General features: G+C 32.4%; 3 protein-coding genes and 2 non-coding genes across 6 annotated transcripts; all 5 read right to left on the bottom strand.

Moving 5' to 3' along the window:
* Nucleotides 1-12,792: 12,792 nt before the first annotated feature.
* Nucleotides 12,793-17,215, bottom strand: LOC11415784 (TORTIFOLIA1-like protein 4). Of its 2 annotated transcripts, none has more exons than XM_024784534.2 (5): nt 16,196-17,215; nt 15,629-15,737; nt 14,697-15,262; nt 13,579-14,093; nt 12,793-13,202 (listed from the first exon to the last, which is right to left on the bottom strand). In XM_024784534.2, the coding sequence occupies exons 1-5, from the start codon at nt 17,024-17,026 to the stop codon at nt 13,190-13,192; spliced, it is 2,034 nt and encodes a 677-aa protein (XP_024640302.1). In that variant the 5' UTR covers nt 17,027-17,215; the 3' UTR covers nt 12,793-13,189. The 2 variants fall into 2 exon arrangements, with proteins under 2 accessions (XP_024640302.1, XP_024640301.1); XM_024784533.2 differs by having other exon boundaries at nt 14,697-15,268; nt 16,196-17,214.
* Nucleotides 17,216-42,017: 24,802 nt separating this feature from the next.
* On the bottom strand, nt 42,018-42,124 carry LOC112422250 (small nucleolar RNA R71). Its single transcript, XR_003012617.1, has one exon. It is a non-coding gene; the product is annotated as a small nucleolar RNA R71 (small nucleolar RNA).
* Nucleotides 42,125-44,561: 2,437 nt separating this feature from the next.
* Nucleotides 44,562-45,199, bottom strand: LOC11408139 (gibberellin-regulated protein 12). The gene is made up of 3 exons (XM_003613408.3): nt 45,112-45,199; nt 44,952-44,982; nt 44,562-44,835 (listed from the first exon to the last, which is right to left on the bottom strand). The coding sequence occupies exons 1-3, from the start codon at nt 45,175-45,177 to the stop codon at nt 44,654-44,656; spliced, it is 279 nt and encodes a 92-aa protein (XP_003613456.1). The 5' UTR covers nt 45,178-45,199; the 3' UTR covers nt 44,562-44,653.
* Nucleotides 45,200-47,551: 2,352 nt separating this feature from the next.
* On the bottom strand, nt 47,552-47,658 carry LOC112422274 (small nucleolar RNA R71). Its single transcript, XR_003012642.1, has one exon. It is a non-coding gene; the product is annotated as a small nucleolar RNA R71 (small nucleolar RNA).
* A 1,929-nt stretch (nt 47,659-49,587) lies between these two features.
* On the bottom strand, nt 49,588-50,132 carry LOC11408138 (peamaclein). The gene is made up of 3 exons (XM_003613406.1): nt 50,067-50,132; nt 49,909-49,939; nt 49,588-49,769 (listed from the first exon to the last, which is right to left on the bottom strand). Exons 1-3 carry the CDS (start codon nt 50,130-50,132, stop codon nt 49,588-49,590), a joined length of 279 nt encoding a protein of 92 aa, XP_003613454.1.
* Between the last annotated feature and the right edge of the window lie 13,980 nt (nt 50,133-64,112).

Here is a 64,112-nt window from a genome sequence, read left to right as displayed (position 1 = left end):
CTCCCCAACGGTTATCCGCCGCGCGATGTATGATTTTGTTTTTTGTATTCATGATTAGAATGCTAACTACCTACATATAAAGTGAACCAAACTGTAATCATTTCATCTTATCACCATGGCTCGCTCTTATCATTGGTGACGATGAGTTAGAGATGGCTTGCTTAATGACATGTTATGATTCACCTTATATGGTAACAGAGTCCTAATTAAGTTTTCGACTAGTGCAATTTTGTGAACTGAATCTACGAGTAAACTACTACTAACATTAAGGTACCTATAAATCATGTTTCATCCATTACTTGAGATCCTCGCTTCAATTTCATAAACCTTGGCACTGCTTATTTGATTCCCTCAATGGACAACTTAGATCTTCTTGTGGTCTCTATGATTAGTTTCTACTCGTTTCACAATCTCTCCTTTCAATTTCATGTATCTTCTGTTTATACTACAATTCTTACACTACTTCACTTACGTTGACATGGTCTCTGTAGCCATTATTTCCTCTCTTGAAATTTGAGTTCAATGTTTATCCTCTAGAGTCCTGTCAAGCCGATCATCCATTATAAGAAGTTTTACAAACAATGATGTGTAATGACGACGACGATGTGGATATTGACTCTTTTTGAGAGGAAGACATCTTATCACCATGGCTCGCTCTTATCATTGGTGGCGATGAGTTAGAGATGACTTGCTTAATAACATGTTAATTAGGTATTAACTAAGTACATATTATATATTGTCTGATACACACATTTCTATGTTTATTAGGATATAGCGAATGATTTTGTCTCTATGGTTGATGATCTTGCTAGGATAAGGGTCCTATCTTTTTTGCCTTTCACATTTGAGGACGAGTATGGCAGTTCAGAGGTCGATCTAAAAACATTCCTAATCATTTATTTGTTGGTAGGTTCATCAAATTAATATAATTTAAACAATTTGATTTGTAGTGGGCTGAGGAAAAGCTTAAGACTGAAAGCAAAGAAATGCAACAATGTCAAGGTGGGAAACATTTGTTGTCAACTGAGCGTATCGTGATGGTAAGTACTTTAGATTACATATATGGCTATTGGTTGCTAAATATTTTTTTTTTTATAAAGACAACAATAATATATCATGCCATAATTTAAAAACAGTATACTATACTATGTATTATTTATTATTCCTTTTAAAAAAAGTATTATTACTATTAATTTAGTAAAACAAATTATTATTATGATTATTATACGAGTGTGACTTTTTTAAATCAGATTTGCAATTAATTATGAGCGCAATGATATATGTACATCTATTTAATGACAACTTTGATGACAATCATGTGTTTCTCTCATCTTATTGGTCAAAAACTTTGTAATTACTGTTGTAATACTGTGTTGACTTTGGTGTTTCTTCCTTAGCACACCTAGTGCTAGGAAGGCCAATGTTATGTTAATATATTTCATTTTAGTTTCTTCAAAAAAAAAAAAAAACATTGGAGAGAGAAAAGGGAAGAGAGATGATAAGAACAATATGTGAGTATAGAAAGTTGTCACAAAATGGTTGTACAAATATCATTTCTCATTAATTATTAAGGGACCAGTTCAAAAGATGGCACATCGGTAGAAATCTGAGTGTTTAACTATTGTTAAACATTTATTGTACCTGTCCAAAACAGTTCAAACGAAACAGCACGAACAATTCATATTTCTAAAATGATTTAACAGTTGAAGTACTTTGTAAAATAGCAAAAAAGCATGGGTGAAAAGTCAAGAAAGAAGAAAAATAGTTTAAAAAGACTTAACAGTTGAAGTATTTTTTCTTCTTTTTACGTAGAAAACAAAACAAAAGACTTTGAAGTAAAATAGTTTAAAAAGAAGCTAAAACACACAAATTCTTATTGAAATTAGGAACTAAACACCACATAAACTATGACAAATTATGGCTTATCACACCATTCTAAAATTTATTTTTGCAGTTATACTTGGGTGAATGCTGTCTTGAATCTTGATGTCTCCCTTAAGGATTTTAAGACTGAGCGCTTAGCTTATCTGTGTTTGTTAATAAAGTAAGACTTTGCATCTTTTTCTTTTGTATTTTTATGAAAATATATTTTTATTGTTCTCTCATTGTTCTTTCTATTTTCTACGGGCTAGGTGAGGTTTCTTTCCCTTCGTAGGAAAGTTGAACTAGGACCATTGATATATTCCATTTATATTCTGACGGCTGAGAATTGTTACCTGCTAAGGGCTATATATTTATTCATAATCTTCATAATCACATAGAATGGTACCGTCACATGGAACCTTTCTTTTTAGTGTTAAATATATTCTTAAAAATGACATTATGGTATCATGTGTGGTGCGTGATTTGATTGCAAGTTGATGATCCAACTAAATATGCAAGTCTTTTTTCGTTTCTAAAATAAGAAAACAATTAGGTCTCAACTCTAAGTCAATTTTTTAGACATGTAACCTTCCCTTTTTTAGATTTTTGTATGCCATACATCTTCCATAGTCATATGCCAGTAATGCTTGAATATGTTATTTAGATATTTGGAGATTAATCTTTTGGAATTTGGTTTAGAATATATTTTGATGCCCTCCTCATCTTTTTCTATGAACTAGCCCCGACATATTCAAATTTTTGAGTGCAAAAGATATCATGAAAATACTTCTTTGTAAAAGTCAAATGTATTTGATCTAACATTTAGATCATGAAACTGTTTGATCAACAACCCAAATTTCAAAATAGATTAAGAAGATTATATTTCAGGTAAAATACAAGTATCGAAAGTGCATTTAAACGTAGTGTTTTTTTTACTTCTTACTCTTCTTCCACGCCTGACTCAAAATCCTTTTATAATCATCATGCACAATCTAATTGCAGTTTCAAATTTAAAAGGCCTAGGACCACAACTGTGTGGAGTTCCACCATTCATCTAATAATTATAGGATTGTGACCTGAGTGCATTATGGACTTCCACAAATGCTTCTCTATTAAATGGAAATTTCTGCACTTTTAATTAAGAAGCCTTTGCGGACGAATGTTTCTACGGATAATGAACGATACTCTTGGAGTAAGCGTGTCTAAAACTGGTACGATACATGTTCAACATTTGTACAATTCGTGTTAGATTACTCAGATTAATGTCTCAAAAATATATTTGTTTATTTGTTTGAATAAGGTGGATACCAAGTCACAACACAATCTCATCTACAATAATAATGTACACTTCTTCTAATTTTTTCCTAAAATATAAGAACAAATTTTTTTTTAAAAGTAACACTAGTATTTCAATTAAGCATTTGAAAAAATCTCGCATTTGCAGGGGAGATCTCAAAATATTTTAGTTGTGGGTGCTGTATAAGTTATAACTTCATAGTATTAAACATATATATAACATTTCATTTTTAAAAACATACGTAAACATCATAATTGTTTGCATTTTTTCATATTCGAAAAACACTAACAATTTTCTTATTTTCAATGTCAATAAAATCATATCTTTATATAAGCTAAACTATTTAATAATTTGTCTCCGATGCAATGTCAAACTATCTATGTATACATCTAGTATTAAAAAATATCAAAACACACTTGTCTCTATCAACCTCTTAAGTATGCTCGTCCCTGTATATATGTGCACAAATCTTAATTGATGTCTTAAAAATCTTAAATTTTATTTTTTTTTTTTTTTTTTTTTTTTACTATTTAACTTTAGAGTAGGAGTTAGATGGATGGAGGTAGATGATTGACATTGTTTTAGATTTTTTTTTTTTTTTTTTTTTGTAATGAAACAAATTTCTCAATTATGAGACATATATAGCCATGTGCATATGCACTTATTTTTATCCACACACCTTTATTTTCCACAGTAGTCAATGATGATGATCACGGAGGGCTTACCAATCTTAAATTTGATTACATTATTTTAATTTATAGAAGGAGATAAATCATAGCCGATTCCACTTAGTGGAATAAGACTTTGTTGTTGTCGTAGAAGGAGATAAATCAATGATGGTAAAAGATTAATTAGCATATCTTGTTTTAGAATTTTTTATGTAATGAAACAGATTTCTCAATTATATGCATATATAAATGTTAAATCTTAGTCTAGTGAAATATGTCACAACAGCAATTCCCGTTTATACCGTGCAACTTCACTATCTCCCTACTTATGTTTGCAACAGGTTAGATAAGATGGCTAGGAGTTTCCTTTTGGAGGGGCGATGGGCTCTCTCGAACTTGGAATCATGTAAACTGGAATATGGTAACAACCCCTAAACGCTTTGGTGGCCAAGGTATTCGTGAAGCTAGACTTACTAATTTAGCTCTGCTTGGTAAGTTAGTGTGGAAAATGTTTCACAATAAAGATAGATTGTGGGTGAAAGTTATTTCCCATAAATACATGGGAAACACGTCTCTATGGATGAATAAGAAACACAATAAACCCTCGATCACTTGGTGCGGTATTCAACATGCCATTACAAATTTTGCTGTAGGGTATAGTTTTCGTGTAGGCTCCGATGACTCATCGATTTGAAATATTGACTGGACACAAATCGGATGTGTATCATTGTTTTTTCTTTACAAAATGTGTATCATTGTTTTTTGAAATTCAATAAAATAAATCATAGTTTGTGTAGATTTAGTCATGTCATTTCTTGTTATAAGAGTCAATTTAGTTTTCAAATCTATTCAATAATTGGTGTATCTAGTGTGTATATATAGTCCAATTATATTAGTTATTCAATGAACATAAAAAGTAAATTGTCTCTTATAATGAGAATTAGATGGAGTATTTCTCACATTTATTACAGAAACAAACAATGGAGAAAATCATAACAAAAGAAGATTTTAAACATAAGACTACTTTCGCAATTTTTATTTGATCATGTAAGGATTGGTTATCTATGAATTGACTTTTATTTTTTCACTGGTTACCTAATTAAGAAAAAAAAAAAGTTTAAAAGGAGTAAAGATGCCACCAAAAATGATAATCAATTGCAGATAAAGATTAATGTCACTTTTTGAATAGAATGAAGTTGATGTTAACGTCTCTGGTCCCTTACATATCATCATAATCAACTAAATTATGTAAGTACAAATGTCTTAAAATATGTCATATATGAATTTGTGATAGATAGATAGATATATAATGAAGGACCACATTTACAATATGAAACACAAAGTAATTACGGTAAATGTAATCATATTGTGAAATTGATTGTTTTATCACATATTTTAAAAAACAATTATTAGATATGGGTGTGCTTGATATATGAACGAGTCCACCCGGGTGAAAGGTAAGAACATGACGCATTTTGCAAGTTATTTCAAAGTGACGATGTTGCTGTAATTTATAAAGCGGCAGATTGTTATGTTCTAGTGTACGATGTTAATGTCATAGAATCATTTGATATGCTTGATAACTGGCACAAGGAGTTTCTCGCCAACCATCGTGACAAACTCAATGTGTCAGTTATCAAGCATATCAAATAACTCCATGACATTAACATCATAGACTAGAACACAACAATGTACCTCTTTATAAAATGCATTTTCTTCATCAATTTGAAATTTCTCTCGCCATTCAGTATCTCATATCTACAATCCAGACACTTAAAGCTTTGAAATATATACAATCTACAAAATAAATACCTAAACTTAATAAAAAAAATATTGAAATACTAATGACCTAGAAAGCCAACTTTTAGAGTAACAAGTTTGTCAATTTGCAGTTCACTAGGGACAGAACCAGCACCGATTGTAGCTTTATATCGGTGACTAAACTTCTTGTGCACATATCTATAAAAACTCCACTAACAATATATTCTTCAATAAACTTGCAAATTGCATCAAGGTCTTTCCTACAACCTGGGTGGACTTGTTCATATATCATGCATATCCATTAAAATGAATACAGAAAAATGAATTAATTTTTGTATTGTTAGTGTTATTAAAAAAAGATAAGAATTAATTTTTTATTGATATATTTTTGATGTAAAAAATAATAAACACTGTTTGTTACAATTTAAAAGTCATATAGTTTTTTTGTTACAAAAGTTACAAACATTTATACCTATAATATTAATCAAACCTAAAATTACAATAAAAATCACCGTATGCATTAGTATAATAAAAAAAGTGTGAAGACGGGCAACATAAAAAATAGATTTTTTTTAACAACGAACGTTATAAAATTAAACACTTAAATTCGACTTACTATTTCTTCAATAAATTAAAAATGTATATCCAATCTACAATCAATCAACCCAAATTCACAAATCAAAATCTAATATTAACATATTAGAGTCATAAATCATAGATCCAATAAATGTAATTTATTAGCACAATTTATTTTGATTTTTGAAATTGGATATGTTAAATTAGGGTTCCAAGAAAATACAATGGTAGAAAAACTCACAAAAGTGATGGTGGATCAGGTTGCATGCATGGATGCGTGTAACGACATGCATCACTGTTGTTCGACAATTTTTCGGCTACAATGAAAATATGATTACACATATTACATTTGTTTTGCATATTTGATATAAAGGATATACTCTCTATTCAAACTTCATATTCATATTTGATATAACAACACACCTGATTTTCAGTTGATGACAAGTCAAGCCTCATATACCAAGGCTTGACATTTATTCAAACATAGATGATGAAAGAAGATGACATGTCTAATGTTATGAGCAAATTTGATTTTTCACATTAGTTTATAGACTAATATATGGTACTGGGATCACTCTAACTTTTGAAGGGGCAATTTAACCAAAGAGGCTTTTTACATAGGGACAAAAAGAAAGAAAGAAAGAGGAAGAGGTGACTTGAAAATAAGTTGAGCAGAAAGAAAGAAAGAAAAGAGAAAAAATGATAGGTTGCATAGTTTTGGTGTGTGTAAGAATGTGACCCAAGCATCCTTTATATAATGCAAAAAATGTATAAATAATCTTTGAAAAAATAGTTAATAAGACAGTAATATATTCTCTCCGTTGTTAATTATAAATAAATTTAACTTTTTAGTTAATTCAATTAATGATGTGTGTGGTTTATAATATGACTCACATACATCATTTAAAGAATGAACTTAAAAATCAAATTTGCTTATACATGAATTGACTACATTAAATTGCATTAAATGTCTTTGAAAATTGGTCAAAATTTGATTTTTTTTTTTTCTTTCAATGGTGTACATTAAATGTCTTTAAAAATGGGTCAAAATTTGAACTCTTTTTTGATGGTCAAGGTCAAAATTTGAATTTCACATAAAAAAATTACTAATTTAAAAATGTCTAAATGAGATAGTAAATAAAAAAGACTTATAGAATTAATAACAAAACATTTTTAAGATTCAAAATTTCAAATTATGGCCACTCTATTATTAGTACCCCTTAGTGGGTTGACTTGCCACTATTTGAGACAAATTCTTTTAGAGTCGGCCCAACATATACTGAGGCCCAAGACGAGTTCTAAAATGGGTCTTTTTTGGTAAAAAAAAATTATATTTACAATTCAAAATTAATTTTGTAATCATATCGCCAAATCCTTTATTAAATTATTGTATTTCATGCCATTTAACATTATTTTTTAAGCAACGTACGAATTTGAAAAAGACAATAAAACAAAGTGATCCAACAAGATTATAGTATCAACCAAAACCAATACTTTGATGTGTGGGGTAAAATTAGCAGCAACCAAAACCAAAGTGATCCAACAAGAACAGACAACACACCAGGATAAAGGAGAAGAAGGAAAAACACGACAATATTTGTTCATCTAGTTTGGTCCAAAATTGACCTACGTCTATAGGAGATAAATCTCTCAAATTCACTATCAATGAGTTGTTTTCAAAGAGAAACCAAAAGGTTACAAGAAATTAGATTTCATTCGTAAACATTAATTTATACCTTTTCCCAAATCTCTTCATATGACTAAGAGACTCAATGATTTCACAACCAAGGTATTTGAATGATGTTTCCAAACCCTATGATCTAATCCAAAATCCATGAACATTTAGCCTTTTGATTCCCTAAAGGTTCCCATTTTTGGTCTCTACGTTTGCCTTTTTCATCACTTAAATTTGTTTCGAGATTGTCTTTTTATAGACATAGCTGCGCATTTGCACCTGGTGCAAACGGGTTGCACTTGATGGTAAAAAAACAGCCACAAAATCGCTTTCAACTGATTTCTTGCGTCTGGGCATAAAATTGCATAATGCCCAAAAAACATATCTTAAGGTATTATTCAACTATTCTCCACCTTGCCTTGAAATCGACGAAGATGCCACTTTGAACGTCAACCACCTTGCTATTTGAACTTGCATCCAACTGCATTTTGTAGCTCCACATGCTTTCACCTTCAACTCTTCAACCCTCGAAATTAATTTCGCCCTCTTGAAGATCCTTGCGCTTAACTAAATTATTTTATATTTTTGCTACTTCAACAAGTTTCAGTGTATATTCATTAGCTCTTGTAGTGATCATGTTTGTGCTCTTAAAGATCTTGTTGCCTCTAACTTCCCTTGCACTTTTAGGTAATCCCACAAGCCATACCATACCTTCTTTAACCCCATAAGTTGAACATCTTTGTCCTCTTTAAGAATTTCATTGCTTTCAACTAAAGCATAACACACAAGGACTACATAGTTGTACATTCTTATGCCACCATTTGTCTCCACCTAGTCCCGATAGTGGAAGACTCCATCTCAAGATGAGATTTCTCTACCTCAAATTTCAATTATGTACCTCCATTATGCCTTTCACCTTGTAACCTTCACCTCTAAGGTTGATCATGATTGCTCTTACCTTCGCCTCTTTAGTACGACCTTTAGTATTCTTAGCACCACCTCTTCGAGATGATGTTGAGTGTTAAACATATATCCAGACGATCACCCCTTATACATGAAGGATAACTTGCAAGTGTTTCTATTTACAAGGTGAGATACTCCACCTTATTCTTTTTTTCCATCAAGGCATCATTATAGCACCCTTAGTTATCTCCTTTGCAATGTCTCTCAAAATTTTATCTATGAGGCACAAGATAATGGCCCCCTGGCCCTCTCAACCATTTTGGTCTTGTCTACTTGTGACATGGTAGTCACCATCACATCCTTTCCCTTCTATGCGTTTGCACACTTTTGTATCGACGAATTTCTCGACATTAAACTTGGTATTAACGGTGCTCGCCTAATGATTTGTTCCGATTGGTCCATGGTTGGCACCAATTATTGTGAATTTGGACAAAACTCACCCCAATACTTTGATGTGTGGAGTAAAATTAAAAACAACCAAAACCAAAGTAATCCAGCAAAAACATACAATAAAACAAGATAAAGGAGAAGAAGGAAAAACATGATGATATTTGTTCACCTAGTTTGGCCTAAATTTGACCTACGTCTAGAGGAGAGTGATCTCTCCAATTCATTATGAATGAGTTATTTACAAAGAGAAACCAAAAGGTTACACAAAATTAGCCTTGACCTGTAAACCCTAAGTTCTACCCTTTTCTTGAATCTCTTCTTGTGGCTAAGGGACTCTATGATTTCACATCCAAAGTGTTTGAACGGTGTTTTCAAACCCTTTAATCTACTCCAAAATCCCTAAACCTTTAGCTTATTTAACCCTTAATGGTTCACTCTTTTGGTCTCTCTAGATTTGCCTTTTTCTAGACCTGGCCGCGCATTTGCTCCTGAGATCAAAACAATAGCCCATAAAAGCTTTTAGTTGATCAATTGCTGTATCATTTTTCAACAAAATCAATTGGTGTATCGGTTTCCATTTGTATTATTTATCTTTCAAATATTAGTCCATAAGATAAAATGTATCCACCAATATCCAATGTTTCATTATGTTTTAATGATTGTTCAAGATTTAAACAAAAATGATTCTTTTAAATTTTCAGTATCAATTGATTTTAATCTCTTAATCCATAAATGTGAAGCTTTTGCATTTGGGAGAAATAAGAGTGAATGAGGGATTGAAACATCAATATACTATTAGCAACCTTGGATATATTTGAATGATTAGACTAATTCATTGATAATTTATTAGAAAGGAACCAACCCCTAGTTGAATGTACTTATAGAACACATCCAAGAGTGAGCATCAAGATGTTTGCTTTTCACATATGATATAGTGCTGATTTGAGAGTCGAGGGAAGAATTAAATGGGAGGTTGAAGACTTGGTGACAAACCTTAGAAACATATGAGTTTCACTCGAGCAGAAGCAATAAAGAGTATATGGAATGTACCTAGCAAGAGGCGAAGCGTTTCTAGCGTAAAGGTGAAAGTGAAGATCATTTCATAACACAACTTGAAGGAAAATTTTTAGCAGACATCGGTAAGACCGACGATGTTGTATGAGACAGAGTATTACACAGTGAAGAACCAACACAAACATATAGTAAGTATAGCATAAATGAGGATGTTGTGTTGGATGTATGGTAAGACTAGATGAGATAAAATTAGAAATGACGACATGAGAGAGAGAGAGGGGGGGGAGAGAGAGAGAGAGAGAGAGAGAGAGAGAGAGAGAGAGAGAGAGAGAGAGAGAGAGAGTGAGTTGGTTTAGGCATCAAGAGAGAAGACTTGTTGATTTGTAGTTAGGAGAGTATACCATATGGAGGGGAGTCAGATCACTAGAGGTAGGGGTCGACATAGAAAAATTATAAAAAGAAGAGCCATGCTATTTCAAGGGAAATAATACATCCCGAGCGCTTCGCGAATTGTTTTAAAGCATTGGATTTGGGACTTGATGCAATACATGGGGGTGGGAAAGTAAAGAGGTAAGTAACCAACAACCATCGTGATGATGTCGGGACAAAGTTTTTCGTTGAAAGTAGCAATTCTCTAAAAAGAACTATTATGAAGGATCTAAAGATAAATGATTTGGAGAAAGACATGGTTTTATTAGAACAATATTACGTTGTTTGATTCATGTACCTGACCCCACTTAGTGTGATATGAATCAAACAAATAGAATTATTAATAATGTATTTTTTTACTTTATTAATATTATTCATGTACCTGATCTTTTAAAGCGTTTACAAGTTAATCTTTTTTCACATTTTTTATTCAAAAAATAATGAGTTGGCATGCCATGTAGAATTATTAATATTTTTTTATTCATAAATAATTTCTTTTATAAAAAAACCTAGAAAAAAAGGCAACATTCATAATTTTCATCATTATCTTCATCTTCAATCTTCGTTACTAACATAAATTTTTTGTTAGATTTTTGGAAAAAATATGAAGATTCTTGATTTTTATTGGTTTGAACTTACACCAAATCTTTAGACTTACATATGGTTTCAACGGATAACTAAATCTCTTAATGGTTGAGATTTGGTGTAAGTCTTTACACTTACACCTGGTATTAATGGATCACTAACTCAACAAAAACGGAAGCCTTCATTCGAAAATTTAAAAATTACACATGACTTGACTTAAAACACATACCAAAAGCATGGACAATTTTTTTGGGGGGATTAAATCCTAGAAAAATTTTAAGGAGCGAAAAGTTTAAATATCTATGTAGACCAAAAACATTTAACTCAAGCACATTTTAAGAACATGAAGGTTATAAAGGCTATCCAAATGGTTCCGCATTTTAGGTCATGATAAATTTGAAGATGATAAAATGTTAAAAGATATTTATTTGAGAACTTAGTACTGGAAAGCAAATCGTTGTGTTTGCAAAACTTTTCTAATTGAATATTCAATCATGCTCAGAGCTACAAAGCTTGGCTCAACGAAATGTTTGAAATGAAGTTCTCAAATAAGTTTTCACGTTGCCAATGCATGTTTAAAACATGAAAGTCGTTCTCGTGAGCTTAGCTCAGTTGGTAAGGACAATGCATAATATATGCAAGGTCAGAGGTTTAAACCCCGGCCATAAAAAAAGAAAAAGGCTTAATAGTGGTTTTCGCCTCCCAACTTTCACGAAGTTGCGATTTTAGCCCCCTAAGAAAAAAGAACTACAAAATTGCCCCCTAAATTTTGCCACTGTAGCAGTTTTGGCCCCCAAGTCAAAAATAACACATGGCACCTCACTTAGGATGCCACATCAGCGTAGACAAAGTCAAAATTGGCCTTGGGGACCAAAACTGCCATAGGTGCAAAACTTAGGGGGCGGTTTTGTAATTTTATTTCTTAGTGGCCAAAATCGCAACTTTGGAAAAATTAACGGCTAAAACTACTCTTAAGCCAAAAAAAAAAACATGAAAGTCATGTTTATGATTAAGTTTATACAACCCCGACACTACCAATCCCCACGACCCACTCTCATCGTCTCCAATGACATCCAAACACGCCAACCTCTACCCGAGACCCACAGCACGATTATCTGGGAACTCTGCCTCTACACCATTGTGCCTCCACAGGTGGAGAGAGCAGGGATGTTAAGGTTGGCGGAGGCATGTATTTGGGTGCTGCAAGTAGTGGCAAGGGAGAGTGGGAGAGAGAACAATTTTTTTTTTTTTTTTTGATGTTGGAGAGGGAACAAAATTACCTATGACTTGTACATCATAAAAATCAGTAGGCCTGCTTATTTCAATGGTTTTTAATAATGGTCCACCATGGATCATGTTTTCCATGAACCAGAATTTACCTGTTTTGATCCCTAATAATTTGACAGCAGTTACTCTTACTAGTTAGTTATGTGTAAGACGTTTTATGTTAGTATTCTGTATTTCGGTATTCATCCAAACAACACACACATCCTTCACCCGTGGATCACACATGTTATTGCTCCAGTTGTTATCATGTTTATTTAAAATGGTTGTTTTAGAGCACATATATCTTAGATGTGGAATTCCTCCGAACACAGCATAATCACTTTCTTTTCTATCTGCTGCCAATGGCAAATGGCCCAAGGACCTACGATAATAACATAATTACGATACATATTAGAGAACTCCTACGTCTGCATCACATTTCTACATTTATGCTACACTACACATCAAGAAAACTCCTGCTCCCATTTTACATCCAAATTCACACATTCCTGATTTTGTCTCACTATAACTAATTTAGGAGAGGAAAAAAAAAGACCTTTTTTCTAAGCAATAATTTACTAGTAGTCGTTTTAAACTCTCGTGCACTGCAGCTTGGACAAGAAGATTGATTTCAGCAAATTAGTGATCCGACGTAAGTCTGTGATGCTTGGTGCAATAAAATAGTCATTGACACCATGTCTTCTACGCGGATGATCTGGTGAAACACAAGAAACAAAATTGTCAGTTATCTCTTAAAACAATTAAGAGAGAACATTAAATCTTTTGGCAAGGTGAGGGGATGCAGGAAGGATGCACGTTACTGTATAAAAAACCAGGGTCTAACTTATTAGCAACTGTCTTATTAATGTCAACAATGTAGCTCAATTGTAGTGATTAGGATATCAAACCGCAATACAAACTGTAGCTTTACAAAACCAGTTGTTAAATTGCACTTAATGAGTTACACCAAAGTCAAAAGTCCACAGTTCTCAAATAATTCAATTACATAATTGAAATAAAAGGAGCACAAAATGTAATTTTCGACAGTATTAGTGTCTCAAGATAAATACTAAAGTCACTAATGTAGTTACCTGATATTCTGGTTCCTCAGTACTTCAATAGTTGATGAAATGCCATCAAATCTGCTGGAACTGTTACTTTGTGCACTCCCAGCATCTTGAGCAAAGTTTTTAGAGATTTTATACGAATGTTGCCCTGAACTCCCCTTCAAATTACTTTGAATTTCTGCCAGTGGGTTCATAAAACTTCCACCCTCATCCCTACGATGCTGAAATCTTTTGCTATTTGTAGTAAATATTTCTTTGCTTCCATTTCTATCAGTTGCATTATGCACAAGATTAGTTGATGCTGAACTTCCAAAAGAGAGCCTTGATGTTGTATACCGACTGTCTGTCTTCTTCCAGAATTTAGAACTCAAAAAGTCAGTACCAGGTAGCTTGCAACACATGTCGTCTATGGCATCAGTATTGGGAATCCGACCACTGGATACTGCCAAATCATAAGATATTTCATCCAAGGCCATCTCTAGACCATATACGCGTGTCTCAAGCAAATTCATCCCATTTTGGGATGTGCCAATAAATCTCTATAATCAAATGAAGACAAGGACACAAGTCAGAAATATATAATTACATGATTTGTTTAAAATAAAATTTAGTAAGGAACATATATCAGATAAGCTTTGAAGAAAAACCATTGATTATGTATCACATTTTACTACAGGTAAAAATTGCATATATACAATGAAAAAGGTAGTTCTAAATTCTGATATTGTAAAAATGCAGCATTCATTTCATTACCATTTCACACATAATCATATCTCCAAAAAATAGATAGGAATATTTCCAACGAGACAATTATAAGTTTAGCCAAATAAAGTAAGATATTAATAACTAAAAGGATGTAATGATTTGCTACATCAAGTTTTTGGTTAATACATGCAGCTTGTCATCATATTATGATAATCCAAGAAGGAAAATTCATCCCGAACCAGAAAGTAAAAAATACAAATAGGATAATAAATGACAATGATAAACACTATGGGAAGGGAGAACATGTCAAACATTGTTAGATATCATAATCAAAGAATTAAAAAGCAAAATATAAATAAGTCAAATTACACAGGAAAAGCACCAACCTAAACAAGTTTGATTTAACAGAGTAAAAGGTGTATCATCATGCAATATACCTGGAGCAGGTCTAATAGATTTGATTGTTGGTTTTCAATTTGAACAAGTTGGTCCCGAATCAGAGACAAATCCTCAACATCTTGCGGGCTCTCACAAATTTCATTATCATTGTTGACAGTAACATCTGTCTCGAGGTCGTCATCATCATAACATGGAACTACACGAGCTTTTGAACCACCAAACTTCCGGATTTTCTCGTCAGACATCTTGTTACCGAAAACACGCTTTACATCAGCCCTCAAATTTGTCGCATTCTGATTTGGGGCTGGCTTAGAAGCTTCAAAGTCACACCTTTTAATATCATCTTCCTTAGTCATATTTGAAAGAGAGGACTTTGATATGGGAGATTCAAGTTTTTCATCAGATAATTTCTTATGAGCCTGCTGATGCAACATCCCCATTCTTGAATTCTTGTCATTATTGTTTAGAGGACTCTCTCTTTTGCCAGAGGATAAAATTGAACCAGTAGATGGAGGGGACCTGTTTGAAGGGACCATTTTCTTTGGTTGAGAAAATTTAGAGCCAACAGGTGAACTTCTGGTCCCACATCGACCATTACCGTCATCTGTACCTATGAAAAAAAGGCAAACATAAAGAACAATGAGATTACTACACCAGCAGTTATTCAAGCCTCATTCATTTCTTCAATGTTAAAATACGGAAAAAACCAGTCAAAAGGTATCTTTTCAAATTCCAAAATGGAAATATCTTCATCATTTTGGTGTTTTAAAAAAGTGAAAAAAGCATGGTTAAATTTTATACAGAAAATTTTACAAAAGACACAGTCCAAAAAATTTCAACAACTTGAACGCGATTCCAAATTTTTGCACATAATCTTAATGCAACAATACTTATATTCATGAACTACAAAGATCACTATTAGGAATTTAAATAAAAATCAATGAAAACAATTGAACAAAAGAAATCTCACCAACTGAAGCACATGCAGACTTAACAGGAGAAGAAACATTTTCAGACACATCCTTTACTTCCTTCCACATATCCAATACACGATTCATAGTCTCTCTAACAACTTTCACCTGCAATAATCACATCAACATTCAACAACTCTATTAATTTTCATTTCCTTTTTCTCCTTTTCATTATCACCATTTTCAAAAAGGTATATTCTTCAAACAAAGAATAAAAAATTACTAATTTTAGTCTTTTTTGTTTTAATTCCTCAAAATTAATTTTTGTTTAGCTTATTTCCAGACAAATTAAACAGTTGATTTTAGTCTCTAACATCAGCTTATTGAACAAGGTGGAATGGTTAGTAAAATCAAAAAATCACACCACCTGAGTAAGTTGACATGAGAGACTAAAATAACAACTTTCGAATTTGTAAGAACCAAATCCAAACAAAATTTACCGGGACTAAAACCGAAAACAATATAATTGCAGTGGCTAAAATCATATTTAAACAAGAAATAATAACAACAAATTACCTAACATAGACTAAAATCATATTTAAGAAAAAGTAGTAATAACAAATTACCTTATCAAACCTTCGATTTTGCAACGACTCCAAACACAGAACCTTATGCTGCGTCGCAAAATCTCTCTCTACCGACGCTACCTTCCCCAACGCCTCCGCCGAGGCTTTCCTCACAGTCCAATCCTCACTTCCAAGCAACTCAACAAGATACGGAACCAACCAATTCATCGTTCCTCTACTCGCCGCGCCACCAACGGAAACCACACTTCCGATCAGCACCAATACCGGCGCCTTCGCCTTACACGACTCCGTCTTCAAAACCTTCCCCAACCTCGGAAGCGTATTCCGACGCAGCAACTCCACATCCACCTCCGGCGCCGCCTCAACCGCCGCCGCAAGACACAACGCACCTCCGATCTGCGCGTTTACATCTTGCTCTACCGTTAACGCCTCCATAAACGGCCTCAAAAACGCAACCGCAAACGCCGGTCGAGTAATCCTTAACGACATTTCCGCCACAGCTTCAACACAAGCAGATCTAACAACAGTATCCGGATCATGAATGCGACGAAGAACAGTAGCAATCATTTTCGACAAAAATGGCGAAAGAGCGTCACCGTGAAACTTCGAAAGAAGAGTTAAGAGGTTAACGCATTGTTTACGAACCGGTGATTTCGTGGAGGAATCGGTGTTGTGAATGCATGAGAGAAAAGAGGAGAAAGTGTCGTGGTTTAGGGTTTTAGCGATGGATTCGAGTTCGACGGTGGCGCCGGCGAGTGTGTCGCGGTCGGAGAGTTTGTTGAGGCAAGTGATGACGCGTTGCCGGAGGTTGGGAGGAGTGGTGGCGGTGAGTTGCGGTGGGCCGCTGAGGGAGTGGCGACGTGAGGACATTGTCGTCTTTTCGTGAGGTTAGTGTCTCGGCATTCGAGAAGAAGAAGTAGAAGAAGAAGAACGGTGGTGAAGGGGTGTTGAGAGTGTGTGAAACGGTGCGTTTTGTGATTTTTTTGGCGGCAGAGTTTTGGAAGAGTATAAGGAGTTGTTTGGCTCTTGTAAGAGACTTTCCTTATCACTCTGCGCTTTTATACCAATACCAATGTTATAATACAAGCTCCAACAAGTCGTAGATTAATAATATTTGGATAACAAATATTTTGGTCACTGAAATTTAAAAATATTTTATGATTATGCACTTGATCATTCAAAATAATATATGACAAGTAATTCGTTAATATTGTCATATTAGTCTTTTAATATACTCCATCCGTCCCTAATTATAAGACCCTTTTGCTAAAATTACGGGAATTAAGAAAGCGGATATTTGTATTAAAGTTGTTTGTAATCACTATTGTTTTTACAATTTTATCCTTAAGAGAGAGAGTTAGTTTATGTTTTCCATATGCTACTTATTGCTGATTGAAGAAAAAGATGTATAATAAATAGGGACATGTATGTAAAGAAATAATTAATGTAGTTGGAAATAACAAAGAGGTCTTATAAAAAGGGACAAAAAAAATTCTCAAAAGGGTCTTATAATTAGGGACGGAGGGAGTATTTACTATCATGTCAGTCCTTATAAGTATTTATTAATTATCATTTTCAGTCTCTATGAAAAGAGTTATTATGGGTATTGAAAAATTATTTTAACGTCAAATATTATTTTGACTAACAAACTACACAATCAAGGACTATTTTGAAATTTTGATACTTTGAGAGACTATTGTGACTACTCCTTACACATTTAGGGACCAAAATGACTATTACTCCATTAACTTTTGGAGAAATAATAATTTTAGTCCCTTAATGAGTAAGAGTAACCATATTAGTCTATGAATGTATTGAAATTTTAAATCAGTTTATGATTGTGTACCTATCCATAGGTGGTCGGCTTATGCTCATAAAATATGTCTTACCATCATTACCGAATTATTTTCTTTCCTTCTTCAAAGCTCTCGCATGTATAATTTTTATCATTAAATCTCTTTTTAAATCTTTTTTATGGGGGGAGTGAGGAAGCTTGCAAAATTCACTGGTTAAATTGGGACAAGGTGTGTTCTAGTAAGGAGTATAAAGTTTTAGGGGTTAGGAGGATTAAGGAATTTAATTTACCGTTGTTAGGGAAATTGTGTTGGTGTTTGTATGTGGATAAAGGGGGTTTGTGGTTTAAGGTATTGGCAGCTAATAAATATGGGACAAAGGGAGGGCAGGTTAGAAAAGGTGGGAGGTTGTCCTCTGTGTGGTGGAAGGACTTATGTGATATTCTTGAGGGTGTGGGGGGTAGTGACAATGGGTGGTTCCTAAATACGGTGAGTCGTAAAATTGGTAATGGTAAAAACACTTTTTTTTAGAATGACTCGTGGTTGGATGGTGGGGTGTTGCGATCTAGATTTCAGCGTTTGTTTGAGTTAAGTTTAGATCATAATGTTTTTGTAGCGGATATGAGGAGGGAGGGTTGGGGGTTTAATGGGGTGGGTTGGAGGTGGAGAAGGAGTTTGTTTGTGTGGGAGGATGAGCAAATGGTTGATTGTGCTAGGCTACTTGATGACATTTTTTTTGCAAGATAACATAAATGACAAGTGGACTTGGAAACATGATCTCGTTGAAGATTACACAGTAAAGGGTGTCTATCGTATCTTACAGCTACTATTTAGCTTCCTATTAATATGCTTTCAGAGTTAATTTGGAGTAAACTAATATCACTCAAGGTGTCTCTTTTTGCATAGAGGACAATTAATAACAGAATACAAACAAAAGACAATTTAAGATGTAAAGGATTTCTTCCAGACAATTCTATTATGTGCTCAGGTGGTTACAGTCAAGACGAATCAATTAACCATCTTTTTTTGGAATGTAACTTCTTTGATCGCATTTGGCATCTTGTTCTTCGTTGACGGTCGTTTCTTCATATATTGAGTGTCATGTGCAACTGTGTTTTGCCGCACATACTTTCAATAAGAACATTTGTGCTTGCTTTTAGGTTGTTTGGTTGGCCTGTCTTTGTGTCATTTCGAAAGAACGTAATTCGAGAGTTTTCAATAACACAATGGCGACTCTTTGATAGTATCAAACTTCATTCTTCGTGGTGGCTGAAGACACTGGTTATTCTTTTGATTTTCATATTTGGTGGTCTTCGTCGTCCCTGTACATGGGGTATTCCTCTTGGTGGATGTCGCTCATGTTTCTTTTTGTTTATATTTTCTTTGTTGATTTGACTCATTGCATTGGTCCTCGTTGGGCACATCTTGTGCTTAACTGGGACATTTTATTGTTTTATATATTGCATTTGACTTCTTCAAAAAAATAGTTTTTGATTGTATACTTTGTTAATTAAAATAATCTCTCACATTAAAATTTCTTGTTAATATATATTGTCATATTGGTCACTCAATATACTTACTTACCGCATATTAATTATTATAAATATTTATTTGTTGTCATATTAATCCTTATAAAAGAGAGTTATTGAAAATATTAAAGGACTATTTTACCGTCAAAAACTATAGTAATTAATAGAGCTAGACTGCAATGAGTGACAAAACTCGTGGTTATTTTTTGTACAAATTTCACGTGGGTTTTAACTTTTAATACATGTTTTCTGATATTTCATATTTGTTGGTTAACTTTAAATACAGTACAATCCATCATTAAATCATGTGGAACACACAAATTCGGTACATCATATAAAGTTTGATTGAATAGAGTAAAACATAAATTCAATGCTATGTCAATTTTCACTACTCGGATTGAGCTACTATTTTTCCCATATAAAAATATAGTTATATATACTATTTTTTCTATGAAATAGAATAAAATTATGAACCACTATGTTGTGTTCAGCAGGTTATACAAATCTGTGTGTCTACTTCAATTTATGCATCATAGTCTGACAGTCACATGCATCAAACGCCACGTAGAAGGGATTCATATGAATTTATGTGTTTAATCTTAAATTCTATAGCCAGTTCCCAAACATTATGGATTGACCATATACCTTATGAATTAGTTTATACATAACATAACATATATTAACAATGATCAGTAGGTTTAGAATAGCAGCACATGCTCAAACCACATGTAATGCAGACCATTGCAAAGGGCACATGTTTCTTCATGTGCTTGAATACATCCTAGATTTGTAATTCTAAGAATCAACATTATTAATATCAAATTAGATTAGCAGTGAAAATTAAACAATGAATTCTTCTTTGTTTGAAAAAGGCTTAAAGAGTGGTAAATAAATTATAGTGAAGACTAAAATGTAAAGATAATAAAGGAAAAATATAAATAAAATATGTTACTCCCTCCGTTCATTTTTAAGTATCTCTTTTGAATAAATTTTTTATTACTATTTAACTGTTACCTTCAAAGTTTAATGCAACATTAAATGTTGTTTTACCAATATTATCCTTAGTTATTTATTGCGGAGAGAGAAATATATGAAATGAGATATTAAATGAATAAGGTCATTATAGTAAAAATACAACTTATTGCATCAAAAGTAGTAACAATCATTGACTATATTGGTTTATGTAAAATGTCAAAATGTGACAATTAAAAAGGAACGGAGGTAGTATTTGATAAGCGGGAAACAACATTATCAACTAAAACAAATATGACCTAAAAAATAGATTCCCAAAATAAAAGGAGACCTAGCAAAATTCAACAACACTAGATCAAGCAGGTAGGCTAAATCGATTTGTCTAATCATTTTGGTTAGCATTTTTTTAATGATATGTTTTCTTCTTACTCGTAAAGATTATATTTCTTTTACAACAAAGAAACAAAGGCTCAAAAGCGAAAAACTAAACGGCATGTAAGCACTATTATCAAACAAGAGACTCTGAAGCTTACTAGGATATGAGCGTCTTCAAAACAAGATGATTATAAGAATCAAAGGAGAAACTAACATTTGCTAGCCAGTTAGAACATTTGTTCCCTTTGCGTCAAATATGGATAACCTAAAGTATGTCAATCCTGTTGCAGAAACTCTTGAATATCTTGAACCAGGAGAATGGTCTCACTGATCTTGCAATTGTTAATAACCATGTCAATGAGAGCCTTCAAGTCACTTTCAACAATCAGGTTGAAAGACCTTCTCTCAAAGCCATGTCAAGTCCCAAATAAAAGTCCAACATCTCAGCATGTGGAGCATCACAAGCTCCAATTCTACGACAAAACCTCTTAGGCCACCTGCCATCATAATGACCCAAAAGACCACCACAACCCACAATCTTCATGTTGCCTTTGTACGCTCCATCACAATTAAGCTTCACTCAATCACCAGTCATTCTCTTCCAACCAATAAATACAGTTCCCTTGTATATAAGATCATTCTACAAAAGACTCTGAGAACTTTCTTCAATATCTCTAATAAAAATTATGGATGTCATATGTAGACATATGTGGTCTTTCCTTCCTTGAAAATTTGATTTGTTTCACCAAGTCTGCAGATACCAACATTGTCGTGAAAGTTGTTTGCCACCTAGACTTGGAAGCTCTATTCCATCTTTTGTCGAGGTTGTTGAAAACCGGATTTCTACAATTAGTAGAAAAATTAGTTTTCATATATGGAGGCATAAGTCTAGCCCATACTTGAGTGGTAGAAGTACGAACACATGTAGAACAATCTCATCTTCATTCCCTTAACTTGAGCAGGTAGCTGATATGCCAAATCGCCACCTACTCCTAAGATATTTAGTAAGAATAGGATCATGAGCTACCAACCACATGAAAATTTGAATATAGTGCAGTTTCCTCAACTTCCTCATTTTCCCGCCCTTTTCCACCTAGCTTGGTTACAAAAGGAACAAGTTTCAATTAAGCAATTTGAACCAAGAACTGATACGTACTTGTGCCTTCACGCCAAATTGTGTCATGCCCATCAATTCAAACAGAAGCAGAGAATAATAGTACTTTATTTGCAATGTTGTTGGGCAAATTTTTAAACAGGAAATTACTATATGAGATCCCAGATAAATAACCACATCCTTAACACTAAGAGTAATATAGAGAAAAGATTGAGTAACACAATACATTTCATTGAAACTCCGCCCAACTCCCAACAACGACTTTCCACATAGGGAATCATAAGGCTCCGCTCTGCCCAACTCCCAACAATGACTCTGCCATATTTACTATTGAAATCTCTTCACCAAATATCATTAGCCTTAGTAGTGACGTTCCATAACATCTTCATCAGAAATGTTTCATTTGTAAAGATTTAAATCAGCTATGTAATTAACATGAGAGAAATGCTAGGAACACTCTCTTTCTAGCACTCACTCTCTAAATGGCAATCATTTAATTAATTGACCTATTTCATCACAAACTCATTCAACTAATCCGATACAAACTTTGCTAATCAAAAAATAATAGTGCTTAAACGGTGCAAAATATTGCTAATTCAACTTCCAATTCACTCCTCTGCAAAATAACAAATTTTCCAATGCACTATTTGTGCAAGGAGTTATGTTTCTCCTTCTCCTATTATTATTGATTTTCATTCTTGAATATCTAAAACAAACCGTGGAATAACAATTCAAAGCTCATCCAGCCAAATTTAATAAATTTTTGCCATCAAGAGTACTGAAGCATAAATTAAATATGTGGTCTATTGTAAAATTAAGGTTTAAATGTGGAGCATGTGCAAGAGGGAAAGGATGAAATCATCTATCATATGTTATTGTCATATCATTATAGTATGATTGAAACATCACAAGCCTAAGGGATTCAACTTGTTATGTAGTCACGTGACCCTCGGATATGGATATTTAATGTATTATACCCATTTTAAAAGCAAAAAACATCTAGATTGCACTACTAAAAAACCAAAAATTAGTGAGGGATATTTAGTGAGGGAAAACATGAAATCCCTCTCTAATTCCGTCACTAAATTTTGTGACCAAGGAATTTGTGAGGAATTTTATTTTTTCCGTCACTAATTTCCCTCGCTAATTTTGCTTTTTCTAGTAGTGTTGGTCTCCTAATTTTTTTTTCTTTCTAGATTTGTTATTGGGGGAAAAGATGTTATTTTCTTTCCAATTGGTTGCATACAACTTAGCTGCTGCTTCACAATTGGAGAAAACATTTTTCTGTTCTAAAACAAATTCAATATGCGTAATATTCACCGTTAAATGCTTGGAATTATTTAGACCAAAAAAATGCTTAGAATTATAGCTTAAATTTACCATAAGAAAGGAAAACCCGCCAATAAGAACACCATATGATTACTATTATAAGGAAAAGTCCACTTTTTAATTTCATTTAGTAAATTATGTATGTGATCTATTATATAGACCATATACATCATTTACTATGTGAATCTAAAAAAATAATTTTTTGTTTATAATAGTGACCGAAAGATGTATGTATTTTAATTTTTAAAATTGTAAATATCGGTCAATTTAAAACTCATCAAATTTGTGAAGCAACAATTTAATTATTATTGTTTTGATGCAACAAAAGTCTATTTATGTATGTTCTTTATTGACTTACTAATGAATTATTTTGAAGGATTAACTAGACCTGATCGATTTGATTTGACCTCATGAAAAGTTCTTGTGTTGCACATCATTTTTTGATCAAAAAGATTTTAGAATTTAGTCTGACCCATACTTTTCAATTAAAGGTAATAAATTATTTATTTCAAATATTTGAGTGACTATATTACCATCCCTTACAATTTGAATGACTAAAATATCTATTTACTTAAAATTCTTTACAAAAAATTTCATCACTGAATTTAGTGAATAAATTTGACAAGAATTTAACTTTTTTTCGCAATATACTTTTTTCAAGCAATATTCACTAACCTCTAAAGAGTTCACGTGACTAATCCAATTACCCAAAAATTAAGCAAGAGTTGTGAAATTGAAACGTGAAAGAGAGGAACAAGAAGAAGAAAAAAATAGCATTATATTGTAACTACTATGCTAGCAACTTCTAGAGGAAAAAATAGACTAATGAAAGATGCTATCTTATCTGCAAATCCGTGATTTAAGTCATGATGCAATAATGATTTAAAGCATGAAATTGATAACTCTCATAATTTTCCTTACACAAAAGATGTGTACATATCGTATTCATATACCCAAAATTCATGGAACAAGAAAATGACATTAGTATACACGGTGATGAATGCATGTGACCATTGTTTTTCCATTTTCGTGAAAAAGACTAGACAGTTTTTGGCTTTGTTGTAGTTATCATATCATCGTAACACATTTATAGACCAATTACCCTTCTTGGTAATTTAATGTCACCAACATTTCTTCACTGTTCAATATCCATTGCTCGAAAATCAAGTTTGAATGGAATCTGAAAAACAACATAGGTCCAATTTAAAAACAATTGAAAAAATTTAGTCTATTTGGGGATAAAAATGTAGTATTTTTGTCCACCAAAAAGATATGAATTATTTTTTATTGTTGTTGCATTTTAAAGACTGATTTCTTAAATTAGATAAAATGGCAAATACGACAATTTTTTCTCTCACGAATTTTAAATTTTAATAACAATGCATTTCTAAGACAAAATTCTAATTAGAGATTATTGATTAAATTAAAATAGACACAAATCAACTCATCCAAAATGCTCTTCAATTAAGGTTTTAGCCTGCATGCCATTAAGTTTCTTAAACCAATGAGCAAATCATGTCTTTTTTTTGGACAATGCTAACAAGAGTATCGTTTAAGCAATCAAAAGTGACAACTTTTGTTTTTTTTTTTGAACAAATCAAAATGAGATATATTACTCAATAGAGTGGTGTTTCACCCCGCACAAGGTGTGCTAAAGTGATGAAACCACCAAAGTCAGATACAACCATAGGCATCTACCAAAGATGCCCGCACCAAAGGAAAAAAAAAACTAAACAATTACATGATACCCATACAAAGTAGTGGATATCTCCACCAATCGTGAAAATCAAACGGAAGAGAAACAACATTTGACGAAGGCCATAAAAAAGAATTCAACTTCACTTTTTCAACAATACTGAGAGGATCCACAACCACATTTTTGAAAACATAGTTATTTCTCTCCTTCCAAATTGCCCAAACACAAGCCAGCCAAATAATCTTTAAGTAAGAATGGAAAAGCCGCGGCATACCCGCTAAATGAGTAAACTGAAAGAAATGATCCTTAACCGAACCTGGAAAAACACAAGTGACAACTTTTGTGTAGACAGATATAATGCATACAAATTGAATTTAGAGGGGGTGAATAGATTCCTTCCCAAAATTTTCTTGAAAGTGTTTTGAAAACGATTTTAGCACGATCGAAATTGACTATTGAAAACTTCACATATTTAAGTTACAAAATCAAGTACAATCTCAAACCAAATCTAACCTTATAAAAGAAAAGTTGTCACAAGCAATAAAATTATTTGATATATGATGAATCAATTGAAAAGATGATATCAATATTGTGAAGTTATTGAAAGATCAAATTAGGTTTTCAAAATTTTATTCAATCACCTAACATATATAGATTAACCTAATCAGCTATTATGTATAAAATTATTGATTGCAAGAAATAAAGATTAGAGAGAAGTAGCTTGTTCAAAAAAAAAAAAAGAGAAGAGAGAAGTAAACATCAGATTTATAGAGGTTCAGCCAATCATCCTTGCTATGGGGTATGTCCTCTCTTCGTAGAGAAAATCTTTATGGTCTTTCACTGGCATGTTGAAATTTACAAAGTCAATTACAAAGGTTCCTTGAATTTACGAATTTACGAATCAACCTAATTTTAAATCTTCTACACTAAGTAATAGCTCCAAATCTTCCAATCTTCAAGCTCTCTTGAAAGTGGATGATCCAAAGGTCTTTGAATCTCAAGCTAGCATGCAATCCTTCGATCTTCTTTTTCAATAAATCTTATTTGCTAAAATTCTAACTTCAATCCCCTTGAACCTTGAATGTTTGAGGAAACCCCCACAATTAACTTCAGAGGTGAAAACTACCTCCTTTTTCTTAAGATCCTCGATGCTCCTCCAAGATCCTTAATTGAAACCAATTATATAAATATCATATAGAACTTTATCAAACTAGATCTCCAATTGCTACAAGTGTTCCTAGAAAAAAGTGTTTAATTTAAAGAAGTTGGAGAGAGAGAGAGAGAGAGAGTTTTTGCAAAATTGATTCAATAATGAGAAAATGAGTGGAGGTAAGTATATACACCTATGAGAGATAGGAACAAGTTTGGCTTAAAATAAAAATGAAAATACGCATTTGAATCAATTCATTCCAACTTTGATTCGAATGAATAGTGCAAAAATTAAAATTTGAGTTGTTATGAAGATTGATTCGATACCCATGCTATGATTTGATTCAATGATTCTTAGGTGAAGATTGATTCGAATCATCATAAATTTGATTCAAATCATAGTTCCAAAGAAAAAAATGGGATCAAAATAAATCAAATCAATTGGCTCTTTATAAACAATGAATTGAATCAAAGTGATTCGATTTATTTTTTCTTGGCTTAAATAGGTCTTTCATCCCTGCAAATATAAGCCGTTTGAATTTTCGTCCCTAAAGATACTAATCTTTCCATTTCGCCATTGCAAATATTCATCATTTGAAAAATGGTCCTAATTACATATGATTAGTAACTTTAGAGACGAAAATTCAAATGACCTATATTTGCAGGGACGAAAGACCTATTTAAGCCAACCATCTCGCCCAATCATCACTTGCCACATGTGCACCACGTCACTATACAGCCCATCTCAGCAAAAAAACCTAATTAGGACCAAAAGTCAAATGATTAAATTTTGCAGTGGCAGGATTAGTAACTTCAGGGACGAAAATTCAAATGACCTATATTTACAGGGACAAAAGACCTATTTAAACCTTTTTTTTTTTTTTTTTTTCTATTGTAATATTTCAATATAATCAGCAAAACAGGTAGAAAATGTTAGAGCAACATTTTTAGGGTGTTTGATTATTGGAATTTTGAAACAATAAGAAGAAGTGGGAAAGAGAAGAATATAATTATGTAAATTGTGAATCCATTAAATTGTGAATTACACATACAAGTGCTTATATACATGGTTTTGTTAAGTTGCTTGAGGAACAAGTCATCTCTCAAACCCCAACTACCTTATGCTAAAATCAAGCAAAACCGTAACAAAGTTTTAACAAACTAAATCTAACTTGATTACTATGTGATTTAACCAAACAAGTTTTGATTAAATCACTAATCAACTACACTATCTTGAATTAACAACTAACAAAAATGATTCGAGCAGTTTATGCATGCATACCAAAGTATGAATTGAATCAAAGCACTGAAATAAGAGTTTTTGAAAACAAAAGATCACCAAAACCTTACAATGACATGACACAATATATATTGAAGATTTAGACTAAAAAGGGTGCCTTACAATAGTAACTAAGCGATAGCCAAACAAAAACATTATCTTATCAAGTCAAGGAATAAATATCAACAAAACTTATCTAATTGAACCAATGAACAAACTACATTTTGTATAGAAAGTTGTGTATTTATTACTTTTAGTGTTTTACATATGTTGGCTTATAATTTCAATTTTTTTTTAATAGATTCCTTAAACAATGCCCTTAAAACACTTTTAACATGATTTTTTTTTGTTGAAGGCTTGAGCACATCAGGTATTCTAGAGTTTTATATATTCAATCTTTTTTGAGAAAATGTTTTAATCTTGATGATATTTAGAAATCAATGTAGGTTTATTTAGAAATCAATGTAGCTTTATTTAGAAATCAATGTAGCTTTTTTACCATAGGAATCAATGTAATTGATCTTTTCAATTTTATTTTACTAACCCTTTCTTCATCCAAAGACCAGCTGAGAATAAGTAAATGATGTAGTAAATAATTTCTTTTTGTTAAGGATCTAGTCAATCATTCATTCCAGCCATGAATATGATTTTGGAATCCGTTATTCCCGTTCTATTCAAGTTCAACTTTCACTAAACCATATTAACCATACTAACCAAATATTTGCTTGAACATTACTAAAGCTTTAGAATCATATTGGAATAAAATGCTTTTCTTCTCCATAAAAAGATTATTAAAATAAACCACTCACTTTGGCATAGAGATTATTATATGTACTCCGCCATGACTTAAATAAAAAAGTCCAAGCATATTGTCGTACGAGGTCAGCGAATTGTATTTAGACACACTTCTTTAGCAATCAGCAATCCATTTAATACTAAGTTCACTCTTCAAAGCTATTCCAATTCCCCCACCACAAGTACCATTACCAACTCAATTTTCATTTACTCGAATTCGTTCAATCAAAACCCATCCAATCTAAAATGTTGTTTTTGGATTTTCAAATTCGTTTTTGAAAGAGAATATTTACCGAAGTTTGTTATTAGGTAGGTTGAGTCAGATTAGATTGCTCTCCTTAAGACGTTGTTGTATTTGGATTTTCAAATTCTTTTTTTTAAAGACAATATTTATCGAAGTTGTTGCTAGGTTAAGTCACGACTAGGTTGCTCTCCTTAAAACGTTTCGTGACACTGCCCAAAATTGTGCAAGACAAACTATCAACCACGCCACCTCCTAGATAAAACAAGTTCAACTACAACAGTACTGTTAACTACTGCACTATAGAAAACCGTTCGAGAATTACACATCCAATATGATACTAATCACTCTTTAATACTGAAACCGCTTTCTAATATGGTATTGTGACACCACTCTATTATGGTGTTAAGACCACTCAAATATGATGTTATCACCATTCTACCTTTAAGTTCTTCAAACTATCAATATGGTACTACAACCACTCAAATATGATGATACCACCATTCTAACTTTTTAACTTCTAAAAAAATAGAAAAATATCAAAAGAATATTAATATACTGTTAAGATCATTCTTAATTCTGACAGGACATTATTATTTCAAAAAATGGACTATGATCTTAAAAGTACTCTTTATTCTGAAGGGATGTATATTATCGAATGAACTATTCTCTTCGGACCATTCTTAACTTCAAAGGGACATTATAACCGAAAAGGGATTATGGTCTTAAGAACACTCTTAATTCTGAAAGAACAAAAAAAGGAGATGAGGAGAAAAATAACTCGTTAACACAAGCTGGAGGGAGATGAGAGAAAGAGTTCTTAACAACTCAATATAACTCTTTGGTGTGATTTTTGAACTGAGTGGAATCCTCTGTTTATATAGAGATTTTGTAAATGTTTTAGCTAAAATTGCGGCAACATGTACTTTAATGGATAAGATCAAAAGGAAACTTAACCACTAATCAGTTCAACAACAATTGTGGAAATGATAAAAAAGAAAGAAATCCACAAAAGTGGAGAAAACGAACTCATTGGATATGAATGAAGGAAAGAGGAAACTCAGTTAAATTCTTGTTTTTATCACAACCAACGTAAGCTAAATTTATGGGAAGTGATATCCACGAATATAAATAACAATGACTTTTATTTCATCATTAGCAAGTATTTAAAATTAAACACCGTAATTTAAACATTACTAATGTGTGTGTTTCATTTTATGTGTACAAGAGTGTATGAGAATAAAGGGTGTCTATGTATCATTACTCTTTTTCAATTCACATCACACTAACTTAAAGTCTTATTACTTGGTGTTTAATCTTCCAATTTCTTTCCAACTTCACACGAATGTTCCAACACATAACATAGACACCAAGATTTTTTTATGTGTTAATTTTGAAGTTTTTCAAGTAAAGTCAAGTATTAAAACTAAATAGTAAAATTAGTCTAAATGTTGTAATTACTAAAGAGAATCGAACCTGAAACCTTAAAAGAAACACACTTCCAAGTCCCAAGCCAATACCATTAGGCCAAACATTGAAACTGAAATGTAAAAATAAAACGTATATATGATTTTTAGGGTGAAATAATGTTTGCATCAATATACAAGTTTACTCTTATAGATGTCTTTATTTTTTCTTTGTCCTTTCAATTCAAATGTTGAAAGTAGTGATCGAAGGAAGATATGGCCAATACAAAAGGCTTCTTTCAAGGGATAAAGATAAGAATATGGGCAACACGAAAGGTTGGATGAACAGAAACTTGTTTTTTTGAATCGGATGAACAGAAACTTGTGATATAAATTGTATGGATTTGATTAGTGTGTTTATAAATGAATCATTGTATTGGACCATGCCAATGTTGTTTGAATTAGAAACAAGACCCCATCTATTGAACTTGTCTTTGAATTACAAATGAATTGTACAAGAGTTCACATGGGAGAGTTCAAAATGTAGACCAAAACCATAGAACACATTGCACATCACTGCGCTTATTTAGTGTGCGTTTTCCTACTAAGGCGACACATTCACATGCAAAATCTGATAAGAAAATTTAACACTAGCATGGGGTGATGGTCCATTAATTATATTTTTATTTGATTATTAATTGGGGAGATAAATTTGGGACAGAAAGGGAGCATCTTCCTGAAAACATTCTCTCGTTTTCACAATGGTCATTGCTCACGTGACACTTGCCATGTGATGTGATCAAGATTATTGTATAAAAACAAACTTCATCTATACATTTCATACATTGTATAATTGATGTCTTATATTAATTGTCATATTCACAAAAGAAAAATTGTTTTCCCTAAATAAAATTATTGAAAAATAAAGTTACTTTTATTTTTAATGTAATATAAATTATTTTGTTTTCAATTGCACTCTTTAATTTATATATTAACCATTTATTGACATGATTCTCAAATTAAATTTGTCAAGAGAAAAACAATTATCTTTGAATCACTTAAACATTCTTTTCGTATTATACTCAATTTTTTCTTTTAGTTGTAAGAAAATGTCCGATACATCAACAAAAATGTCCGTTTATCAAAATTTTGAATTCTACTTAAGAGAATTACCTAAATTTTATGTCATACACGTCTCAATTATGACTGCTTCAAGTGAATAAAACTACAAAAAAAAAGAAAAATAAACGAAGTTTGATAGTCCTTGTAATTTTGTTTGTTTGTTTTGAATTCGGTTATTTTTTCTAAGTCCCTTTTTACCTATATTTGAATGTCACAACTTCATGTAAGACCTAAAAGTATGTAAATGAAACTCCAAATTCTTCTTAAAAAAAAAAAGAAAAGAAACTCCAAATTCAAATAATTGTATATAATCATTAATCAGCACTATCGTTGTCATATTTATTAAACTTATTTTATTGTGGGGTTGACTCTAGTTTTAAGTTATTCCCATTCCAATAATAATCCAAAATGCTCCATATGGCATACGGGTATCACAAATCGTTTTCATGATAATAAGAACAGAATGGAAAAAAAAATTACAAAACATTATTTAGGTAAGGGTTCATGTTGCTTGATTTTATTTATTTTTTGATGTAGCATGTCGCTTGATTTTAAAGTCCTCATTATGACAACAAACATTGTGAGCTTGTCCTTCTTTTTAGTTCTAATAATGCACTATGGTTTTTAAGTTAGATATTATAGAAATAAAAAATAGTAGTGTTAGGAACATTATCATTTTCAATAGGAGTTAGAATTATTTGAAACTTTTAATTTTAAAAACAAAATATGTGCTGAAATATAGTTCAGTAATGGACTAATGGTGGTCCTTGGTCTGTGTTGGCTCTGTCCTTATTCTGCCAAAAAAACATGCTACTGAATAATTAGTTAGTATATTTTAGATATTAATTTATTTTATTATAATCAGCTAACCCTAATAATTCTAATTTCCACATGGAAGCCACTTAGCCACATAACAATCATAGGCTTGGTTTTTTGGTGTCATCTGAAAGAGTCTTTAAAAAATCAAATTCAGTTTGAAAAATATTAAAAAGAAAACTGATTAGTTTCTATGTCATTTTATATTATTCGAAAAGCTGTATGTGACGAGGAAAGCGAGCTTAAAATCATTTGCATTGTGATAGCCAGCAACTAGATACTTTATTATTATTGTTCTAATCATTGAAAAAAATACAATGATAATTGATCTGGATAGGGTAATGTATATTGTTTTGATTAAAAATAAGTAAATTATATATCCTATAGAAATGGTATACTAATTATGATAATATATACTTGTTAAACTAAAAAACAATAAACCTTTTGATGTTGAATTCGTAGACATGCTCTTTGTGGCCAGAAATGTGGAGCTGTCAATTTCGGTCCAACATGATGGGTGTCGATTGTCTAGGGTTTGTATTTTGGATTTGGTTGAGCTCCTCAATTATAACATTTTATCTCATATACTCTATACTTATATTTCTACATCCCACAAACAGTTTAAACTTCCAAAAATATTCTTCTAAGTCTAACAAATATTTCAAACTCATTTTTTGCACACCTCCACAAATCATCAGATGGACAACTTTTTTCATTTATATCCGGTTATGGAAATTTCAATTTTTAAAATTATTGGTACGAATATTAGTTCTATCAATTTTAAAATTCAAATTACTAGATTTTAATATCTCTCTCTCTCTCTCTCTCTCTCTCTCTCTGTGTGTGTGTGTGTGTGTAAAGACATGGATACAGAGTCAGAAACATAATTAGGAAGAGCGGTTTGACCTAACAAACACAACAAACAAAGGGAAAAACAAAGAATCAAGACAATTAGGAAGAGTGGTCTGATCTAAAAAAAAAGAGTCCAAAAATTATATAAAGAATCACAATGTCCACGAATACAAGAATCAGAAGCAACTCCACCCTACAAGATATAAAGCGGGAAGAGACACCCAAAGGATGCGACAACCAAAAGATAGGCAGACGCCCCACCCCCAAGCAAAGTCACCACAAACACCACCATCTGACCTATCGGGTCTAGCATAAGACAGGATGCACCTCTATGTCGAAGAAGGAACATGGGCTAGCAAGGCACTTCGTCATAAATCACTTCCAGGATAAGAGCTTCATTCTATCCACCAGTGGCTCAACTATAATCAAGCCTCCAAAAAAGATTTGTGGGAGTCCCAGATGAACCAGACAACAACATGTCAAACTATAAAGTAACCATACTTCACTCTCTTACCTGACCCAACCCCAAAAAGTAATCGAACTATCAAACCAAATCAAGAAAGGACACAAACTCCCACATTAACCACCTATCTAATTGATACCTCAAAGAAAGGATACATGCACATAAAAAAAAATACACTTTGCATACTCCATTTGGTCCCAACATAACACACACCCATACTTTTTAGAGGCAAAACCACCCACCCCCACAAAGTACCAATAAACATCGCAAGGAGGGGGATTTGAATTGTGACCCTTTTTCAATTTATTTATGAAAAATAATATGTATGTATATTCAAGAAAATTCTTGGTAAGAGTTAGACAAATAATATTAAAGTGTCTTAGTATTTTAAACAATAGTTTTTATAAAGGAACAAAGTGTTTTGGATTAAGCAGTTTTAATGAGGACTAGAATGTTTTGGATAATATTTATATAACTGATATAAATAATAGAGCAATATAAATAGTTAGTAAAGCACTAGAGAACTCTAGAATAATATAAATGTTAAGAAGTTGTAATTAAGTAGGACCATAATATTCTGGATAACAATTATATTGTTAAGTTATAAGCTGGATAGTAAATCAATATTAATGGTTAGTTGAAGGACCAAGGAACTCTGGATATAAAGCAGTTATATTTGATTATGATCAGAATGTTCTGGAGAAATTATTAATAAGATTAATAAACATGATAATGTTTTTTAGTGTTTAAACAAATAATAAAGAGAAAATGGAAGAAAGATCACATAAGCAGTTATATTTATCATGGTTCACCAAAAGCCGGCTACTTCCAGTCCCGACACTTCGTGTGAGATTACCATCCATTATAGTATCCTACTATCAAAAACTTTGGAATAACACTATATGTTCTTGATCACACCAGACCAATCTGTTACATTCTGTATTATCAACATCAACAGGTTTATACAATTATTTGCTTTCGTTCAAGAAAGGTTGGAGCGAATTCTCTCTCAAACTATTGTAAACAAATAGACTTGAGAACTATATTACAATTTGTAAGATGAAGGGATTTGTTAGATCATGATTTCTCAACACTTGTTTGAGATTTTGATAAAACAAAGTAAAAAGATTATGATCCAAATATAGTGAGACTTTGAACTTGTTTGTTTGTGAATAGTTTTGGAGATTAGTGATAAATTCACTTGAGAGATGATTGTATGTTTTTCAAAAATCTTTATTTCCATTCAAGTGTTCCTATATTTATAGGAGATGTGAAACTCGGTGACCACATAATAAAATAGTTGTTGGGACACGTTTTCCTATTTAACATGTGCTTCCTTTAGTTTCTTGGAGAGAAAACATGATGTTTGCTCTTTCAGAATGTTCTGCATAACGTTCTTTGCGCACAACCAAACTTGAGAAATTTTTGACACGTTATTGCAAGATGTAATAAGCTGTAAAGTTTTCAGTCATTTGATAACATATGTTGAGCTCATCTAGATGTCATATGCTTTTATCACAAGGATCACATTTGAGATGCACTTTTGATGGATCCTTTATTTCTTTCCTTAGTGGGTCGAAATTCTTTCAGGCCTTTTTGCTAATTTTGTCTCTTGTGCTTTTCATGGCCCATGTGCAATAATGCTTGATTTTTTTTTTTTTGGAATTATGCTCTTCTCCCAACTTATTTTTCTCATTTCCAACCAAACTTTTGAAAATACCCATGCGCATGTTAACTCACACTAATGTTAATTCTGCATGAGTTAACTCACGTTGGATATAGGTATGCGTGAGTTAACTCATGCAAACTATTGATATTGCAGTAGACAACATTTAATGCATAGAAACCAAGTCATTAATGACCCGTAATCTTGACACATTCATAATTGAACCGAATTACGTCAGTTTAACAACATAATCACGCATAGACGATCCAAATTACACAAATTCATCGTTTATCACAAAATCACATAATCACGCATAAATGATCCAAACGATCCAAATGACACAGACTCGTCGTTAATGACACATAATCACTTAATCACACTTAATGACACATAAACGATCCAAATTACACCAATTCGTCCTTAAATTCCCAATATTACATAATATCACATAAACGATCCAACTATTACACAAATTCATCGTTAAATTACACATAACACAAATTCATTAAAATTCAACATTACAGACACAAATTCGAAAACTTACACAAATTCATCGTTAAATTACACATAACACAAATTCATTAAAATTCAACATTACAGACACAAATTCGAAAACATTACACAATTACACTTTAATAAATATTACACTTCAACGGATCAGACATAAAGATGGAAAATGTTATTCTCAACCATCACGCTAAATATGTAAGCAACATCGCTATCATCTTTGAGAAGTTATGGATAATACACGGTCTTCCAAAAATCCTCTTCCTTATCCTCCCTCAAGTCCTGACGATTTCAATAATTTGGAATGAAGATTTTGACCCAAAAAATCGCACTTTTTGGGTTTTTGGAGGTGGAGGGAAAGAAAAATGGTGATTGGAATATGGTATGTTGGGTTTTAACCAAAAACAATAATCGGCGTGAGTTAACTCACGCAACATGACTTAAATCACGCAGGGGCATTTTTGTCTTTTCAGTTGGGAGAGAGCAATATATGTTGGGTAAAGAGCAGAATTATTGTTTTTGATGTCTTGCCTTTTAAAGCCTTTTAGTCATTTTGTTCCTATGACCATATTTGGTGAAACAAGGAGAATAATATTATTCATGATCTTAATTACGTAGATCTTGACTTTTGCTCAAAAGCTCATATTTGTCTCTTGTTTTGATGAAGATGCTTTGTTATATTTGCGAGGTCAGAATATTCTCAAGAACGTTCTCAATGAAGCAATCTCACAAAATTCATTAGTAGATAATAAGAAAATAATTGTAAATGTGTTTGTTATCTTTAAAACATCAAATGAGGATTTTGCTTTCAACAATCTCCCTATTTTGATAATAACAAACATTTAAAATTTATTTTAATTCCAATTAATGAGATTTATTTTGATAATATTTTGAACAATAATTTTATCAATTCTCCCCCCCCCCCATTTCTGCCAATATTTGTAAATTAAGAGCATGAATAATTTTTATGAACCAAAGTATCTTTTTCATTCATTTCATAGGATTGTACAAGATATGGTTCATCAAAACATAAACATAGTACATCAAAATAAACAAGTAGATGTACTTAAATGCATAACAATATTTTTCAAAATAAAAGAGATCATCAGAAATTATTTTTTTGAACTAAACTATACTTTACACTTCTACTACCCCTTCTATTACTGCCCTTCTATTCTCCCCCTTTGTTTCAGCAAAAAGGAGATAGAGCGCCAGAAGCTTCAAGTGTAGGGAATAGTTGGAGAAGATGCATCAGAATATGAAGAAGCAAATGGAACCGGCATGGTGAACCTTGGAGGTGGAAGATGATGTGCGATGGGAGGAGGAACATTCAACCTAACACTCAAAGAGTTAGTAAGCCATTCTCTCTTGAATTTAATTTTCAATAGTTTTGTAAATCAGATGGTTCAAAATAGCTTCCTACCCATTAAACAATTTTGGAACATCCTTCTTAGTCTTGCTAGTGTTATTCTCCACCTTAGACCTCTTGGGAGGTCTCTCATCCGCGTAAGGAAAGGATGGAGAGGTATTTGAAAACATGTCAGGAATAGTAGGACAAGCAAATTGAAGAGTCTTGAATGATTCCATAAGGACAATTGAATCAAAGCGAGGACATTGATTAAAAAACTTGCTCACAGAATCAACTCGAAACAAAATAGAGTAATTTGTTTTTGGAGGGGAAATAAAAAGATGGGATGTTTTTGAAACTTTTCTAGGTGGTGGACGTTTGGTGTAAAAACCCGCTTTTCGCTAGTATTATTTTATTTATTATTATAAGTGTTTATATGTGTTTAATTGCTTGCTTGTGTATTCAATTTGGGATTAGTGAATTTTTAGCCTAGAAGGGTATTTTATTCATTTTTAAGACTAAGGGGTATTTTGGTCATTTGGCGAGTAAGGGTAAAATTAGCAATTTATTGGGAAGGTTATTTTTAGTGCTTAGATGAGAATAGTTATTTTTACTAAGTTACTAGTAAGTTGAGATAATTATTTCGAGATGGTAATTATTCGATACGTTAGTGAATTTATGAGTAGTAACCTTGTAGAATTAAGTGACAAGGGTTTTGAGACCCAATTAGAATGAGAATTAACCTTTCCCATTTTGGTGGTATAAATAGATAACTCTTAAGAGAAAACTAGGGTTTTCCATTCATTCAATTTCTCATAACTTTAGAGTGGCTAGAGAGAGAAAGTAGAGAGATAGAGAGAAGAAGAGAAGAGGAAGAACTTGGGGAAGAGGAAAGCTAGGGATTGCAAGCTAGAGGGGAGAGTGAAGCCACAACTAGAGATTTTGAAGCTTTGAGGTAAGGGGGATAGTTATATTCTATGAATTAAGTATTAAGTTTCTTTTTCACTTTTGGGTCATAATCACTTTTGAATGAATTATGCTTTTTATGATTTTGAATGTTGATTTTCGTGCTCATGATTATGTGATAAGTTTGAGTGTGTGAAATTTGTTGAATTCTTGTTGTGGTTACTTAAATTTCATGGTTTAACTATGTTGAAATGATAACTTTGAGTTTTTAACTTAGAATGATGAAAATGAAGTTGTTGATGTTAATTGTTGATGAATTTATGCTTTGAATGTTGTTGGGTCATGTTGTTGATGTTAATTCATGCTTTGGGTATTGATAAATGTGTTTTTGTTAGTTAAGTTGTTGTGTTATAATGACTTTTGTGAAAAAGGGTTAAAAATGGAGAATGTTGATTTTGATGATTTTGAGTAGATTGATGATGTTGTTGTGTTGGAGTAAGATGATTATAATTTATGTTTTTGATCAATTTGTGTTGGTGAGAAACCGTTTGGGAGAAAATCGGGTTTTTGAGTAAAACGGAATCGAAATTGTGTTGGTGAGAAACCGTTTGGGAGAAAATCGGTTTTTTGAGTAAAACAGAATCGGGTTTTTGATCAAATTGTGTTGGTGATCAATTTGTGCATGGTCTAAGAGTATGGGACACTTCGGCGAAAACGGAATCGAAATCGGACTTGAAAACGGATTTTTACGCACGAAAATGCAAAAATGCGTTGCCGCTTGTCTGCACAGAAGGCATGACCATACGCACCCTTGGCACGGTTTGTGCGTGCCTCTATGGTTATGGTGGCACGACCATGTCACTTTTTGGCACGACTGTGCGAGTCCTGCTGTAACAGCCCGATTTTTAGCTAGATTTATTTTAATTACTTTTATTGTGTGTTTTTGTGTTTTTGTGTGATTATTCATTATTGGGTGCATTTTCATGGATTACCGTATTAGAAGGGTATTTTGGTCATTTGGCGGGTAAGGGTAAAATGGTAATTTTGGTGAGAATTATTTTTAATATTTAGTGAGAACCCTTATTTTACTAAGTTACTAGTGTAGTGATTAGTTTTTACCGTTTAGTGACCGTTGATTATATTTTACCGTTGTTAGTAATTACCGTTGAGTGTATAGAAACTTTTTAGAGTTATGTTAGAATGGGTTAGGCCCATTAGAATTTAGAATTGAGCCCATTAAGGGAGATAACATTAGGGTTGTCATAGAAAATATCTTTCATTTACTTCACAAAACATTTTCCTAGAGAGAGGGAGAGGTAGAGAGAGAAAGAGGTGAAGAGAAGAACAAGAGTGTTGAAGGGAAAGCTTGAGGAATCAATTGGGGTAAGCTAGGAGCTGAATTGAAGCAAGAGTTTAGGTTAATCTTCTTCTAAGGTAAGGGGGTTAGTCTTTATCATAATCATTTGATTAATTCTTTTTCTCTTGATTCTATGCATAATTGATTATGAGAATAAGTGATTATCATGAACCCAATCTTTGAAATTCGTGCTTATGTTGTAGAGATATGTTTGGATATGTTAATTGATGTTAAATGAATGGTTGATGATGAAATAATATGTTCATAATGTATGAAAATGGGTTGTTGTGAAATTATGCTTAATTGATGACTTATGACATGTTGTTGTTGAATTGGGGTGTGAATCAAGTTTCAATTGATGTTGTTGTTGCTGAGATATGTTGTTGATTATGAATTATGGCTTAGGTGTTCATATATCATGATTGTTGTTGAGAAAATGAGTTGTTGTTGGTGGTTTTGTAAAATGGGTTGATAAAGAAGAAGTTTGATTTTGATGATGTTGAATGAGATAAGGAAGTTGTTAGAATGAATTATGATGGTATGATTTTCTGTTTTAATCACTTGGTTTTTGAGAGAAATCGTTTTGGGAAGAAAATGGGTTTTTGAGTAAAAGTGGTTTTTAAGTGCTTTTGCAAAATAAGTCATTTTGGGATGAGTTTGATTAAGTTGTTTTAATGTTTAAATGTCAAGTTTTCAAGTGTGGTATGTATGGTCTAAGTGTTAGGAATGCATTGGCGAAAACGAAACTGAAATCGGATTCGAAAACAAGATTTTATGCGCAAAAACGTAAAAATGCATTTTGCTGTACTGGTGAGGTGGCACGACCGTGCGTCTAGATGACACGACCGTGTCAGTTTCTCCTGTAAAGGGAGCACGACCGTGTCAGTTCTGCAGAATTCCGAAACCTCGTTTTTTCGTGTTTTTGTGTACTTTTAAGCATGCCAATGGATTCCAAACTCGTAACCTTATTCAATCAATTTATGATTAAGCTTCTAAGAGTATCAAAGCTTGATTCTAACTTGGTTTTGTTTTGAAAATGAATTGGTTTTGCAATATGGAAGAAATGATATGAACTTGTCGTAATTTGGTAATTTTGATGATTTTGTCGAAATGAACTTTTGTGAACTAAATAGAATTACAAGTTAAACCTACATCTCTTATAGACTTAGGTAAGACTTGTATGGTTGGTCAAACATCTTAATCATGTCAAAAATGATATTTCGGGTGGGAATGTGAAAGATTGTGAAATTGGGTTTTTCTCATACGAACTTAAGCTATTCTTTGAACTAATGTCTAATAGTTTGTAAGTGGCTTGATGAGTCATTTATATGCTACTTTAATATGCTTTTTAGTTTAGTTTTATTTAGATTTTATATAATTTTATATTAATATTATTTCCTTTTTAGGATAGTTTACTTTAAATTGCAATTTATTATATTTCAGGGAAGAATATTGGATGGATTAAGTCTTGGAGCAAAACAAAGGGATTTGGAGCAGATTGGACACGAAAATACGAAGATTGGGAAACAAAATGTATCTCCCACAAGTCAGAAGCCTGGCACGGCCTGTGCTAGCCTTGGCACGGCCGTGCCACCCTCCAGAGACCTTTTGCTGCTTTTGCTTGGACTCCAAGCTATTCTATTTTGGCGCACAATCTACCGAGGAATATTCTTGGAATATACTTGCTTAGATTTTAAGTCAATTGTGTACTATAAATAGAGTAGCTAGCCATCACAAATATTCATCTTTACTTGGAATACAATAAGTGACAATTGCTTTTCTAAATAAAGTTCTTTTCTTTTCCTTTATTTTCCTGTCTTTTACTTTCATGCTTTTTCTCTTCTCCCCCATGTCTACGATGAACATGAGTGAGTAGACTTCTTCTTGTCTTGGGATTGTTGGATAAGTCTAAATGACATAATCCTAATCAAACCAAGCCCTAAGCCTTAATCTTATGTAACCCTAATTTCTTATCTGAATTCACCGTCTTAACATGGATTAACCATTATCAAACTGTGGAAACGAAAGTGGAGGGTTTGATAATTGTTCGTCCATTATTCCAAATATCAATTCATAAAACGAAAGTGGAGCTTTGATATTCGAACAAGTGAATTCAGACAAGGATTGCAAAGTCAGCGAAATAGGCTTTGCAATCTTTGAGACATATAGTTTCGATCTTCAAGGGAACTAATAACAATCAAGTCAGCGAAATAGGCTTGGTTGTTAGAGGAACCAAAATCCAATAGTAATCAAGTCAGCGAAATAGGCTTGGTTGCTAGAGGAACTTAAGAGAAACTGTCTTGAGAAATTAGGTCTAACATAACATTATAAGCTTATGGTTTTGGTTTGAGAAGGACTTGTTATTTAGATGAAACCAACGATCCCAAGGCTATTTTATTATATTGCTTTTTAACCGTTTAAAAACCCCCAACTTACAATTCTCTTCTCTCTTCTAATCATCTCTAAAGGTTAATTAAATTGAACTACTCCCTGTCGGAACGATACTCTTTTATACTACTTCGGTAAGACCGTACACTTGCGGTTTTATCTCATCAAGTTTTTGGCGCCGCTGCCGGGGAGTAAACTAATTTGATTAACTCTTTCTTTGTGATTAGAACTCTCTTCTCTTCCTTTTCTCTTCTACTTTTCTTTCTTTTGTTTTTACCACTAACTTCTTGGGTTCTCGGTTTCTTATGCGAAGAAGTAAAAGTCTCGGAGAATTTATTCCGGAGATCAAAAGATTTTTGCATAAGAAAAAGAGAGAGGCACAAAATAATACCGCTATGGCTGAACGTACTCTCAAAGAGTATGCTACTCCTTCAACGGAAGAGCCACAAGCTATTATCGTGTACCCAACGGTTACGGGTAATAACTTCGAAATCAAGCCTGCACTACTCAATTTAGTGCAGCAAAACCAGTTTTCTGGATCACCCACTGAGGATCCAAATCTCCATATTTCTTCCTTCCTTAGACTCAGTGGCACCATAAAAGAGAACCAAGAAGCCGTAAGACTTCATCTCTTTCCCTTTTCCTTAAGGGATAGAGCTAGCGCTTGGTTCCATTCCCTAGAAGTCGGTTCCATTACTTCATGGGACGATATGAGGCGAGCATTCCTCGTCCGATTTTTCCCCCCATCTAAAACAGCTAAACTTAGAGACCAAATTACGCGTTTCAATCAAAAAGATGGGGAGTCTCTCTATGAGGCGTGGGAGCGTTTCAAGGAAATGCTTAGACTTTGTCCCCACCATGGCCTAGAGAAGTGGCTTATAGTCCACACGTTTTATAATGGCTTGTCATATACCACTAAAATGTCTGTTGATGCAGCTGCAGGTGGAGCTCTAATGAACAAAAACTACACGGAGGCTTAACGCGAGCGCTTGCAAAACAAATCGATAAGTGTTATGAAAAATAACAATATTTTAACACTTATAAGTTTCTTTTATTAAATAATCTAAGTTTTTGAATATTCATTTCTATATTAATTAAATATTTAATAATAGACCTGCTTCTAAAGTAGGTAGTCAAAATCCTTTTGTTACAAAAAAAAAAAAAAAGTCGGTAGTCAAACAAAAATATCATCGTACACTATTATTCGTCAAACAATATACTTTTAATAACTTCAAAAAATGGTGTTTTAATATAAAAAAAAAATAGTGTTTTGACCGTCTTTAAAAAAAGTGTTTTGACGATTTTTTTTTGACCAAGTATTTTGACGAATTTATTTTCTTCTTCTTTTATAATTGTTATTATTTATTTTATTTAATTTTTCCATCACTCCAACTTTATTTTTTGAGGGGATTCATAACTCCAACTTTTAATTTATCAAAATTATCAGTATATTATATATAAAATTATTGTTTTAAAATTTTCGTTTAAGATTATCAATGTTTTTTTACCTTATTTTCTTCTGTATATTATCTAGTATTTTTCATCATATTGTGGATGAAATGAAAAATTTACTGTGATATCATCTATGAATTATTCCCCCCATCCTCCCAAAAAAAAAAAAAAAAAAACAAGAATTCTGCTCTTCTCCTAGCACATTTTGCTCGTGCCCAATTGAAATACCTAAACTACCTATGCATTAGTTAACTAACGCAAGTGTAAAAATTTGCGCAAATTAAATCATGCATCATGAGTTAAGTCACGCAGAGTGACTTAAATCACTTTTTAAAATTTATTTACTATATTGAAATTATTTTATTTACTTTATTCTAATTTATTTATTCACTTTATTCTAATTTATTTATTTTCTAAATTTTTTGTTCACTTTATTCTAATTTATTTAATTTCTAATTTATTTTTTCACTTTATTCTAATTTATTTATTTTCTAATTTATTTGTTCACTTTATTCTAATTTATTTATTTACTTTATTCAAATTAATTTATTTACTTTATTCTAAATTATTTTTTTACTTTATTCTAATTTATTTATGCACTTAAAATAAATATTTATTCGAATTTATTCATTAAATAAATGCAAATATAAATATAAACAAATGAACTAAATTAATATTTATTCGGATTTATTCATTAAATACAAAATCAGAAAATTAAAGCAAATATTAATAAAAAGAAATTAACAAAATTAATACATATTACAACATCTCATTTTATTAATAGAATTCATGTAATAATTGATATACATTTATTCGAATTCACTAAATCTACTTATTTTCTTTTTACCCTCTTAGGGTAAAAAGTTTTTTTTACCCTCTTGGGATAAATAGTGATCAGCCTTGAGAAAAATCCAAGAAGATTCTTTTTGCCCGCGGTAAAAAGTTTTTGGGGTAAAAAGAAGCAAATTTAATTTCAACCCAAGGGTTGATCACTTCCCCCAAGTTGGCTACTCACCATTTACCTCAGAACTGACCTCCATTTACCGCAAGTGACTAGAGACTATTGAAGAAAAAAATAGAAGAGAAGTAGAGGGAGAGTGAGGAGGGAGAGAAAGTGATATGGTGTGAGGAAATAGAGAAGTATGGAGGGGTATTTATAGGTGAGAATGACAGTATAGGTTATAACTACCGTAAATGTGGTCAAAAAAACGGGTAAAGGTTGTAAAAAAACGTTGAAGATTGAAAAGGTAACCACCGTCCACAAAAACGTGTCTTCTTGAGGACAGATCACCGGCCAACTTGCGTGAGTTAACTCGCGCACAGGCAAATGGTGCGTGACTTAAGTCACGCAGGACTTATAAGGTGCGTGAGTTAAGCCACGTCGCATGACTTAACTCACGCAAAGGTATAACTGAAAATTTAGCTGGACGCGAGCAAAATGTGTTGGAAGAAGAGCAGAATTCAAAAAACCATCTACGAATTATTTTGAGATTTACAATTTTTTAGTGTGAATAGAATTCTTCGTTATTTCTTACATAACATTTAAAGTTTATTGTGTAAAAGATTAATATAACATTCAACGTAAGTTCTAATAGTATTAGATTTTAATATATATTTTTCATGATATTATTTTTCAATTGATTTATGATTTTTTTTTTTAAATATTTTACAAATTCATACTTTATGAATATTTTCACAGTAATACTCTATGATCATTAATCATTCATGGCGACTACTAGTAGGACTAGCATATACGATAAACAATCAAGATCAAACCATATAAGATTAGAATACCACTTTCATATGCTCGTATAGAATTCGACCTTATGAATAACTTGAACATAGGAAGAGAAATTTTATTAATGATCAAATAGCTGAGAAATGCATCGACGAAGATCTATGCATGAAGAATAATGTGACTACAAAACATAACATCTATAAATTAGGGACACTTGGGTCCTCCTTCATGAGTTTTCAAGTTAGCATAGCATGGACATTCTTCCTTGTGACCATATGTTCCTGATGGGACACACAAACATTTTGCACAACAGTAGTTGCAATAGGTTAGACATGCCTTCTTGTACATAGTTGCTGAACAACGAACATCACATGCAGCCGAACATTCTGAAAAAAATAAAAAAAATCATGATATAAGTTGTGAACAATGTTCTTGACCAAAAAGAAAATTGTGAACAACTGCTGTATTATTTTTTTAAAGAAATAATAGCTAGAATTAATACCTTCAGGTTTAAGAGATCCTTCCCCACCGGCCTGTAGATTTTATTTTATTAAGAATAGAAAAAAAAAATGAAAGAAAAAGTTAATATATGAGAATGTTTAAGGGGAAACAAAAAATAACAAATATGCAAGTTTTGAGCTATATGAGAATGAATCACTCACATAGACATCTTGAATCACAAAAGAAGTGACAAGCATGAAAAGAAATGCACAAACAAGTTTAGCCATAGCAATTTGGTTGGTCTTTTACCCTCACTTTGTTTTGTACATTGTTTCTCCTTAGGATTGAGAGTTATATAGGTTCAACCGTTCAAGTAAAGACACAATACAATTAATCTTATCAACTTTCAATTTTTTGAATACTTTATTTTTTTGACTGGTTTTAATGCTCTATGTTGAAAAAGTAAATGTAAAAAATATACAAATTATTATATATATAGTATTTTCTTTTTTTTGGGAAAGACTAAAAAGTAAAAAAAGTAGTCCACAATATACTTTTGAAAAATAACGGGAATTAAGAAAACTGAAAGTGATAATAAATTTTTTGTAATTGTTATTGTTTTTACAATTTTATCCTTTAAGAGAGGGTTAGTGTATGTTTTCAACATAGTATTTATCAATGCTAATTGAAGAAAATAATATAAAATAAATAGGGGTGTGTTGGTAAAGAATTAATTAATCTACTTGGAGATATCAAAGGGATCTTATAAAAATAGATAAAAAAAATTCATTCTCAAAAGGATCTTATATTTAGGAACGGATGTAATATATAACTATAAAACTGCACTCTTTCGAGCACAAGGTGTGCCCGAAAATAGAGCAAAAATTACAGTATCAACAAAATTACAGGAAGCAAAGTAACTAAAAGGAAAAGACAGAAATTAGCCAATTCCCCAACCCATCAAAGGGCTACACTATCAACTATGATAGTTAAAATGAACAAACATGATTTTAGTTCAAATATAAAAAAATGCAGAAATTACGAGGTTGAACGACGTGATTCGAAGGATTTAATCATTTTTAATCTGAAATTTTAAACCAAATTTCATCGCATTTTTCAAAATGTTGTTGGATATAATGACAATCAGTTATCTTTTACTCCTTTAATTATCTTTTCTTCTTATAACCGATTGGTGCAATTCCTTTATGTTAATGAAAATATACCAACGGATCCTATGGTCAAAGTTATTGTCATTAGTACACTTCAATGCTTTATACTGTTTCGGTTATGAATAGCATTGTGAAGGAAAGGTAAATATGGAGTTAGCTTGGTAAGATATGGTACCTTGGTCTCTCTCTCTCTATATATATATATATATATGAGGATAAAGATATAGGAACGGTGGACGTGAAAAAGCATGTAGCCAATTGCAACATATGTATATATAAGGACGTGTATGGAAACCATGGCAGGGGCTAGAAGTGGTAAAAAATCATATTCATAGTCATAGCTTTCTATTCTACTCTAAACTTTGGGCATTGTTTGTGAAGCTAGCTCCAACGTGTTGGCCTCGAGTGAACGAGTTCACACACGTAGTTGTGTAAACTTTGAAGAGCAAAACCGGTTATTGAATTGCACTGGAGATCCACCGGAATTTTGCTTTCAGGGTAGTGGTTTTGGCCACGGCACAATAAATCTCTCTCCTAATTTTCCTTACTATCCAAAATCTATTCTAATTTCTATTAATATTTCCAACAAATGTTAGTAAACCAAATCATTTGTCTTGTGCAACCCCCCAATTTTAATACATCTTTTACATTAACGATTTTATTGAGTAGAAGTTAATAACAGTCCTCGTAGATATAAACTTAATTTTTATTACTTTGATAGTTTTTACCACACTTGCTAAATATCTATTAAGTTTTTTTGGTCATTGTCAGGGACTATTGAATTATTTCAACAAGCTAAGGCAATATCATTGATTTTTAGGATTTTTGTCAATTTAATTTTTGTTTATAAAGAAACTTTCGAAAAATATATTTTGTTTAGCTTCTTATTTGGATTTTGTATTATGCTGTGCTACTAAGATATTATTTTTCTATTTATGCGAGGTAGAGTTCAACCTGAGAATTTGCTGCACAATCGTAAGATCTAGAAATCCGCAAGAGTTAATCAGAAATTAGTTCGGTTAGCTCGGTCAATTGAAGGTATACCTAGAGCACCACAAAATTCGCCTTATCCAACTGAAGCTGAACCTATCACCAAGGAAGATAACCCACCACCACCACCACCACCTTCTAGACCTATGATGGGTGAATATGGGTTGACTACTAACCATTATCGACTTAGTTATATCTTCCAACCCTGTAGTTTTTGACATCAAAGCATATGTCTAATGAGGGTTGAAATAAAACTAATATGGAGGAAGAGATGCCCAATGCATGCCCTCATGAGCACCTAAGTAGGTTTTATGAAACTTGCCAATACTATGTGCCACCAGCCAATGTCACTGAGGACCAAAAGAAACTTAGGCGGTTTGCTTTTACATTAATAGGGAGAGCCAAGGAATGGTTATTGTCTCTGCCAAGTGTAACCATACAGACTTGAGAGGAGTTATAACTTAAGTTTCTTCAAGAGGTTTTTCCTATGTCAAAGTATTGGGAGAAAAGACATGAGCTCACAAATTTTATGCAAGGTGACGGTGAATCTCTCTATGATGCTTGGGAGAGGTTTAAACTGTTACTAAAAAGATGACCAACCCATGACTTGGGTGAAAAAACCCAGATGTAAATATTTACCAAAAGTTTAAGGCTTAACCAATCAATGCTCTTAGATGCATCAGCTCGGGGTAGTATGAGAGTGAAAACAGACCTAGAGGTTCAAACCTTGATTAAGACATAGCTCAAAATGAGTATCGTGCCGAGACCGAGCGAGGCAAGAGAGGGGTATTTGGTGTAAGTGAAAATAGTGCTATCTTGGCCAACCAAAAGTTGATGAGTAAACAAATATAGAGGAACTTTCGACACAGGTACAAGCTACTGTATTGGCCCTAAGACGTTCATGAATGAAGTTGAATTTATTTTCTCAATTTTCCTTACTTTCTGCCGTTTATGTCTTTTATGCATAACTCTTCAATTTGATTGATAACCAGAGATTGCAACCTAGACGAAGTATGGTCATAGGAACGGCAACAAGAAGAAAAGTAAAAAGGGGTATTTATCAGAATTTTTGGAGCTTGAAAATGGTGCCAATTACGGGGTCATAGGAACGTATTATAAGGATTTTTCTGCTATCTCTAGATCCACATGAAACTTCCTTTTCTTCAGAAAATTTGTTGGTAAACTATACATTTATAGTAATGCGTCAGTATGTTTTAATGTTTCATAACTTATTATACTATCATATATATCATTTTGCGATCAAATTTATTCTCCAGTAAATAGATATATTCAAGTATCCCTTTAAGGTCTTTCAAAAAAAAAAAAGTATCCCTTTAAGGCTACTTCTACTCGATAGGCTTCCTAGCTACTCGTACAAAAAAAACATTTTGATCCAGCCTAATCACACAATAACACCTACCTTATTAATTTCCAGGGCATAAAAAAGAATGGTTGGTTATTTGAAAGGAATTAGAGGACGTGCTCTCATGGTCAAACATTATTTTCTCATGGTCGAACTGTAGATTATTATAGTCTCCTTTCTCTAGTAACCAGAGAGTTAACATAAAAAATATTAATATTGAACTCTTTTAAAACAACTTACATAATAGGTCAAATGGATCTAAAGGTCTTTTAAATTTTTTGTTTTTCCCAAAGTCCTCTTTTAAGTTTCAAAAGTCCCAAACAAGTTCTTTAAGTTTCAAAAGTCCCAAACAAATCATTTTAGTTTTTGAATCGTTTCAAACAAGTCCTTTTAGAGGATGATGGTGATGATTTAGATGATAGCAACAAAGAGCATTATCCACCATTTGTCATACCTAAAAAGATGACTAATTTTAAGTGGGTGTTAGGAGCCAGATTTGGTACCAAGATGAGTTCAAGGAAGCAATTACCAACTATGCTATCTACAATAGGACTTGTTTGAAACGATTCAAAAATTAAAAGGGTTTGTTTGGGACTTTTGAAACTTAAAGGACGACTTTTGGAAAAATGAAAAACTTAAAGGACTTTTAGATGCATTTGACCTACATAATATTAGATGGGTTCCTTCAAAAAAAAAATATATTAGATTTTTTTTTTTTTAGGGAATAATATTAGATGGGTTAATAGTGTTGTTTTACCCAGTAATATATGTCACTTTTGATTTTGCCCCCTGTAAAAATTTTTTTTTAGATTTCGTCTTTGTAAAATAAAGATTCTTTAGAAATGGACCATAACCCATCCAACTCATCAGATTCACTGATGTGGCACTGGTGTGGCACGTTGACTCAACATTTTTTTATTACGTGGTCACACTGACTCACTATATATTTGGTTAATTGAAATTTTCGAGAGTGGTAGAAAGGGGTGTACACATTAAATGTGTCTACCTATATTTATTCATGATTATAATACCACTTTCATATACTCGTATGGAATTCAAGCTTAAGAATAACTTGAACATAGGAAGAGAAATTTTATTAATGATCAAATAGCTGAGAAATGCATCGACGAAGATCTATGCATGAACAATAATGTGACTACACAACAGAATATAAATTAGGGGCACTTGGGTCCTCCTTTCTTATTTTTCCAGTTATTATAGCATGGACATTCTTCCTTGTTACCATATGTTCCCGATGGGACACATAAACACTTTGCACAACAGAGGTTGCAATAGGTTAAACATGCCTTCTTGTACGCAGTTTTTGAGCACCGATAATCACATTTAGGCGCACATTCTGAAAAAAAATAAAAATACCATGATATGAATGGTGAACAATGTTCTTGCCCAAAAAGACAATTGTGAACAATGTTCTGCTTCATGTATGATTGCAAAAATAACTATAATTAAAAAAAAATAATAGCTAGAATTAGTACCTGCAGGTTTAAGAGATCCTTCCCCACCGGCCTGTAAATTTTTTATTATTAAAAATAGAAAAAAAATGAAAAAAAATGTTAATATATGAGAATGTTTAAGGGGAAACAAAAAATAACAAATATGCAACTTTTGAGCTATATGAGAATGAATCACTCACATAGACATCTTGAATCACAAAAGAAGTGACAAGCATGAAAAGAAATGCACAAATAAGTTTAGCCATAGCAATTTGGTTGGTCTTTTACCCTCACTCGTTTTGTACATTGTCTCTCCTTAGGATTGAGGGTTATATAGATTCAAGTGATAACACAATACAATTAATCTAAATAACTTTCAATTTTTGTTAATGCTATATTTTTGACTGGTTTTAATGCTCTATGTTGAAAAAAATAAAAGCCAAAAATATAAATAATATTATATAAATTGTATTTTTTTTTTAAAGAATAAAAAGTAAAAAAAGTAGTCCACAAGTTTTAGATTTTTTTTATGCCAAAAAGAATTATATAACTACCAAACCGCACTCTTCCCGACACAAGGTCTACCAGAGAAAAAAGCAAAAATTACAGTATCAAGAAAATTAGAGGAAGCAAAGTAAAAGAAAAACAAAACATAGGGCTAAGCCACCAACTATGATAGTTAAAATGCACAAACATGATTTTAGTTTAAATGTCGAAATTACGATTAGGAGGTTGAACGCCGTGATCGGGTTCGAATTCCTGCCCATTTACTTGTGTGTATTGTATAAATTGTATTAATTTTAAAAAAACAATATAATTAAAAATAAACTTTTTTAATGAATGACTTAATTGAATTATATCTAGAATAGAGGGGGAATAAGGGGTTTATTGCGATTTTTCATATTTAACGCAAACATACATGGATGTTTTTTTTTTTTTTTTGTGGCGGTGGTCGGGGTTTGAACCCCAGATCTTACATATATTATGCATTATCCCTATCAACTGAGCAACTCACGAGGATAAATATACATTGTTGCTAACATAATTTGTTTTGTAAACTAGGGATAAGGATGAAGAAATTACTGTTAGTATGGGTGATACCGAGACTAACAACGGTTATTACAAAGGATTTTTACAAAAATCAATAGAAAGTACTTTTTTTTTTTTTTTGTATGTACAAAATATCTACTGCAATTTTGCTCATGAGATTCACAATCTTCTTCAATCTTGTTCTTTCAATCTTGCGTGTTGAAAAGTGACTCAAAAATGTGCATCCTGTCTGTCAAAATCGGTGGCCGATTTGTACCACACGGTGGCCGATTTTGATCTGGTTTTGGAGACTTTTGTCTCGTGAAAAACCGGTGGCCGATTTTGCAAACTCGGTGGCCGATTTCGCTCAGGAGGAGAAAAATAAAACAGCTTGTGGGCCTGTTTTGTTCCAATTTTTGAGGGATATTTTCCACTATAAATATATACCTTGTATCAAATAATTATGTGTGTAGAAAACAGGGTTTAGAAGCCAACATACAAACTAGGGTTTATAGATAATTTCTCTTGGCAACAAACACTAGGGTTGGGATCTTTTTGATTCACCTTGAAAAAACACTATTAGGATTGAGTCTCTTGGTCACGGGAAAAGTCTGGGACTTAGGTAGAATTAGATTTGAAGACTGATTCTTGTAACTCAATATCTCTTTGTAAAGAAACTCATATCATTATAGTGGAACGAAAAGCTGCTCTCTTCCCATACTAGGTCATCATTAGACCGAACTGGATAAACAAATTCTTGTGTTCTCCTTCTTCCTTTTATCTCTTGTTGTTTACTTTTGTTTGAATTATTTGTTATTCGCTTGATTTGATTACTTGGTATTAATTTACTCCACGCATCAAGTTTATTATTGGTGTGGTTTTTCACAACGAATTCACAACATGACGTATCCATGAGACACTTCTGATCACAAGGATGAAGTTATTATGATCAATCTGAAGTTTTTTTTAACACATTATGATGTTCAAAATCATGTTTCTTTGGATATATTTTCATTGTGCATTTGTAAATTATGTTCTTAAGAACACTTAAAGAAACTTGATACAAAACAACACATATCACAATATTTTGATCCCTATGTTCAATTAAGTTTTTGTCATTGAAACATCAACTTAAGAGGTTTTTGTGATTTTCTCAACAACCTTATGTTTAGGCTCATCCATGTTTCCAAAACCCTTGATAACATGAAATTTTTGCTAATTTTATATTAAGTTTTTAAATAATATAGTATTTTTTATTAGTTTTTAGAAGTATCTTATTAGTTTTTTCGTTACTCCCAATTGTTGTGAAACTGACTCAAAATTGGAGAAATTGAAGTTTGCTGAAGCTGTCAAAATCGGAGCACGATTTTTCGAAGCAGAATTGGCACTTTCATTCGTAAAAAATCGGAGCACGATCTGGCAAAATCGGAGTACGATTTGGCGCAGAGTCATAAAAATAAAACGTAGTTTTATGGGCCTGATTTGGTTCCAATTTATGAGGGATTGCTTTACTAGAAATATAGACTTTGTATCAGATGTAAACTTGTGAGAGATAGAGGGGGTTGAAACAAGGGTTTAGAAAGGCAACAACAAAATTAGGGTTTGTATAGAGTCTGTCTCTTTGCAACAAACACTAGGGTTTGAGGGTTGATTCACCTTGGGAAACACTATTAGGATTGAGTCTCTTGGTTACGGGAAGAGATTGAGACTTTGGGTAGAATTAGGCGGGAGACTTATTCTTGTAACCCATTGAGATCTCTTTTGTAAGGTTACTCATCATTATAGTGAAACGGAGGGTTGCTCTCTCCTCTAGACTAGGTCAATTTAGACTGAACTGGATCAACAAATTCTTTTGTGTTCTCTCTTCTTTTCTCTCTCGCTGTTTTCTACTTTTGGCTTGCGTTTACAATTGTTCCATATACTTTGTTTGGTTGCTTGACTATCCATTGCTCCACATATCAAGTTTGTTATTGGTGCGTTTTCTCATCGAATTCACAACACCGATAAATAGGTTAAATATTAATAATATGAAGAAATGTTAGAAATATGATTGAATAATTGAAACGCTTGAAGTCTTGTTAACCAAGCATGATATTATGGTTGTGGAAAATCAAATCCTAACACCTCAAATGTGTTGCCATAAGTCTCAAAACTGTCACCATTACTCAAGATCGTTGGGGTGTGATGACTTATAGGGCTCAAGTGGTCTTTAACAACATAGCAACCATAAGATTAGGGAGCTATGTTGGTAAGACACACCTTTGTATTGTGAGCGAGGACAAAAGTTACTTTGGAATTACCCGACTCCAAGGATTTGATCTTCCATAGCATTAGAAAGTGTCGGGGTTTGTATTGTTCATTATTGTAATGAAATTTAATAATTTCAAGGCATTTTTATTAAATTGCATTTTTCCAAAAAATCAACCATTAAAGTTCTCAAATATACAAAAGCACTTCTCGCTAAACACTTAGGGAAAACCAACCTTGATAATCATCATGTGGATCAATATTTTACTATGACGATAAACCGGTGAACTTGCAAACGTATAAAGTTTTTGGCGTTGTTGTTGAGGATTTGATTTATTGAAGTAACTTATCTATTTTAGTCCTTTCTCTCGCAAACTTAATGAGACAGATGTAAATATTCATTTTCATGAAACTTTGACACTCAAGTGTACGAGATTGTCGTTGTAATAAAAGAGTATCATATGCACATAAACTTATGAATCTCTAGACTACCATTTTCTCCTAAGTTATGTAATTGAAAAGTATTTTTGAATTTTGGTCACATTCTTCAAGTTGCAACCAGCGGAAATTTCGTGCTACGGTGAGTGTGTATCATGTCATGTTTGGAGGAGCGCTAAAAGGGAAATTTGAAATTTCAACATGATCGTGGCATGATCATGACACGATGAAGCAATTAAAAAGGCTGACACATAGGATTAATGAAGTATCGTTGCACGATGGATTGGCTTTGTGGCACGATGGAAGCGTTTCAGAACTCCATCTATAAAAGCCAAACACGATTTCATTGCAAGGGTTCGGAATTTTGGAGCTTTGAAGGCATATTTGCCAAGGACCTGAGAACAAGTAGTGGATCTTCAACCAACTCATAGTTGGTTCTGATTTATGTAATGTTTCATTTATCTTTGAATTTCATTGCTTTAACTATGAGTAGCTAGATCTCTTTTGATTAGGTCTTAGATGAATCAATTGTAAGCTTTTGATCCATGTGAATTGTATAAACTCTATTCAATATAATTGGAATCCTAGTTTTATTTAGAATTACTTTTGTTTGATGCCTTTTGTATACTGATCACATATGAATTGAATTTAGATATCAAATGACAATTAGCACTAGCTTTTTAATTGGAAATTGTAATTTTGATTAACTTAATGAATCAATCTAAAGATATACGATTGTTAAGCTACGATATAGGAATTAATGCACAATTAAAACCTCCAACAATCACAAATTCACTAAAGAGATTGTAACTTTAGAAGAGCGTTTCGAGTCAAAAGATTGATCATAACTCATCGTTAAAATAGGTGAACAATTGTAGATAATAGATGCAATTTGCCAACAACAAGCAATAGAGGACTTGAAGGACTTAATCATTTTTCACCTGAAATTGTAAACCGAATTATTTGCGTTGTGCAACCCCCCCAATTTTAATACATCTACATTAACGATTTTACCGAGTAGAAGTTATTAAGAGTCCTTGTGGATACAAACTTGATTTTTATTACTACGATAATTTTTAGTACACTTGTTAAATATCTATTAACGATGACGCCAAAAACTTGACACACCCGCAAATGTACAAGGTTGCCGTCGTAATAAGAAGAGTATTGGATCCGGAAATTGCTAAAGTGTACGACACGGATATTCGTGCAGCTTGCACGATTGAATGTTTCGGTTAGTTTCTCGCTCCCTCTCTTTAAAGCCATATGCTTTTACTCTTTTGTTTTTGTTTAAAAAAAGAGAAGATAAACAAATTACTTCAAAATAAAATCATGCAAAGACTTAAGGTTTCACGTTTAGACATACAAATTGTAATTTTTATTTGGGTTAAATATGTTTTTAGTCCTTGATCAAAAATAAAATATATTTTTAGTTCCCATAAAATTACAAACTTTCACGTTTAGTCCTTACAAATTTTTTATTCACTTTTAGTCCATATTTGCATTTTATAGGGACTATTTTAGAGGACTAAAAGTACCCATTTTTTGTAAAAAGTTTTAAAAACAGAGACTATTCTTACAAACTATAATATTTTTTAGGACTAAAATTACAATTAAAATTTTATTGGGACTAAACTTAAAAACTCATAACTATATAGGGACTAAACTTAAAAACTCATAACTATATAGGGACTAAAAACATATTTAACTCCTTTTACTTTATTAATATTATAAATACACGATAAAATAATAATTTTTTGTGTGAATCGAGTATCGTAAAATCTCTTACCATCTCATCTAAATGTTTTTAAGTGTAAAATAATATGGTTTTTTTTTTTATGGTGGCCGGGGTTCGAATCCCAGACCTTGCAAATATTATGCATTGTCCATACCAACTGAACTAAGCTTACGAGGACGTAAAATAATATGTCTAATACAAAATATAACATATTGAATGAGATATAAGTGAATGAAATATCTGCGAAGGACATTAATTAGGATGGAAAAGGCAAGTAGTTAATGTTTCGTGCATATGGTGCGACAAATATGTCGTGCCATATAGCATTACTCGTTGGATCCACATAGACTTGTGAAACTCAAGGTAAGTTATGAAATAGAAAAGTACTTTTTTCGGTCCTATTTACAAGAGACAATTTATTTTTTTAGATATATTAAATAATTTATGTATTTGGTTTAGGTTCATGACTAGATACATACATTATTCAATGTACCTAAAAAAATCAACTTTATCTTATAAATAGGATCGGATCGAGTATTTTTCAATTTTTTATGATGAATGATTAAAGATTGAATATTGATTGAAAATATGAAAATGATTTAAAATGCCTTGGAATCATATTACAACATAACTTTCAAAATTCCTTTACTTCTCCTTTCAAAAATCCTCTGCTGTGTCAATTAATCTATTTCTAGTAATAAAACAAGCCGGCTCCCTACACTCATAGTTTTCATGCCGGCTTGACCTATTAAGCCCTATTATACATTTCATCCTAAAAGTTGGCCTATTTTCATGCTTTGAACCTTTTTGTCTAGACTTATATTTCATTTCATAAACTAACTTTCACTATTTGTTCATTGGTATTTTCCCAATATTTTGTATAAAAACACTACAGTTAAATTAGGTTATTTTTTTTGGGAAACGTGCTTATAGCATTTCATTAATCATAATAGTTTCAATATAATTGGATATATCATAATAAACTAGCTAAAGATATGCAAGAGCATGAGCAACCATATTAGCTTGTCGCCTAACAAACTCCACCCTAGAGTTAGAAAATAAATTACGTGTTGTATTTTTTAGAATATTATTTATATTTCAAAAGTTATATTATCATACCAATCATGTGCTACTATGTTGCCATTTCTTAAATAATTCAGTTGAGCAATTATCTGCTAAGTCATTGCAAATAACTATTATTAAAGCACATTTAAATTGCTTATTGAGTCAAGGCTGATACCATTCTTCACAACGTTAACTTTGATAGCTATTATTATGCCTTTATTCTAGCATGACTAAGCAGTTACTTGATGATATATTAAAACTTCTTTTTCACGTGTAAAAACATATAATTGGTGATTGTTGTTGTTCTGTTACCTCCATCATTAGGAGAGGGACCTGCTGTATCCGGGGAGTTTGCGCACATTGATGTGGATAAATTCCAAGGACAATCTTCGTGACACCCTAGGTTAATACTAACGTGTTCAATTTTGCAGGTTTACTTTCTAGTTTGTTTTGCAGAATCTGGTTTGTTGTTACTCGAAGTTGCGGTGGCTGCGTTGTTATTTGAAGATGCGGTTGCCGGTTATTATTTGAAGTTGCGGTGTTGCGGTTACTGTTTACGCATCAGGTACAACAATCTTGGAATTTATCCCTGTAACTGTAACCGCAAGTTAAAGACCTTCTTCTACAAGGTGTCCCATGAAATATTGGTGGAGGATGTTGATAGAACTATGTCAGCAGCCAACTTATACAACAATATTAAGCAAAGATAAGTTTTCTTAAAACTCTCTTATCTATTCTTTTTAATATTCAATTGTGTTGATTTTAAATTTCTACCATCAAATTGTGATCTTGGTTTTTAACTATTATTTTGAGCAAAATGTGTTTGAGACAAGTTAACGTGAAATTAACAAATAGAAATATTTTATTAGATGTGGATTACTTACTATGTCATCTTTTGATAAACTTTAATTAGTGAAATATTATTTTAAACTTGGTTCTCATGAATATATGATATTTATAGTGGGAGAATTCCTTTTTAACAATTTTGTGTGTGTATAAATGAGAACTATGATAGCATCTTAGAAGTTAGAATACTTTAAACTTAATCATCATGAGCTGAAGTAGTGATTCATGTAATATTGTTTTGAGCTATTTTCTTATGTCTTTAATCCTTGGTGCTTATTAGAGTATGAGAGTGTGCGATTTTGACTTTCTAAAATCTTGAGTCACTATGTTGGAACATATAATCATATTATAATGTGGTAAAGTTCTTTGAACCGAGCGCCTGACTAATATGTTAAACATGTTTGCTTTTTAAAGCTTTGCTGGTTTATAGGCTTGTGATTCTAGCGTGATATGATCTAATTAATTGGTTTGTGTGTTATCAGCTGTAGAAAATTTATTGCAATTAATAGATTTGGCCAAGTTTATATATGTGTCTATCTGTATAGAATAGATTCTGTATATCTGAAATAAGTTTGTTTAAGTAAACTGCTTTCATTATCCTCCCATGAGAAGGATGTGGTTAAGTTTATATCCTATAAATATATATGTTTATATTGTATAAATATTTAAATTTGATGTCCACAAATGAAATTTTAGGATGAAGGTATTTGAATTGATGAATTTGTTTGTGTTTTTTATAAAAGCAAATAAGCTTGTTGGAATACGTACAATATCTCTCGAGGTATTAGTTCAGTTCTTGTTTTTTAAGGATTAATGTGTGTTTGATACTATGAGCCAATTTATTATTTACTGTGCAAGTTTTAAGAAGCGTTTGATATTGTTGTCATTTGAAAATCATTCAAGTAGACTTGAATAAAAATCTATTTATTTTACGCAATGTGGGGGTATTGTCGCCTAAAAGTTTCTCAAGTAGATATGTATAATAAAATTAATCATAAATTTATTTTCTCCCTGTGAAGATGTTGTCGCTTAGTATTTATCTAAGTAGACCTCATGAAATATATTATGGAAATTAGTTTGATAATATATGAGATATCATTTAGAATGGCTAAACCATTGTATTCAAATAATACAATGATGATAATTATATATGAATCCAATAAGAAGAAGAAAAATCTATTAGTTGATTTATCTTATTGATGACTAAGTTGTCGCTTAGTTGTCAACTAAGCAGACTTGTATTAATTTATTGTGAAATTCGAGTTTATTTTTATAGATTTGATGAAATATGAGGATAATTGACTTAGAGACGTCTTAGTCAATATTTGTGAATTAAGCAGATCCGTATATAAAATCCATTGGGAAGAATTTTAGGGATATGAGTCTATGCCACTAGAAAACGACAAGTAATGGGAACCCAACCTTTGTGATTGGAGATCCCATGAAGAAGGTTCAATGGGTAAAAACAAGTTACTTGCTAGTTCTGTTAGCACTAATATATTGTTGTCTCTTTCCTATAGTGTATGATAATGGATGAGATGTGCTAAATAATATAAAATTGATGGGTAAGCTTAAAATGCTTTTAATGATTACCATAAGCCCTTATGGGTGGTGTGTGGTTGGAGCATGCACTAGATGGAATCACCTATATGAGTGTCAAGTGAGGCCGCTTGTATGAGACTGTGGCGGGTCTTTAGAGCACTCATGAATATCAGGCATGCGCATGGCCTAAATAGCGCACAACGGCGTAACAGCATGAATTGTGTGGGTGTAATGTGACTGTGAGACCTCTAACATATAGCAAGTGTCTTGGGTTCCATAGCTTGCTAAACCAATTCACTATGTGTTAAGTCTTATTAGTCTAGGACAGGTTCCATAGCTTGCTATACTGTTCCGATGCATTACATCTAAGATCTAAACTCAGAAAATTTGTTTTCTAATTTAATTTTTGAACTTTTGAAATATGTTGGGGATTGTTGTATTTTTTAGAATATTATTTATATGTCAAAAGTTATATTATCATACCAATCATGTGCTACTATGTTGCCATTTCTTAAATAATTTAGTTGAGCAATTATCTGCTGAGTCATTACAAATAACTATTATTAAAGCACATTTAAATTGCCTATTGAGTCAAGGTTTTTACCATTCTTCACAACGTTAACTTTGATAGCTATTATTATGCCTTTATTCTAGCATGACTAAGCAGTTACTTCTTTTTCACGTGTAAAAACATATAAGTGAAGCACTATTCTTCTCAAGCTTTTTTCATCAATAGCAACAAATTAAAAACCCATACCTCACAACTTTGTTTTCTTATCTTCCAATTTTACTTTCTGAGAAAAACATATGCCTGATAATAATTGGTGATTCTTGCTGTTTTGTTACCTCCATCACTAGGAGAAGGACCTGCTGTGTCCTGGGGAGTTTGCGTACATTGAGGCGGATAAATTCCAAGGACAGTCTTCGTGACGCCTGAGGTTAATACTAACGTGTTCAATGTTGCAGGTTTACTTTCTAGTTTGTTTTGCAGAATCTGGTTTGTTGTTACTCGAAATTGCGGTGGCTGCGTTGTTATTTGAAGATGCGGTTGCCGATTATTATTTGAAGTTGTGGTGTTGCGGTTACTGTTTACGCATCAGGTACAACATTACGAAACAAAGAACGACAAGAAGAAATAATAGAACCAAATTCAGACAGGTCGTTCCGTGTAGAAAGGAAGACATCAACTGTTACTTTAGAATCTGTTTCAAAGTCCACATTATCCAGTTGCATATCACTCAACCATTGCAAAGCAGAGTGCAGCCCTAAAGCTTCTCCAACATCCACCAAAACAATACAAAGAGATGTAATAGTCTTAGACAATACAAAACTACCTTCCGAGTCGCGAATACAAATGCCAATACTTGTGTGATTATGGTGAGAAGAAAATGCCGCGTCGATATTACATTTATATCTATCTGATGTAGGGGGCTGCCACAATATTCTGGTGTGTTGGTGTGAGGAGGAGGCCCTCATATGCGCAGCCATTACATGCTGAGGAGGCGAAGTGGATGCAAGGACATCTGGAGCATTCGCCAATTGCCAATATGTAATCATGTTCCTAGCACGCTCTACAACCACCGGACTTCTTTCTGTAACATCGTCCCAAACTCTAAGATTGCGGTGTTTCCATAAGCTCCACATGACAGTTGACAGACGTTGCGATAACTCAGCAGACAAATTCTCCAAAAGAGAGAAAATAGCGTCCGTAGCTGAAGTAGTATGAGTGAGGGCGTGTTACACCGAGCTCCAAAGGCCGGTCCTGTTCCACACTTGTAAAGCAAAAGGACAATCGAAAAAAACATGCAAAAGATCCTCATAAGTAGAGTCACAACTAGAACAGTTAGTGGGACAAACGACATCTTTATCCAACAGACGGACAAGTTAAATTAGGTTATTGAATTCCATTAAAAAAAAAAAGGAGATTATGAAAATCTAGATTAGGAACAAAACCAGAGCAACTAAGCCTACTTATAATAGTGTTGGCACCATTCAACTTGTGCATTGGTCAGTGATTACAAAGGCTGTGAATGATATTTACAAATGATCATCAAAGTTCTCAAAGAAAATTAACAAAATTGAAGTCCATAGATTGTTAAGGTCGTAGTCTGGGGTTCGGGCTAGCTGTCTGACAACCTAAACATTTACAGTCTTGATCATTTAGCTTCTTTGATCCTTTGGTGACATTTTTGAAACTAAATGACACTGAGTATGAATTAGTTTGATGAATTAATACTCACTTCCTTACCATTAAAAAGAGTCTTCATTGCCCTAAAATATTGGCTTGGTCGGGAAGACTTCAGTATTATAAGGGTTTAAAACAATAGAAAACTCATAGTCTGTTATGACCAGCTGTAACGTGGCACTATGGTTGCAAAATACCTTCATCGTCTAAAACACTTCAAGATTTCCACTCCATCCATCCCCAACCATCAAAACACTCGAAAAACATCGTTCCCCACCTTCAAACATAGCCTGCTAACCCACATCCGTACAATCCTTCAATAACAAAACAAAAATTAAAACCCTAAATCACTCAAACCAAGCTTCATAATGAATCAATACTTAAAGGATAAGTTATGATCGTTGTATGAGAAATAATGAATCAAAGAAACAACCGACAAGGTAAACATCTTCAACAATTATAATTTTGTGCTATTTCTTTAAGCATTCCTATTTCATTTTCTATTGCTCTAAACATTGAGTAAAATGTCCAATTCAAGCATGAAGGGAGTTTCTTATCTTGTTCTTTTTTATCTACAAAATATTACTACTCTTTTATTTATCTTTCTTTAAAGGCTTAAATATGTATTTCATCCTTGCAATTAAGGATCGTTTAAAAATTGGTTCATATATTCGCTAATCCTTGCAAACTAGTCTTGCAATCATTAATCATTTAAAATTTCGTTATTTGACCAACTTAATCACTGCCATGTCACTAATTTGATGACGTGGCAATCACTGACACACATGAAATTCCTATTTTGCCCTTAAGAAGATGACAAAATATTGAAGAAAGAATTGGAAACCCAGGGGTAAAATTGGAATTTCATCTGTGGCAGTGATTAAGTTGGGAGAGGTACGAAATTTTAAATGATTAAACAATGCAAGGGTAAATTGCCAGGATTATCGATTACAGGGACTAATTTTTAAACAACCCCTAATTGGAAGGATGAAATACATATTTAAGTCTTCTTTAAATAAAACATAATTCTACTTCTTGCTTGAAACAATTTTGTTTTAACATATAGGACATATAATTTGTATTACTGTTTTTGTATGGGTAAAGGGATAATTGAAAGGTCATCTGGTGAATCAAATCTAAGTTTACTAAATTAACATACTCCTAGTAACATTTCCTAAAATGTAACACCCTGTGGAATCTGAGATATTGGGAATAAGGGATTGTACAAAAAAAAAAATCAAAATTTCATTGCCCTTTTTTCTTTGAAACAGTCTATTGACTCATTAATGCCCTGATGCTTGACTTGTAACCTTGATGTAAATATTATCTTTTTGTGAAGCTTGCATAATGAAAAGATACTTATTTATATTTGGACTTTATAAATTGCAAATGAAAATGAATACCTTTGAAATAAAAGTATAGGAAACCTAGAAATAAGAAATTTATCTTGAGCTTAAAAAGTAATTTGTTGGGCAGTTAAAGGAAATTGCACCCACTAAGAAAAGTGATCTTACCCTTATGTCCGTTTTCCTAAAGGTGATTGATCCTCATATATCGGGGTAGTAAAAAGCAATTGCATACATTTAGAAAGATGACCCGACCCGTTGGTCATTTCTCTTAAAGGTGATTGATTCTCATATACCTTCAAATTTAAAAATATCGATGGATCAAATGAACTTAAATTAGGTTTTTTAGATTGTATTTTCAATTGGAATTTCAATATTGTTGAAAAATAAATAAAATTTCTTTGTGATGGCCTTATGTTCAAAACTTTGAAAGAATATTATTGATTCATTGCTTGCTTTCACAAACGAAATAGCTAGTAAGAATATAGGTTTATTGTAAAGGCTATGGTTGCAGTTGTTCTTTGAGAAATAATTGAGTGGAATTAATTTATTTATACATAAATGAGTGGTCTTGTGAGGGGAGTGCCCGAAATTCTCAAGGACTTGTAACTTATTAAGGAACCTTTGATTCTTACTTGGAACTTACGCTGATAATCCCTTGTAATTTTAAACTTTCCCAATTCTTGCATATTCACTACCTAAGGAAATTTCTTGAGGACAAAGAATGGTTTAAGCACGAGGGAGTTTTATAATATGATATTTTACCTATTCTTATATTAAGTTTTATTAAATAATCAGTATTTTGTTATTGCTTTTTTTTTTGGTACAAAAGAGGGTCAAAAGCCCAAAAGAAGGAAACAAAAAAACTAAGGAGTTAATCACATATTTCTAGGTATGCACGCTCCAGAAATATCATCAAACATGAGGCTTTGAAGCTCATTAGGAGGAGACTCCAAAACTACCAAATTCCATGAATTCAAAGATAAGCTAAAATTAGCCAATACACACTATATTCACCTACGTAAATCCTTTATTCCTAGGCCTCCCCTCTTTGTTTGATCTACACACTTGATGTTTCTTTGGATTCGCACCATGACCTTATGCACTTCAACCAACATCTTCAAATAGGACCATTAGAATAAAGGTATAGTCAACAATACCAAATCCATAAGAACAAAATTCCCTTCAAAACTTATACATCTATTCAACCAAGAATTCAATCTCTTTTCAGTGATTTCAATCACTAACTTCCAAGTAATAAGACTCCTCGGGTTTGCACCAACCCAGAGCCTCAAATAGATAAAAGTAATATGCCATAGGAAAGATTGTTCATGCTTTAAACCACACTTTATTTCCTATTATCTTACTCACCAATCTCATAGCAAGTAGTGTTGGTCATGGTATTTGTCCGCTCCAGTTGACATGTTAATGCATTTTGCTATGAACTTGAAGAAATTCTAAACAGTCATTCAAAGTCAAGTATCTTCACATACACTTTAGACATCTTTCTAGGTTATAATGTGACTTAGGTTAAAGTGAGATATATTTTGAAAAGTATGATAACAAAAGGATTGGAGTTAGGTACATGCGACATATTCCAAAACATTAAAGTAATACCAACCTTTAATTCCTTGCCAAAACAACATGGACACTGGTAGAACTAGTTATTCGTTTTTGTTTTTTATTTAAGAGACCAAATTTTTCATTTCTTGGCGCTTGTTTTTGTTTTTTGTATAGACCAATTCCTGATGGTTTAGTCTATAATCTGGAGGAATGAGAGTCAAACTCCTTATAACTCTTATTAACCCAA

Source organism: Medicago truncatula, chromosome 5, assembly GCF_003473485.1.
Source record: "Medicago truncatula cultivar Jemalong A17 chromosome 5, MtrunA17r5.0-ANR, whole genome shotgun sequence".
Taxonomy (NCBI): Eukaryota; Viridiplantae; Streptophyta; class Magnoliopsida; order Fabales; family Fabaceae; genus Medicago; species Medicago truncatula.
This window is presented reverse-complemented; position numbering and strand designations above follow the sequence as displayed.

Coding starts and splice junctions, on each gene's coding strand:
- LOC11415784 (XM_024784533.2), bottom strand. CDS start 17,026: ATGTCCTCACGTCGCCACTCCCTCAGCGGCCCACCGCAACTCACCGCC. Junction 15,738..16,195: donor AAAATCGAAGGTTTGATAAG/GTAATTTGTTAT, acceptor TGATTATTGCAG/GTGAAAGTTGTTAGAGAGAC. Junction 15,269..15,628: donor GTCTGCATGTGCTTCAGTTG/GTGAGATTTCTT, acceptor TTTTTTTCATAG/GTACAGATGACGGTAATGGT.
- LOC11408139 (XM_003613408.3), bottom strand. CDS start 45,177: ATGGCTAAACTTGTTTGTGCATTTCTTTTCATGCTTGTCACTTCTTTT. Junction 44,983..45,111: donor TTGTGATTCAAGATGTCTAT/GTGAGTGATTCA, acceptor TAAAATCTACAG/GCCGGTGGGGAAGGATCTCT. Junction 44,836..44,951: donor AGGATCTCTTAAACCTGAAG/GTATTAATTCTA, acceptor TATTTTTTTCAG/AATGTTCGGCTGCATGTGAT.
- LOC11408138 (XM_003613406.1), bottom strand. CDS start 50,132: ATGGCTAAACTTATTTGTGCATTTCTTTTCATGCTTGTCACTTCTTTT. Junction 49,940..50,066: donor TTGTGATTCAAGATGTCTAT/GTGAGTGATTCA, acceptor AAAAATTTACAG/GCCGGTGGGGAAGGATCTCT. Junction 49,770..49,908: donor AGGATCTCTTAAACCTGCAG/GTACTAATTCTA, acceptor ATTTTTTTTCAG/AATGTGCGCCTAAATGTGAT.